The sequence below is a fragment of the Lissotriton helveticus genome, chromosome 10 (assembly GCF_964261635.1).
Source record: "Lissotriton helveticus chromosome 10, aLisHel1.1, whole genome shotgun sequence".
Lineage (NCBI taxonomy): Eukaryota > Metazoa > Chordata > Amphibia > Caudata > Salamandridae > Lissotriton > Lissotriton helveticus.
In genome coordinates, this window is record NC_136071.1 from 1,028,812,651 (window position 1) to 1,028,884,739 (window position 72,089).

The window sequence follows — 72,089 nt, forward strand, 5'->3', positions numbered from 1 at the left end:
ACAACTTGGAGATTCGAAATTGTGCTCCCTCCAATCTCTATTTCTGACTTCCTGTGCTAAACATATTTAATGAGTAAGATATCTACTGCCATTTTCTTAATCAGGTCTTAGGTGGCATAACAGAATCAATCCCTCCGCCTCTGGCCTTCCAGGTGGGTCTGAAGTTCATCTCCTGAAGTGTGAACAGTCAGTGGTTATCATATGAAATGAGGCTGCAGATTTAACAACAGTAGTGTTAAAATGTCATAACATTATTATTATCCTAAAATATGTAGGCGGAGATTTAACAACAGTAGTGTTAATATGCCATAACACCAATGTGATCAGCAAAGTAGGTTTCTTGTAATGCCTTTTGTATAAAAGCTCAAACAAGGAATTATTCATTTGTCCACAAGGTTTCGGAATGGGAATAAAGCTGACAAAGATGCAAACTATGCAACATCGCTGCCAAAAGGGTTGGGCTCCACTAATAATGACCAGTGTCTTATATGTATGTGCAAAATGGTGAACATGCGGGTAAATCCATTCAGTAGTTGTTGAGAAATGTGTTTATCTGGGATCGCTGCGAATTCACGAATAATAAAGAGCATTGTGCAGGAAAATGCAGAGCTCTGATTGGATGCCAACACTTCAACCAGGAAGTGTTGTCAGCCATCGTGTGACTTGGCTTCAGCCACAAAAAAAGAAAGGGGGAAGGGTAGGAATACCCTGACCCCCATGCCTTAGTCTCAGCAGGGGAAAAGAGCATTTTGTAAAAAAAATGTATGCTGCGAATTTGAGAAATTTGCAGCCAAAAATGTTAAACAAAAAATGCAGGCTTCCATGCTATCAAAAGAGCCCTCGTGTGGGCCAGGTCCTGGGCCATGTTTCTTAAAAAGGAGGGGGGCACCTCTCCTTAGGCTCTTAGAGTCCGGGAACCACAACCTCCCCGGGGTTTATTTTAAAAAAAAATGAGGCGGGGCACAAAGCCCCCTCCTGAAGCTTTATAAGCCCTGGGGATCACCACCTCCCCGGGTCAAAATAAATACAAATGGGGGCCGCGTGGACGACAGAGCCTCGGGGACCATCACCATCCCGGGTCTAAAAAAACACTGATGGGGGACGTGAGGACCGTCGCAAGCCTCGGGGACCAAAACCTTCCCTGTGGCTAAATAACCCAGTGGGGGGGGGGCACGGAGACCCTTCCCCGGTCCTGGGGACCACCACCTGCCTGGGGTCAAATGTTTAAAAAAAATGAGCCATGGGCCATATAGGGCCCTAGGAACCACCACCTCCGTGAGGTGGCCCATGAACAAGAAAGGAGGTGGGCAGCACGGCTCCCTCCTGGAGCCATACAAGGCTGGCTCCTGCTATGTCCTGGGGTGCCCAGCCGCAAAACATAACTGTTTACTTTTGCTTGGCGGGAACTTGAATAGCTCCCACCAAGCAAAAGGAGAAACTTTGGTTCCAGCAGACAAGAGATGTCAAAGTGCTCCCGCCCGCTGTAAGCGAAGGTTTCATCTCTTTCCGTGCCTACTAACATGCAGGCAGGGATAGAGATTAAATGATTGCTACTGCACTGAGGGAGCTGCCATTCCAGCAGATCCCTCTGTGCGGCAGCAATGCTGACTTGCGCAAGAGGGGGAGCCGGCTACGACCACGGTCTCCCAGCTGTCCTGGGGAAAGAGCAGAAAGAGGCAGAATAAAGGTCAGAAATGAGCAGAAAGAGGCAGAATAAAGGTCAGAAACTGGCAGCAAGAGGCAAAATAAAGGTGAAAAACAAGCAGAAAGAGGCAAAATAAAGGTGCGAAGCGAGCAGAAAAAGACAGAATAGAGGTCGGAAAACAGCAGCAAGAGGCAATAAGCAGAAAGCGGCAAAATAAAGGTGAGAAGCGAGCAGAAAAAGACAAAATAGAGGCCAAGAGCAAGCAGAAAGAGGCAAAATAATGGTCAGAAACGAGCAGCAAGAGGCAAAATAAAGGTGAAAAACAAGCAGAAAGAGGCAAAATAAAGGTGAGAAGCGAGCAGAAAAAGACAAAATAGAGGTCGGAAAACAGCAGCAAGAGGCAATAAGCAGAAAGCGGCAAAATAAAGGTGAGAAGGGAGCAGAAAAATACAAAATAGAGGTCAGAAAACAGCAGCAAGAGGCAAGATAAAGGTGAGAAATGAGCAGAAAGTGGCAGAATAAAGGTCAGCAATGAGTAGAAAGAGGCAAAATATAGGTGAGAAATGAGCAGAAAGAGGCAAAATAAAGGTCAGCAATGAGCAGAAAGAGGCCAAATAAAGGTGAGAAAACAGCACAAAGAGGCAAAATAAAGGCCAAGAGCAAGCAGAAAGAGGCAAAATAATGGGCAGAATAAGCCGAAAGAGGCAAAATAAAGGTGTGATACTAGCAGCAAGAGGCAAAACAGAGGTCAGAAACAATCAACACAAGGCAGAATAAAAGTCAGGAGCAAGCAGAAAGAGGCACAATAACGGGCACAGCGAGCAGAAAGAGGCAACATAGAGGGCCGGAGCGAGCAGAAAAGAGGCAGAAAAATTAGCAGAAGAGGCACAAAATGAAAGGCAGCAGAGGATAGCTGACTGAGGCAAGCTGGACAGGAGGATCATCCCAGGGAGAGGTTGAATGAGGACCTTCTCCCATGTGCCCCCTACTTCTTTTTACTGTGTACCCACTGACAGACCCTTTCATACACTCAGACACACACTTACAGACCTACTCACACTCACACACCCACACACAGACCCACTCAGAGAACCACGCACCCACCAACATATATACACACTCATGCATCCACTCACAGATCCATTCATGCATGGATGTACCCCCTCACGGACCCACTGAGACTCACACACTCATGCACCCACTCACAGACCCACTCAGAGACTCACACACCCACTCATATACTTATGCATACACTCTTAGACCCACTCAGAGACAAACATGCCCACTCACAGACAAAATCAGAGATTCACATACCCACTCACAGACCCTCTCAGACACTCATGCACTCACTCACAGACTGGCTCATACACATGGAGGCTCTCATAAACCCACTCACACACTCTCACACCTACTCACGGACCTATATAGTCACTCACTCAGACACTCATGCACCCACTCACAGACCCACTCAGAAACTCGTGCACCCTCTCACACACCGATTGAGTCACTCACTCACACACCCACTGAGACACTCATGCACAAACTCACACACTCACTCTCATGTACAGGTTACAGTTCAGAAATATTATTATTAAAACAAAGGTTACAGGGAAGTTGTAATTGGGAAATAGAATTAAAAAAAACATAGAAAGTCACTGAAAAAAACAAAGGTTACAGGAATGTTATAGTTAGGAAATAGAATTTTTTTAAACCTTAGAAATTTACTGAAAAAACTAAAGGTTACAGAGAAGTTATAGTTAGGCACACATTTCAATTGTGAAAAACCATACAAATTCAGCAGTTGTAGTTACCTGGGGCGTAAGTAACTATAACGTATGTCCTCGCAATGCATTGCTTATGATCTCCACATTGCACCACTCATGACATGGGCAGTGACATCACTGATGACATCTCAAATTACATCACTGATTACATCATCCACAGAACCACTCACACCCCTACTCACACCCCCATTGAACCTCTCATACACCCACACCTACTCCCACACAATCCCTCACATACGCATTCACAGACCCATACCAGTGCTGAACAACCAATCACTCCTCCATAGAGCCACTCACACACCCACTAACTCACCCATACAGCCACTCGTGCACCCACTCACTCACCAATACAGCCACTCACACATCCAACACAGGGGGTGGGAGCAGGCCGCTGACACGTCCAGCGTGTTTACCTCTAGCATCTTGGTACATGTAGTTCGTGTTTCTCGCTCAGTTCTCAGTTCATAGCCAGTGCTCGCATCATTATTTCAAAGCGCATCCCCAGACACGTGTTTCTGGATTATTCCTTCGTCAGTAGGGAAAATATCAACAGGTTTCTGGACATGCTGCCGTCATCTATCAGGATAAGTTCCGCTCTCAGCACGCAGGCACAGCTCCCGGGCTCGTCAACTCGGCGGCTTGCAGAAGCCATTTTTAACAACACAGGGGGTGGGAGCAGGCCGCTGACACGTCCAGCGTGTTTACCTCTAGCATCTTGGTACATGTAGTTTGTGTTTCTCGCTCAGTTCTCAGTTCATAGCCAGTGCTCGCATCATTATTTCAAAGCGCATCCCTAGACACGTGTTTCTGGATTATTCCTTCGTCAGTAGGGAAAATATCAACAGGTTTCTGGACATGCTGCCGTCATCTATCAGGATAAGTTCCGCTCTCAGCATGCAGGCACAGCCCCCCTTTTGAACCACTCACACATCCAGTAAAACAGACATACAGCCACTCACACACCCACTCAATCACCCATATAGTAACTGATTTAGCCACTTACTCACCCATGCTATTACTCACACTCCCACACACTCACCCACACAGCAACTAAATCACTAATACTGCTACTCACACACCCCTTTACCCATGCAGCAAATGACACAGCCACTCACTCACCCACACATCCACTCACCCACCCACCGAACCACTTACACACCCATTCACACATCCATACAACCACTTACATACCCAATCACTCACCCTCATAGCCTCTCACATTCACTCTCCAACACCCAATTACTTACCTATACACATACAAACAGCTACTCACCCATACAGCCACTCACACACCCACTCCCTCACTCATACAGCCACTTGCACACCCACTCACACAACTATGCATCCACTCACACAGCCATTAACTCATCCATGCAGCCATTCCCACACCTACTCAATCTCCAATGCAGCAAGACAGCTACTCACTCACTCATACAGCTGCTCACATACCCACTAAGACATCCATACAATTACTCACACACCCATACATCCACTAAGACATCCACTCACACACTGATACAGACTACAGAAAGAATAGTAATTTAACTTATGCTGTAGCTTACTATATATGTTTAATATCAGAAACGTTTACAAAATACAGTCACTGGATGATGTCATCAGTGATATCATCAGTGATGTCAATTGAGATGTCATCAGTGATGTCACTGACCATGTCACGAGTGATGTAATATATTAGGTCATTAGCAATGCATTGCGGGGGTGGAAGTTATAGTTAGCTCAGGTCACTATAACTGATGATAATTTTTAAAGAGTGAAATCTTAGCCTAACTATAACGTCCCTGTAGGCTTTGGTTTTTATCAGTGAATATATATATATATATTTATATATATTTAGATATACACACACAGTTAGGGTTCGGTAGGGGGTTTTGGGGTGGGTAGGGATATGGGTGGTAAGGAATTTTAGGCTTTAGGGATGGGTAGGGGTATAGGGTGGTAAGAGTATTTTAAACGTTTAGAGGTGGGTAAGGGTATTGGGTGGTAAGGGTATTTTTACGGTTTTAGGGTGGGTAAGGGTATTGAATGGTCAGCGTGTTTTTAGGGTTTAGGAGTGTTGTAAGCGTACTTTTAGGGTGGGTAGGTGTATTCGGTGCTAAGGGTGTTTTTAGGGTTTAACTATAAGGGTATTACTTGGTAAGAGTAGTTTTAGTGTTTAGATGGTAGAGAAGGCCATAGGTAATAAGGGTGTTTTTAGTGTTTAGGGGTGGGTAAGGGTATTGGGTGATAAGTGTGTTAATCGGGTTTAGGGGTGTCTAAGGATATAAGGTGGTAAGGGTACTTTTAGGGTTTCGGGTGAATAGGGGTATTGGGTGGTAAGAGTGTCTTAAGAGTTTAAAAGTGGGTAAGGGTATTGGGTGGTAAGGGTATATTTAAGGTTATGGGGTAGGCAACGGAATTGGGTGGTAAGGGTGTTTTTAGGGTTTGGTGTGCGTAGAGGTGTTGGGTGGTAAATATATTTTAGGATTTAGGGGTGGGTAAAGGTATTGGATGGTAAGTGTATTTTTAGGATTTAGGGGTGGGTATTGGTATTGGGTGGTAAACAGGTTTTACACACACATTTAAGGTTTTAGGTTTAAGATTGGGTATGGGCTTTAGGATGGGTAGGGATATATGGTGGTAAAAGAATTTTAGACTTTAGGGATGGGTAGGGGTATAGGGTGGTAGGAGTAGTTTAAGGATTTAGAGGTGGCTAAGGGTATTGGATGGTAAGGGTGTTTTTAGGGTTTAATGGTGGGTAAGGGTATTGGGTGGTAAGCTTGGTTTAGGGATTAGGACTGGATAAAGAAATTGCGTGATGAACATACTTTTAAGATTCAGGACGAGTAGGTGTATTGGGTGGTAAGGGTGTTTTTTAGGGTTATGGGGTAAGGATATTAGGTGGTAAGAATAGTTTTAGGGTTTAGGGGTAGGTAAGGGTATTGGTGATAATGGTGTTTTTAGGGTTTAGGGTTGGGTAAGGGTATAGGGTGGTAAGGGTGTTTATAGGGTTTAGGGGTAGGTAAGGATATCAGGTAGTAACAGTATTTTTAGGGTTTAGGGGTGGGCACAGGTATTGGGTGGTAAGGGTGTTTTTAGGGCTTAGTGTATATAGAGGTATCGGGTGGTAAGTGTATTTTTAGGATTTAGAGGTGGGTAAAGATATTGGGTGGTACGGGTGTTTTAAGGGTTTAGGGGTGAGTATTGGTATTGGGTAGTAAATTAGTTTTTAGGGTTTAGTGGTAGGTAAGGGTATTGGGTGGTAAGGGTAATATAAAAGTATATACATAACTTCTACCTTATAATAAGAAAACATGTATATGTATATATATATATATATATATATACACACACACACACACACACACACACATATATATATATATATATATATATATATATATATATATATATATATATATATATATATATATATATATCACTTGTTGATCTTCCCTAACTTATGTCTGCATTGGTGCATTAAAAAATTATATTGATATAATACCAGTGATCATGGTTTTACCTTCAAATGAACACACACTTAATTAAATTCATAAAAAGATCAGCTAGGACAGTACACCCATAGATAGTATTATAGAGTCCCAATCACAAAAAATATAGATCATTAAGGACTAATGTTAGATATGCAATTGTTATAGAAATCTTTATCGGAAAAACAAAATGTCCAGAAAAATTCCAGAAGATGAGAGAAACAGTTCACGCCGCTTATTGTTCTTCCAATATATGACAAATCATACACAGCCAACAAGTGTTTCATCTGTTTCAAATGAGTACAATGACTTTCTCAAGGCTAGAACAATGTTTCTATGTGTGTTGTCAATAACCCGATGGGTATAAGTAAGGAAACGTCTCCGAAATAAAAGTGATCCACAATGTATAAGTGATCATCAGGGTAATCCGCACTGTTTATAGAGTAAGGACACCATGTATATTGTCCATACTAAAGTACATGCTCCACAATGAGTCCGACTCTATAAACATCCGTGACCATATCGCTATAAAAACTGCGCCTGGCCTCCAATACACGTCATTGGGGAGTCCTGGTATTAAATTCAAGTAAAATGTAGGCAGCTAATAAGACACCTTGCAAAGTTCTAATGTTTCAGATATCGATGATAGGTCACAATGTAGTAAGCAAACCCCCGTTCTCGAGTGCGATCCGTATGGGTTAGTAAATTCGAACTAGACGGTCCCCGCGCATGATAACGCCAAAGCCGACCTTTACAATGTACTTTAGTCACTTGGAATGTATTTTTGGACCCTATAGACCCAAACAGGAACATCAGGGAGAAGTTGGTGAAGTTTGGGGGCACTTTGAAAAGAACATCCAAAAGGTGACTGACTCAACGGCGAGGACCAGGTCGGCCACCTTCAACTGCGACCCGGTCTGGATTCCAGGCTTGTCCCGCTGAAGAGCTACGGAGGTTTGACTTCCAGAGTTTATCCAGGAACTCCCTGAAAGTCACGCCAGCGAACCCTCACCGAATCCGGACTGATGAAGTACAGCAAGGGCCCTCTAAAGAAAAAGCTCCAGAAAGGTTTCTAAGTGCGAAGGTAATTTCACACAAATAATGTATGTGCTTTAAGTTTGATCAGGAAATATTCTGATGGCTGGACTGCTCAAGGTTTCATTCATGACAGGGACACTGTGCTTGCTGTGCTGCAACCATTCAGAGTGAAACTTTTTTGGTGAGTATTTGTCTGCTTGTGTTTATGTGTGTGTGCACCGGCGTGGGTGTGTGTATGTGTGTGTGTGTGTGTGTGTTTACCTGCTTCTGTGTATGTTTGAGTGAGAGCGAGAAAGCGAGATAAGAGAGGAAGAGAATCTGGACACTCTCAGGAGGTAGTTTTAAAGAAATGCGGGGAATGCTTTTGTGTGTGCATTGTCTGCTTGTTTATGTGTGTATTAGAAGTATTGTGCCAAAAGCATTCAAGTAGGAACAGTATGACAGTGAGAAGCTTCAAATAATGCAAAACAAGGAAACCTTAACATATCGTGTTAGGTCTTTATTTTGTGTAATGAGTTAACACATTATGTTTATTTTGATACTTTTCTCACATGTTTTCGTATGTCCTGCTACTGGCATAGTACTCATTATTAATGCTACTATTCCAAAATGTATTTTTTTCTGAGGCACACTGATAATTAGCCTGAATAGTACTGCTGATGGCTTGACTGCATTCATTTAAAAGCTCCTCCTATTATGATTTAGGGCCAGCTCCCAGCAGGTATTCACCCCACTCTTTATCATCATATGCTGCTGTTAATCTGCATATATGGGAAGTTTGAAACTACTATCAAAAGAAATGCACGGGCAAAATGAATACTCAATAGAAATGTCTTAGTATCATCATGTCTCACCTGCCTCTAACCCGCCCACTAGCCACGCCCCTAGATCAATTTAATGAGTACCTACACTAATTTTTCCCATTTAAAGCACTGTCTGGAGGTACCTGTCCTAACCAACTCGTCTTTTCCACCAATTGTTTGTTTTACATTATTTAGCACCACCAATCCAAACTTCTGGTTCATAACTGCTTAATTTATTTTATAAACTTCAAACACCATCAATTTTAAGGTTTTTTTTCACGAATATTCGAGAACTGCCTCTTTGTGGAAACTTGGCAGAGATCACTGTTAGAATGAGCTGAAGCCATTTTGTTTGTGGCATCCATTTTAGTTAGCCTCGTGTTTGCCAGGTGATTCACTGTCTTCGCTGTTTCCTGCTTCTCTATTACGCCTAAGTCATCATCTATAGTTATCTCCTTCAGCACTGACCCTGAGCACTGCGCATGCTCAGAGAGGCCTTACCTGCTAGGATGCACCTGTTACACACTTAACTGTCAGGCTACTTTAACTGATGTCAGCAACATTGTGACTCCTCCCACTTTGTTGACTAAGCAATTCTTATATACCCTTGTATGTAAACGTCTATTTGTGTGTACACTTATACTGCCTCTTTTTGGAACCTCCATGCTTATACTGCACTTACTACAGTATATAAGGCCCATGGTTTTCTGTACTCCATGTGCTGCCTGAGGGTTATGTATCGATGTAGTTCCACTCATGATTCCTAATAAACTATTTTGTTGATATTACAGCTTCCGTGCCAATGTCTTTTTGTCAGTCTAATGGGCTAGTGCGCAAAAAAGGATGAACCCCTCCACCGGTGACCCTCTGAAAAGGCTCACCCCCACAAATTGGCGCCCGCGACGAGGGGCTCATCGGTGACTCGGATACCCGGTGAAGTAGTCTCGATGGAAGTTTGGAATCTCGCTAAGGATGTACACTGCATGAGGTGACCCTTGTCTTAGCAGGCCGAAGTGCTTTTCTGATTTTCCCGATTTGACCCTCCAGGTGGTGCCGGTCTCCGACTGTGATCCCTTTGGCATTCATCTTCCAGTGAGCATTTGGTCGATTCAGAGCTTGGCATTTGGAGGCTGGAGACTTTTGTTTGGTAAGGTCGTTAGATGCTACACTTTTTTATTTGCTTCACCAAGATTCTGGTTTGGTTTGGGTTAATATATAAATTGCAATTTATATAGGCAGGCAATGTGGAGATTTTTCTCTAATTTTTGAATTCTTGAACGGTACAATTATTATTATTATTATTATTATTATTATTATTGTGCATCTTGTAACGCGCAAACTAAAACCCGAAGGTGTCAAGGTGCCTAACAAAAAAGATCAGAAAGCGGGCACTCATGCGCTTAATTCATACGCTTGGACAAAGAGGCGAGTTTTAAGGGCGTCTCTAAAGGTTTGAAGGGAGGGGAGGGACCTGAGCTCTAATGGGAGGTCGTTCCACCATTTTGGAGCCAAGATGGAAAAAGCCCTACCACCCCATCTTGCTTTCCGAATGCGAGGGATGTGGAGAAGAAAATGATTAGAGGAGCGAAGGTTCCTGCCTGGGTTGTAATAGGTCAAGATGGATCTAATGCCTGATCGGCTACTTTTTGCCAAGGCCTTATAGACCATACACATGGACTTAAAGGCAATCCGCTCCTTTATCGGTACTACTTTGTTACAATATTATATATACTATAATATTTTTGGCATGCTTGTTTCAAGCACGCTCCGAAGAATGTGTTGCTTTCTTGGAGGTACCAATATGGATTTAGAACGAAGTCAGCCGGCTCCCCCTGAGGGATATGTACATTAAAAACTGTATTTCTTCCATAATGTATAGTGCACTATGGAATAAATATACTAGGAAGGATCCTGATTTACGATGGTCAATACATGGGTCATTTGATATTAGAAAAATTCAGTATGTGTAACAGTGTGTGTTTAAAAGCAAAAGTAGACAAGTAATGTTTGACTGTGTACGAATGTGGGAGGAAGAAGCGCATGAGAGAGTGAAGAGAGAACAAGCACTAGCAGAAAAAGAAAAGCGCAGAGATATTTATGCAAAAGCGCTAGAAATGAAAAATAAAGAAATGAAGGAATTAAAAGAGACAGAGGATAGGGAGGGTCGTCTACAGATTAATGGCCGATACCCATCAGACACCCTCTCTATCCTTTTTGTCTTTTAATAAACCACAGGATGATTCAATTTTGTTAGATCGATCGCCGCCTCCATATACTTTTCCCTCTGCCCCCGAGGATGACTCTGATGACGATCAATCTCCCTCAGGTCAGAAAGGGACAGAAGTGGACGCTACACGACACACTCGTTCAATTTTGCCCGCTGACCATGCGGCCGCACTTAGATCTGCTGCTCGTAAAGCAGCTTGCTGTACCACCTCTGCTCCAGACATTATAGCAGAGGTTCAGCAATGGCCAGAGTCAGAGCAGTTATATTTCACAGAGTCATTTACTGGAGAAGTAATTGGGAGTTTTAGGAAACATTCTGACGGATTAGAGCCTACTGATGTAAAACGTGGCCTATTTAATCAGATGCGTGGTTAAACTACGAACTGATGCATTCCATTTGCGAGAGGAGAAAAAGGCAGCTGCTGCAGCTGACCAAACAGATCGGACCCCCTTTCCGCAGGGGGAAGTTCCAGGGACAGATAAGGGTATTGTAGTTCATGGGAAACCAATGCATGACGCTGCACCTTTGTATGTCCCTCCTAGGGGTGCGGGTACAAGTGACAGTAAAGACTCAGCTGATGCAAAGGGATATTTTGTTTACAATTGAGTTGATACTCCTTGGAGTAGAGCGGATGTTATGGTGCTTAAAGCTGCTTTACCTGACCCGCGAAAAAATCTGGGTGCTTTTTATGAAGAAGTTGAAGGAGCTATTAGTTCTTGCATTATGACTTTGCCTGATATTGACATGTTTTTGGCCTTATCTTACCCCCTGATATGTGGAGATTGATTTGGAAAGTAGATGATCGTACAGATTTTCAAGATGTTTGGGCAGAAATAGAGAGAAAAGATGTAGAAAGGGAACCTGCACAGAAACTGCAGCAAGACCTTAGATTGTCCAAAGGCTATAATAACTAAATTGAAAACCCTCATACCTCCTAAAAAGATAGATTGGACTATGTTAGCGTCTTGTAAGCAGAAAGCGAATGAGTCAGTTTCTGATTTCTTTAGACGTTTTGAGGAGACATTCTATGACTTTAGCGGCCAGTCATTGACAGATGACACGGGCAACCATCTGTTCGTTGACAAGTTTGTCACGAACATGTTGACAGGAATAGCTAGTCGCCTAAAGGCCAGCGAGAGTTCCTGGACTACGTATTCCCCAGTTTCCCTTTTGACTATGGCCCAGTATTATGAACGACAGGAATTGGAAGAAAAAGGCAAAGAGGATTAAAAGGCTAAGGATTTAAAAACAAAAGTTATGCTAGCTCAGGTGTATGGTCCATCTCATAGAGGTGGTGGTAGAGGCGGGCGTGCGATGTTTCATCCTGGCGTACCCTCTTTCCCCCCGAGCTACTTTGTCTTCCGATCAGTGTGCTTATTGTAAGGAGATTGGACATTGGCGTTTTGAGTGCCCACTTTTGCGAGGTCAGCAGTATCAGCGTTGTAGAGGGCAAATGAGAAGCTGCCCATGGAACATAGGAAATAGGGGAGGTATGGATAATCGCACTAGGTTTAAGGCAGTAGAGCATACTCAAAATTCTTCTAATACTTTTGACATGCGAATTCAATATCAAATGTCTGATTATTCAACCGATGATTTGAAGGATTCTAATTATCCATAGGAATGTCTAGGATGGGGTAAGGAACCAGTTGAAGTCCCAGTAGATCAGAAGGGCCCCTATGTAGATGCAAATGTCTTGGGTGCTATTGATCGGTTTCTGGTTGATACAGGAGCTACACGTAGCGCTCTGTCTAAACAATTGGTTCCTAGGGCTCCCCAGTCTGGCTTAACGATAACATCGATAGGATTTGATGGGATACCTTCCGTTAGCCCATTGTCACAACCACTTGCATTTCATGTTGATAAATTCACTGCTGCATGTCCATTCTTGCTTTCCTATAACACACCGGATAATATTGTGGGTCTCAATATGCTCAAACATTTTCATGCTATGATACGTTGTTCCCCAGAAGGTGTGCGTGTTATTCTAAATGACAACTATCCTATGGCTGAGAAGTCTTATCTCATTAAAGAAGATATTGCTTTGGCATCCCTACCTAGTACTTTGTGGGCCACATCAGATACCGAAGTGGGGCTAACGGTTATCCCACCAGTTCACATTCAAGTGAAGGAGGGCGCTTAATTACCTCGACTCCCTCAATATAAAATATCTTGAGAAGGTGAAGAGACACTAATACATATTGTCCAAGATCCGATTACAGTAGGAGTTGTGGAAGAAGTCTCTTACAATGTCTGTAATAGTCCTATCCGTAATATTTTGAAGAAAGATACTGATACTAAAATATACAGGTTTATCATTGACTTGCGAGAGGTTAATAAGAACGTAGTGCCCCAATATCCAGTAGTATCTGACATCACAACACTTCTAACTATGGTTCCAACGACTGCAACCACGTTTATTGTGATCGATTCAAAGAGCGCTTTCTTCTTGATACCTATTCATCCTGATAGCCGTTATTTGTTCGGCTTCACTTTGAATATTCGATCCTTCAGATTCTGTAGAGCTCCACAGGGGTATACAGAGAGTCCTAGTATTTACGGCCAAGCATTGAAAAGACAGGTTGATTCTTTCCCTGTGCCAAAAGGGGTGGCTCTCATTCAATATGTCGATGATATCTTGTTGGCTGCAGATACCTCTGAACAGTGTGAAGAAGGAACACTGTCATTGCTTTCCTTTCTTGCATCTCACCATCACAAGGTTTCCCGGAAGAAATTGCAATATTGTAGGCAGCAGGTTACCTATTTAGGTCACCTCCTGTCTAAGGATGGACATGCACTTACACCAGACCGCATTCAAGCTATTTTAGACATACCTGTGCCCCGTACTCAGAAGGATGTTCATGCACTGAATGGCCTTACTTCTTTTTGTAGGCAGTGGGTCCCTAGCTTTTCACATATTGTTAAACCTTTGTTGGCCCTGTTGTCTAAAGACACTCCAATGCCCCTCCCATGGACTACTGAATGCCAGAATTCTTTCCAACAGTTACGTCAATCTCTATGTTCTGCACCAGTGTTAGGCACTCCAGACTACACTAAGGCCTTCACACTCTATGTACACGTGAGGGACGGTTGTGCGCTCTCGGTTTTAACCCAGACACACGGTAATACACAGTGTCCTTGTGCATATTTTTCATCTGTCCTCGATCCAGTCGCTCGTGCGTTGCCTGGCTGTTTCGCTCTGTGGCAGCGGCAGCTGTGTCCATACATCAGAGTGAGGGGATAGTCTTGTCACATCAGCTGCCTATGCAATCACAACACTTCAGGTGGTAGTTGAGACAGCTCACATTCCAAAGAAGTCAGCTCAGGCAGCTGAGTGTGAGCTTAGCACTGACTTGTCTGTTAACATCTACACCGATAGCCGATATGCCTTTGGAGTGGCTCACAATTTTGGGCTACTCTGGAAGGAAAGAGGCTTTCTTACATCACATGGGACACAAATAGTGCATGGAGAATTAGTGCATAATCTCCTTACTGCCCTGACATATCCTAAGAATATAGAGATTGTTAAATGCAGTGCACACAAGAAAATGACTGATAAAATAGGACAGGGCAATGCCTTTGCAGATCACACAGCCCGTGAGACTGCAATGCAGCGAAGCACTACAACTATGTATGTGGTGAAGTCACAGGCTGAACGTTGACATGATGCCAGGCAAGAAGTGCCTGCCATGCAGCGATCTGCCTCTGCTGAAGAATTAGACCAGTGGTCTAAGGAGGGAACCCTGGATGATGAGGGCTGTTGGAGAAATAAAGACATGACCAAATAGAGATTGCCCACCGCCTATTTACCCCTTTGATTCACATGGCACATGGGCCGGCACTTGTTGGAGCATCATCAATAGCGAAGTTGCTTAAACAAGTGTGGGATCATCCTGAAATTGCAAGCACAGCTAAAAAGATAGTTCAGACTTGTCTGATTTGTCCCCAGTATAATCCTGGAAAGGGAATACAAACTCCAACAGGAGGATTTGGCACACCAACTGCACCTTTTGAGGTTCTGCAAATGGATTACATCCAGCTAGAACGCTGTAATAACCTGAAGTGTGTTCTAGTAGTGGTATATGCCTTTAGTAAATGGCTTGAGAAATATGCTACAAAAGATAATACAGCTCTTATTACAGCAAAGGTACTTCTAAAGGAGTTCTTCCCTTGATTCGGCGTTTGTCGAGTCCTGTGGAGTGACAACGAACCTCATTTTATTGGGCAAGTTGTTGAGTATGTCCTAAAAGGATTGGGAATTAAGCAGAAGTTCCATGCTGCTTTTCGCCCACAAACAGCAGGGCTAGTAGAATGATACAATTCTACTCTCAAGCTTACGTTGGTTAAAATCCAGGCTTCTACATCTCTGAAATGGCCTGATACTCTACTCCTTGCCCTGCTGTTCATTAGGTCGGTGCCACACACACGATCTGGCCTCACACCGTATGAGGTGGTATTTGGAAAGCTCATGAACATTTGGGGTATTCCTAAGCCATGCCCTATATGTGATGTACCTTGTGTCATGATGAGTGACTACCTGTCACAGTTGACTGACAGCATGCTTTCTATTCACCAACAGGTTCGAGAAGCTCTTCCTGACAGGTCGCAAGGTGATGGCCATGATCTACGACCCGGCAACCAAGTTATGGTGAAAGTCTTCCAGAGGTCGAATAACCTGGAACCGAGGTGGCGTGGCCCAGAGCAAGTGCTCCTGGTGACCAGAACTGCAGTCCGAGTGACCAATCGGAAGAACTGGATCCACTCCACGCACTGCAAGAAAGTGCCATCTGCCCTGGTGGAGCCTGCTGCACTCACTGATTATCGAGACATCCTGGACACAGAGAGAGGCCAAGACATTTCACCCGAAGAACCTGAGGAAGTCTTCCCGGACCACACGATCCCTGGGGCATTTCAATATCAGTTGCGACCCCGGAGAGAAACTGTACTGTTGAAAAAGACTGGTTGAGCAACCGTCCTGGGTTAGTGAAAGGCCCAGCCAAGGTGGGGGGGACTTTTTCTTAGTGACACCCATCTAAACTCTCAGTGACGAAACCAACGGCTGCCCAGGACTTTAGAGCTCCATCTGCTTTGTTATTTCAATGTCTAGATAAACATGCCAATGGAGAAGAAATCGACTGCTACAAAAGTTTGTGACAGAAAGGCCATGTTTATTGTTGGGCTCACTTCTATTGTTATCATCAGTGCTACGATCACTTGGGTTGTAGAGAAAGTGGCTCCTGCTCGACAAACACTGACTACCACTACTCCAGTCCCCATTGAGCATCATTATTTCTCCCTTTCTTATCATGAGCAGCAGCACGGAATGTCCTACCTCAATAATACGTTCATTCAGATGTTGCATCACACCCATAATGCTATGAACATCACCAACTGTTGGGTGTGTGGAATGATGCCAGCTCATCAAAAAGGGGAGGAACACCTTTATTCCTCTTCCGTTCTCACACAATGGCTCTTGTAAGGCTTGGTTTGCATTGCTGTGGGCTTCTGAAGTTGCTAATATCACCTATGCTGATGTAGGGAAAATGAATTTTCAGCTAAATGAGGTGTGTTACCCATATGAGGAAAGAGATCAACAGGCAAAAGGAACGGTATGGGAAATGGAGGAGTATCGCCGAGGAAACTCCTCCATGGGCTATGTTTTCCCAAACACTAAAACAACCAAGGAAAATGGACCTCCTGTTATAGCTGTTACTAGCTCCCGAGCAGACTTGTGTGTGAACAGTGTTGGAAGAATTCCTGTGGGGAAGAGGGACTCTACCCTGATCCTGAACATTACTGGGATTAACAACAGTAGTTTTATGTCCTCACATAATACTTACTTCATCTGCGGAAATAAAGGTTACTACCATCTACCCATTGGTTGATCAGGAACTTGCTATGTGTCCTTCTTGTTGCCACCTGTGTTTTTAGCTTCTGCATCCTACCATAAAGACTATAAACTGTATAATGACATTTCCAAGAACCGATATAAGAGGACAATAAATCATGATGAGGTGGATCAGACCGACACTACACTACAGGAATATGTTGACTTTCATTTGGGATTGTTCTTCTTTGTTGGTGCTGCCTTAAAAAGTCGGAAAATCAGGCTCTTGACACGTGTTGTAGAGGCTGTGACCAACCAGACAGCTAGGGCACTTCGAAAAATCACAGAAGAACTGCAAATTGCGAGGATTGTAGCGCTCCAAAATAGAATGGTCCTCAACGTCGTGTTGGCTGATTGTGGTGGTGCATGTCGCATCATCGGGAGCAGTTGTTGTGTTTATATCCCTGATCACGCCCCTTCTGTTTTCGATGCAATCTCTTAACTGCATAAAATGGCTGATGAGATTCACCCTAATACTGGAACATGGACTTTAACCAGTTGTCTATGGACACTATTGGTTACCTGGGGCTGGAAACTATTGACGATTCTTTGTATCTTCTTTGCGATCCTACTGTTATGTTGTTTATGTCTACAATGTGGTCCAATGCTTTGTTCCCTCTGTATCACTGCTTGTATAACTACCAAACGCAATGTTAAGAATGTAAACGCCCAATATGTATTAGACCAAGAAGTTAATCAACTAATGCAAATTGACATGCAAGATGTTTTGTTTGTTCCTTCTAAATCATAGATGTCTTCATCTGATGCTAAAAGGGTCGTTTGTGAAAACTTGGCAGAGATCACTGTTAGCATGAGCTGAAGCCATTTTGTTTGTGGCGTCCATGTTAGTTAGCCATGTGTTTGCCAGGTGCTTCCCTGTCTTCACTATTGCCTGCTTCTCTATTATGCCTAAGTCTTCAAATATAGTTAGCTCGTTCAGCACTGAGCCTGAGCACTGCGCATGCTCAGAGAGGCCTTAGCTGCTAGGATGCACCTGTTACACACTTAACTCTCAGGCTATTTTAACTGATGTCAGCAACATTGTAACTCCTCCCACTCTGTTGACTAAGCAATTCTCATATACCCTTATATGTAAAAGTCTATTTGTGTGTACACTTGTACTGCCTCTTTTTGAACCTCCATGCTTACGCTGCACTTACTACAGTATATAAGTCCCATGGTTTCTGTACTCCATGTGCTGCCTCATACATTGCCTGAGGGTTATGTATCAATGTAGTTCCACTCATGAGTCCTAATAAACTATTCCTTTGATATTACAGCTTCCGTGCCAATCTCTTTTTGTCAGTCTAAAGGACTAGTGTGCAAAGAAGGGCGAACCCCTGCGCCGGTGAACTTCTGAAAAGGCTCACCCCCACATCTTAATGTCAGTCAAATAATCTGGGGATCAGAAACATGGACTGCTACTCTAGCTCTGAGTTTGGGGGATCTTGTAAGGGGAAAATGCATCAGGGAAGTCTCAGTGGGGTGCCTCGTCACCTGCATCACTAGTGCGTGGGGAATGCCAGTCCTCATGATCCTTTCCGTCCATGTTCCTGGTTATATGCCCTACAGTGAATCTCAAACTAGCTCTGGTAATAGTACGGGCCCGAAGTCCAACCATTAGGTGATTCAGAGGACTCAAAGTCTTGAGCCAGAGTGCAAAGTGGTGGAATCAGCTTTGTGTCTTAAGTGTCACACACTGTCTTCTAACACATCACTGTCAATTGTTTGTCTCGCTGCACCTGCTTGCGCCTTGCTTCCTTGTGCCCCTATTGCTTGCGGCACAGGCCAACTCTGCTTCATTTCTAGACAAATCCACTGGCGTGCCTCTGGCATCGCTTGCAGACGTGGGTAAATTTAGGACATCTAAAATAGTCTCCTCCCTTTTCTTCCTGTCATTCTGAGTATTTTGCGATTTGTGGGAATACATAGGGCAGAGGTGGGACAGTAGGTAATACAAGGTACCAACTCTGCCCCCTAATGGGTAATTTGCTATTGGAATCCTTAATGGGGCTACTTTGTCTCACGGATCTGTGACCGTTTCTATTTGTTTGCTTCCTTAAATCATTTGAAAAATGCTGCCCATTATTCTATATCTATTTTATTTTTAAGACCTGTTAAATGTCATCTCAAATAGCTTAGTCAGTCTAGATCATAGGTACTTCCATGGATAAAGGACTTCTTCCCATTTTTGTCATTGAGTTCCACCCACTGTTTCAAATATCTGCACAGGTTTTTTCCATACTCTTGGTACATAGCATAGGCAGGAGTCCCCTTCACTAGTTGCTTTTCTTCTTTTGATTACTTAGCCCCAATTTCTGGCCCATTTGCATGTAGGAACACATAAAGGTGTCTGCCAGCATTGTGATGCAGCTCTTACCATGGAGGGAGAGAGATGACTGGAAACACAGGAAGGACCTCACAATTATTTTTTCTCTAATTGTTGTCATGGAGAGAGGCAGGAAAGTATCTTTAACTCACAAACACTGATCACCTTTCAAAGCTAGCGTAGAAGCTTGAGTGGCTGGACCTTTAAGCCAGTATTGCATCCGCCTTCAACCTTATAGGCAGCAGTCGTAATCATCAGGAACCACCAAGGCTTCCCTCACGCCATCCAAGATCACGACTGCCGCCCAGTAAGTTTTACTGTTTTTCATATTTTGTGTCAGCATGTATATATGAATGTATGTGTATTTTTGAGTGTATGAGGTGAATTGGTGTGTGTGCTTGTGTATGTGCTTGTGAATGGAGGTGAATGTGTGCATGCGTATGAATGCATGGATGTGAGTGAGTGTGCATGTGTGTTTTTGTTTTGCTAATAACTCTGGTGGTGTATGACCAATCGGCTGAAAAGAGCATAGTTGCAATGTGAGTTTTTACTCCTTTCTTAAGGCAGATTGGCAGGTCAGTGGTTTAAACTACAAAGTTGGCTAGAGAATTGTATAACTACAGTGCTGGTCCATGGAGGCTGCAGCCCAAAGCTCCAGAAAAGACTCCAACGCATACAGAACGCCTCCGCACGCCTCATCCTCGACATACCCCGCCACACCCACATCACTGTTCACCTTAAAGACCTGCACTGGCTCCCAGTCAACAAGAGGATCACCTTCAAGCTCCTCACACAGGCTCACAAAGCACTCCACAACGCCAGACCAGCATACCTCAACAAACATCTTACCTTCTACATCCCGAAACCAGCTTTGCTCCGCAGACCTCGCTCTGGCCACCGTCCCATGCATCCACAGGACCTCCACCAGTGGCAGATCCTTCTGCTACCTTGCTGCCAAGACATGGAACACCCTACCGACACAGTTGCAACACACCCAGGAACTGCTGACCTTCAGGAGACTTCTCAAAACCTGGCTGTTCGAGCAGTAGCTGCACCCCTCCCCCCCTTCAGCGCCTTGAGACCCTCACGGAAGATTAGTGCGCTCTACAAGTGTTTGATTGATAGATTGATTGAAAGCTGGTTTTGGCTCTAAATGACAAAGGTCTGCTGGCTCTTTAGGGCATAGTCCCTGCTCGCTCGTTGAACCTTGAAGTTTGCAAAATAGGAAGAGCACAAATCTGAATACAGCCCACCCCCTTCCTCCACTTTCCTGAGGTGCTGCAGTAGGTTGCTATGGAGAATTAATCATTGATTTTAACATACAGCTACATTTTTTTTTATTTTAACTGCCTTTTTTTGATTTTTGATGTGACCAAGGGGCACATATTATAGTGTTTTAATGAGAATATTATCCTAGGGAAGAAAAAAGCATTCGTCATTCAAGGAAAACGATTCATGGGAAACGTCATCAACAGTGGGCAGATCACATCCTCCCTGCATGTCTGTTCTTGTAATGCTTTTTTTTTAAGCAATGCCATTATTTTTGGTTATCAATTTTTATTAACCTTCTTGTGTAGGGTTGACTGGGTTTCAGCAATTGTATTACAGAAGCAGCATCAGCCTTATTTTTTAAGTATTCAAATTTGAAAAGATGCACTAAAACGGCTGAGGAATTGAGTATGTGTGATGCAGAGGCCCTAAATTTAGCAAGTCTCACCAGCCCATATGAACTCAGCCTTGTCATAACCGAAGAACGCAGCACAATTCCAGATATTGAGCACACAAATTATGTTTCATCATTTTTAAACTTGGCAACACAATGCACATAAATACGCTCCATATATTGCCACATAATTCTAATCTGCAAATTTTCACTCAACGTCTCACACTTCCACACCACACAAGTTATCTCTTCACGTTTCTATTCCCTGCCACATAATTCAACAGCAAACCAGATAAATCAACACACCACATACATCCAATCCACACAATTCCACATGATGCCACAAAATTCAACAGCACACCACATAATTAAACAAAACTACATACCACTCCACAACACAAAATACCATTTCACATAATTACATTCCATAACACACAATCCCACTCCACATAATTCCCGTACACCCAATACCACGTAATTACTCTCCACATAATTCCACTGCACACAATGCCACATAATTCCACTTCAGAAAAACACTCCACACAATTCCAATTCAACCTACATAATTCCACTCCATCCATCCACTCCACTCGAAAACAAAACCCATAGGTAATGTCATTTACAACGACAATAGCTCTAATTCCCACAAATGTAAGACCTATTGCCTTGCAAATGCTTGCATATACTTTAGTATATACTTATATGTATAAGTACTTTGTGGGCTCTGGAGATTAACCTTAGGTCTTGTCTGCTTCTGCTTAGGGACTTTTTTCTGTTCAACTGCCTCTATTTAACAGTCTTGATAGAAAACGACCAGCAGAGGTCAGTAAAATACCAGAGATGCTTTCTGCTAAGGAACTTTCTTGTCTTTATTTTTCTGGCAACTGCCTCTATTTAACTTTCTTGATAAAAAATAACCAGCAGAGGTAAATAAAATACCAGAATCACTTTAGAATTCTCTAGATCCCAATCTATAGAAATTGTCTTCCACAAGCACCCGTAGACAATAATATTTTTTTCAAATCTTGTATTTTCAGTGAAATAACCACGGAAGGCACTGATTGTATATTAAAAACACAGCTTTGGACTATACCATTTCCCGCTGAAATGCAATATTTCTCTCCATGTGTTCCCATACCTGGTGTGTCATGCAGTTTGGTGCTTACTTTCTCTCCATGTTAAAGAACAGTAGATGTTTCAGCACCCAGGCTAATATGATGCACAACTAAATACATATAAGGTCCTAAAGACAAGAGCGATTGCATTGTTCAACCATGATGCACAGTAGACATTCTGCTGTACAACGTGACTAAAAAAAAGATTGACAAAGCCAAATACCTATAACATCTAACCTTGTCAGTATTTTAAAGCCATGCTGAGCAACAGCAGCATGTCTGCTGTGCAGCTTGGCTGACTGTTGGAAACAAAATAGCGCTATGATGTGGTCAGCATTGACAGCACCACAGTGCTTTTCAAATTTCAAACATGATGCTGTACAAGCAAAATTAATTCCGCCTTGCCCATCCAATTTCTAAATTGCTCATGGTCCTACAATAATTTCTTGGAATACATCAAACAATGTATTGCCTGCCCAAATTGTATGCTGCAACACAGGTTTTTATGTATTTATACTTTTTTTTTACTATTATTGCATTTCTTTTATTTCACAAATTCATTATATAATACTAAAACATCAAACCCCGTTCAATTCACAGATTACATCCATCAAACCTCAGCAACCCCACCAACACAAAAATTGTGAAAACCTCACTCTGCTCTCTTCCATTCATTCTACATTTATTCAAAATATCACACTTAACTAAAACCTCATAAAATATTCCCTGGGTAGGCTTAAACACAGATGATATATTCTCAAAAAATTAATCATGAATAAAAGCAATTCCTTCATAGATCAAATAGTAGTATTTTATCACATGTACAAATGATCATCGTCTTAATGCCTCAAATGTTATTTTTTTCATTAATTTTCCAATAATCTTAATCAACTTCGCCAGGTCTCCAGTACTGTGCCGACGTGCTTTTTGGAGTGAGAATCCTCTTCAGTCAGACACCTTCCTCAGGGCATATTATACATGTTCAAAATGTTAAATTGTGAAGAGGGGACTTTGTAGAAGGCAGGATTACATCTCAACTTCATTTAATGGCCATGTGGCGGTATAACAGAAAACAAACTACACAGATTTATATATTAGACTTTATCAATGCCACAATCTTCTGCAGCACAATATAAAGGCACTATATTAGCTTAATTACTTTTTTGCACCTTAGAAGGAGCACAATATAAAGTAGGCACTATATTAGCTTAATTACTTTTTTGCACCTTAGAAGGATGAAAACCAGAGTTGACACTGCTGAAATGTTATCACACATGTACAGTTATTGTTCATACACAGTTGGCAGCTGGCCCTGCAGTTACTCTCAGCCCTTTGTGGCTTGTTAGACAATACTAATGATGAATTGAATCTCCAATCCAGAATGTTTAGTGCTGTTAAAAAAAGCATTGGCAACGGCAAAAGGTCTTGCCTCTGTGAGATCTATTGGTTTGTCATTTTTTTTAGCCATGTTCTACAGCAGCTTGGCTGCTGTGCAGCATGGCTGAAATTTAAATTAAGAACGCTCTGACGCAGCCAGTGTTGACAGAATCATAGCTTTTTTTTCTTTCATTAAACCATACTGTACAGCAGCTGTGGTGCTATGCAACATGGCTGAAAACATTTACAAAGCTACTAGATCTCACATAGACGAAAACATTTGACTTTTCTAATGCTTATTATGGTGGTCTAACAAAATGCTCTGCTACACATGATTGGTACTTGAAGCATGGAAACCAAACTGATAAATCTGTTTCCCGTGTTCTTTACTTGCATCTGTCAGCAACAAACTGTAATGTCAAGCTCTTATATTCATATAAAACATATCTGCTACGAGGGTTGTCCTTCACCAGTACTCTACAGTCAAATCACCAGACATCACCAAATAAAAAGGCATGGACTAACTGAAGAGATCTGCAAAACTCGGTTGGCCATTTGGGAGGGCTTCAATACAGCCCTCCACTGCAGGACCCGATATATCTATAAACTCAGACGATTCTTCACATTTCTGATGACACTCAGATATGGGATGATAATCACAATACCCATCCTGTCGTATTCTCCATGTGCGCCGGGAGGTACACCATACACGGGACACAGGTTAGTTGCACGCTTCTTTATTGGCATCTCACATTACTGCTAGTTAGCCTCTCAGGCAGCTGCTGGTCCGCACGTCCGTCCCCGTCCATGTCCTAGTCCTTGTCCCCACTCTTTCCTCCGACGTCACCGGATCCGGTGTCCGGTGACCTGGTCACTCTGCCCACAGGGTCCTAACGCCCTACTGTCCGTCGCCCACACTGTCAGGTCACGACACCTCCCCCCTTGTTGCAAACAAATCTTTGTGACACATTTACTATAGTCCTCATTCACAGTTATATTGATGGAGGTGAATGAACGAGAGAAAGAGAGAGAGAGATAGAGAGAGAGAGAGAGAGAGAGAGAGAGAGAGAGAGGGAGAGAGAGTACTTGTCATTCTACATTTCTTCAATGAGTCTCTGTTGTTTACTGCATGCCCTTCGTAAATCTAGTGTCTCCATCGCTTCCTTGTCCTCTATCTTCTGCCTTCCATGTGGCTGCAGTTGTCGCTGCCATTTCTTCTTTCTCCGCCTTCTTTGTCCTTGAAATGCTATCTCTTTCTTGTTATTCGTTGTTTGTCGTAGACAGCCGTTATCATCCATCCTTTCACTTTCGTCACCGCCAGTGACTCTTTGGAGAAACTTGTTGTCTTATCATCTATATTATTTCTGTCTCAACACCTTTGGTCCTGGCCCTGAGGTGCCTCTTGCCTTTATTTCCTTGGTGGCGCTTGTCCGCTCTGCTCATTGCATGTCTTTGTCCTTTCTTTTTTGCTGCTCTTTCTCCTGCGGTATGTCTTTCCGTTTTGCTCCTTTTTTACCCCCTTTTTTTTTCCAGCTCTCCTTGTCCTTTTAGCCTTTTCTCTGCTCTCCTTGTCCTTTTAGCCTTTTCTAGGCTCTCCTTGTCCTTTTCTCTTGTGTCCCTTTTGTGTCCTTTTTTTTTTTTTTTTTTTTGCTTCTGTTATTCTCCTTTTCGTTTAGCCTTTTCTAGGCTCTCCTTGTCCTTTTAGCCTTTTCTAGGCTCTCCTTGTCCTTTTCTCTTGTGTCCCTTTTGTGTTCTTTTTTCTTCTTCTTCTTCTGTTATTCTCCTTTTCTTTTAGCCTTTTCTAGGCTCTCCTTGTCCTTTTCTCTTGTGTCCCTTTTGTGTCCTTTTTTCTTCTTCTTCTTCTGTTATTCTCCTTTTCTTTTAGCCTTTTCTAGGCTCTCCTTTGTCCTTTTAGCCTTTTCTAGGCTCTCCTTGTCCTTTTCTCTTGTGTCCCTTTTGTGTCCTTTTTTCTTCTTCTGTTATTCTCCTTTTCTTTTAGCCTTTTCTAGGCTCTCCTTGTCCTTTTCTCTTGTGTCCCTTTGTGTCCTTTTTTCTTCTTCTTCTTCTGTTATTCTCCTTTTCTTTTAGCCTTTTCTAGGCTCTCCTTTGTCGTTTTAGCCTTTTCTAGGCTCTCTTTTGTCCTTTTTGTGTCCTTTTTTTTCCGTTGTCTTTGTGTCTCCTTTTTCTCTCTTTTTCTTTTATGTTCTCCTTTTCTCTTTCCTGTTTCTTTGGTCCCTTCTTTCCTCGTTATTTTACTCCTCTTTCTTCTTTCTTCTTTTCTTTATTGCCTTGTAACTTCTCCTTTGCTCTTTCTTTGTCTTTGTGCAATCTTTGTCCTTTTATTTCTCTTTGTTGTTCTGCTTTCTTTCCTTTTGTTTTCTTTTCTTTGTTGTGTCTCTTTTCTGTCTTTTATTTAGCCTTCTCTGTCTTCTTCCACTCTCTTGTTCTTCTTTCTTATGTGTGTATATATTCTTTCCTTCTTTCTCTTTCTCTATTTGTCCTTTTGTTATTCTCTGGTAATCTCTTTTCTTATTGCACCATCATCTTCCTTTGCCTTATTGCTCTTTTGCCTATTATTTATCCTTTATTCTTCAATCAAGACATTCATTTCCTTTGTCTCCCTTTTCAGACCTTTTCCGTGCTTATCTTCCTTTTCTTCTTTATCTTCTTTTTCTTCCTGTCTTTTCTTCTTGCTCGTGTTCTCCTTAATTCACCTTGTCTTATGTTCTTCTTCTTCTTTGCCCTTTGCCTGGCTTTGAAATGGCTGCTCTCCTTTTTCCAATGACCTTCCCTTGAATGTCCCCTTCAAATGTCACTTTGGTCGTCTTTGTCCTTTCTTGTCCTTAATATGCCCCTTTATTCTCCTTATTTCTGCCTTTTTTCTATTTATTTTTACTTCTCGTCGTCTTTCCTTTCTCATTTCCTTCTTTTCCGACGTTATTTGGCCTTAAAATGGCCACTCCATTATTGTCTATCTTTCTTTCCTGATCTAAGATGGCCGCCGCTTTTTCGCAATTTCGCCGTCCTAATCGCATTGCCTGTACTTAAGATGGCCGCCACCGCTGTTCTCACTGCCCATTGGCTCAGCTCGCCTCCTTCCAATATGGCCGCCGAGACCCTCCATATTCTCGCGATGGCTCGCGCCAGCCTTTCCAATTTATTCCTTTTCTCCTCTGCGCTTACCGCATCATCTTCACCGGTGGCAGTCGGGGTGAGCTCCCGCCTCGCTGCTCAACGGGCAGACTTTCTCGTGTCTCCTACCCTTCCAGGGTGGGCTCCTTGTGTGTCTCCAGCCTTCCCACACGTCGTTCGTCACTTTCCCTCGTCGCCAGTTGTCGTATTCTCCATGTGCGCCGGGAGGTACACCATACACGGGACACAGGTTAGTTGCACGCTTCTTTATTGGCATCTCACATTACTGCTAGTTAGCCTCTCGGGCAGCTGCTGGTCCGCACGTCCGTCCCCGTCCATGTCCTAGTCCTTGTCCCCACTCTTTCCTCTGACGTCACCGGATCCGGTGTCCGGTGACCTGGTCACTCTGCCCACAGGGTCCTAACGCCCTACTGTCCGTCGCCCACACTGTCAGGTCACGACACATCCCAGCAGATCTCTCCCCCTCTCTCCCTCCAACCATGCAAGCTTAGGAGTAGAACTATATAAAAAATGTCAGATTTGACAACCCAGTGCAGTAACCAGCTAAGCAGACAATATCATAAGAAACACCAATAAGGGAACTGCAGAGCTGTTCAAAGCTGCCAGCATACTGAAAACCTGCCTCACACTTCATTATCCACCGCGCTGCTAAGTGCTGAGTGTCCCATAACATGATAACTGCACCTTGGTGTTCCTCCCACTCTGAAGGAACAACATGGAAACACTTCCCACATAAGAACAAAACAAAGAAACATCCTTCCATGCACCTTACATGGTGTAGCGTGCTACCAATGTAGGCTTCAGCGCCCCACACAGGGGTAGTGAGCGCTATATATAAATGGAGCAATATACTACAATCTTCACATGCCCAAATCCGAGAACGCAATAAAGACAAACAATCATAAGGATAGAAAAAAAAGACCGCAAACTGAACATACCTCCTTCATATACCTGTTAAATCGCCCACATTTTGGAAGCCTCACCTTAATTTCACGCATTCACCATCCTAACAAACAAAATGCCTCCATAGGCACAACGAGGGTGATTGAAATGTTTTCATTCTACTGTACATTCACCTTAATTGGAATTGCCGCATGTCCAATTTTAGTCGAAAGATATTCTGTACTGGTGGAACACATTATTGTGACTACGTTTCAGTGATTATAGTGTGCGGTTAGAAAATCAGCAAACCACATCACTTGATTGAGGATTATTAGGAAGCCTTATACGGTAGACCTAACTGGCAGCGATATTTAAAAGATGGGCTGCCACGCTTAAAATAACTGGTAAATAACAACCGTAGCCTGGGATGACGCAGACTGCAAAGGCATCTGCGTGCCAGAGAGGACCCCTATTCCCACTACAGCTGAAGAACACGGCTCCCCCTCCCCCACCAGAACTTGATGTTTACAGGAAGCATCCCACGGCTCGGCACTTTGGGATGGTACGACAGGGCAGAGTCCACTCATTCACCATGAAAAATTCACCAATCAAGCGGGGAGGCAAGCCATAGCCCGGTTTCTACTGGGTGTTTAGAGAGGGCAGCTCTGAGTGTTGTGGCCAATGGCAGCCGGCGGGCGGTGCCGTGCCCCTCGCAGTTGTTTATCCCTTTGCTTTTGGACAGGCGGAGTTGGCCGTTTATAATTTATGTGTTAAACTTTTTTCCAGTCGTTTTCCTAGAAAGAGTTGCTGTGTTGGAAGGAGGGATGGGCTCTAACCTCCACTTGAACTCTGGAGGCTTCAGTATCGTAATCTGTTTTTACTCTATGTCCAAATATGTTTTTTCCAGGGACTGTAGTTTGCTACATGTTAGGGTTTCAACGTTTCTTAAGATAAAATACAACAATTGGACTATGGTTTGAGATTCTATAAATCATGGGAGCTTATTCTTGGATACAATTGTGTGTACATCTCTCTGCTCCTTGTTGTTTAACGTGGCAGTTCGGCTTTTGTTTCCATTAATAATTGTTTAGTAATAGTTTAGGAAAGTGGGAGATTTTGTAAAAAATCGAGGAAACGTATTTTTCCCACTGACTCTTTTGAAGCAGAGGCAATTTCAGGTGGGAGACACCGAATTTAAAGCCAATTTTAACTTCACAATTGGACAGTCTTGTGTCTGCATGTATGGCCTTGGATTAAAAATACCGTACAAACCGGAAAAAGAACAGAATCTCAGTAAGTACTCCAACCTGTCAAGCTTAACCGGAGTACAAGCCTCTTGCACCAGATTCCTCTGTCTCCCTCACTGGTTGCCAGAGAATTTTTTTTGTGTGCAGTTTTATATAGTGCAAACTTGACCGGAAGGTATCAGAGCACTTTACATGAGCACCAGTTGCATTACAAACAGACACATTCTTTTTTTCAGCAACAAAATGGTGTCTTCGTCTTGATACAACAACAATGCATTCACGCCTGACGGCCATGCAGCAACTCACCGAATCTTCTGAGCTGCGACAGGCCCTGCGACACGATTTACCGGTGGTGCAATGGCATCTGCTGCAATGGTGACACTCCTCTCCGGTGATGTGAGGGGCTTCGATCCTACGATGCGACATCGGTGGCGGCGACACACTTCTCAGCTGATCCGACGGCGTCTGCCTCGATGGCGACACTCTTCTCCGGCGTTTCTTAGATAAAATACAGTAATTGGACTATGGTTTGAGATTCTAAAAGTCATGGGGGCTATTTCTTGGATACAATTGTGTGTACATCTCTCTGCTCCTTGTTGTTTAATGTGGCAGTTCGGCTTTTGTTTCCATTATTAATTGTTTAGTAATAGTTTAGGAAAGTGGGAGATTTTGAACAAAATCGAGGAAACGTATTTTTCCCATTGACTCCTTTGAAGCAGAGGCAATTTCAGGTGGGAGACACCGAAAATAAAGCCAATTTTAACTTCACAATTGGACAGTCTTGTGTCTGTTGGCATGTATGGCCTTGGATTAAAAATACTATACAGACCAGAAAAATAATAGAATCTCAGTAAGTACTCCAACCTGTCAAGCTTAACCGGAGTACGAGCCTCTTGCACTATATTCCTCTGCCTCCCTCACTGGTTGCCAGAGAAAAACATTTTTGTGTGCAGTTTTATATAGCGTAAATTTGACCAGAAGGTATCAGAGCACTTTACATGAGCACCAGTTGCATTACAGAAAGACACATTCTTTTTTTCAAGCATAGGGAGATTAAGTGATTTCCCAAGAGTCACAGGATGCTTGACCCTCCCGACAGACCAAAACCTAGTTCCCCAGTGTTAGATTTGGGGGTCTCTAGTTGGCAGAGGTAGGTACCTTTGACCAAATAGGGACCCTTGCGTCTAGTCAGGGTAAGGGGATACACTCCTAAAGTAACCTCTGTTCACCCCCTTGGTAGTTTGGCATGAGCAGACAGGCTTATCTCGGAGGCAGTGACCCAGTGAAAACACTACAGATGGACACCACACAAGTTGTAGTATAAAAATAAGTATTTTTTATAGACTTAACACGACCACAAAAGACAAAAAATCACAATACTGTACTTAAAAATTGTAGAAATAGCTTGGTTCTCTTTAGATGTAAAATGCGACACTTTAAGTTCAATGTACCTTTGGATGCGTAACGCTATACAAAAAAAGTGTTGCAGGGAAGTTGATGCGTCGGTTCATTACATGCAAGAATGGTGATGCGTCGGTTCCCTACTGCTGTGTAGGGGACGGTGATGTGTCGGTTCTTCTCTGCATGGGGAGGTGATGCGTCGGTTTCTTCCTGCGCTTCTGTGGTGATGTGGCTGCTTCGATGAAGATCCGGTGCAATGAAACAAAATGGCGTCTTCTTCTTGATACAACAACAATGCATGCACGCCGGACGGCTATGCGGTGACTCACCGAATCTTCTGTGCTGCGACAGGCCCTGGGACACGCTTTACCAGTGGTGCAAGGGCATCTGCTGCAACGGTGACACTCTTCTCCGGTGATGTGAGGCGCTTCGGTGATGCGATGCGACAGCAGCGGCGGCGACACACTTCTCCGGTGATGCGACGGCGTCTGCTGCAATGGCGACACTCTACTCCGGCGATGCGAGGCGCTTCTGCGATGGGACATGTTTCTTCTTCGTGAGTCGCGCTTCCAGATCCTTGCGAGACGCAGTCCCTCAGAAGGTCCAGCACAACAGAAGGCACTTCAAAAGAATGCAGAGGAGCTGGTTGGTGAAGTCTGTTATCCCTGAGACTTCAGCAGGGGGCAAGCTCAATCTCAAGCCCTTGGAGATCCTTTACAAGTTATTTGAAAGTGGCACAAAGACCTTTCTCCTTTCTTTGGCAGTCAGGCAACCATTGCAGGCCAATCCCCCAAACAGCACTGAGCTTAGGGATAGTCTCCTCCTCAGTTTCTCTGGTTCCTCTACTCAGCAAAGGTTCTTTTGTTTCCCAAAAGTGATCTAAAGTTCTGTGATCCGGGTCCCCATATTTATACTAGCAAATCCCTCGTCTCTGGAGGCAGAGAATGTTTGTGCCTAGTCCAAACCAGTTCTGTGCAGTCCTGGAGCCCTTTGTTGACAAGACTCCTTCTTTCCTTTGACAGTGTGAGCCAGGGACATCAGACACACCACAGGAGGTGGAGCCAGCATTGTGTAAGGCAGGCACAGCCCTATTCAGGTCCCAGGTGCAACTCCTCCCACCCATCTACATGCAGATAGCTCTATTCAGCCCTGTGCTGACTCACCCTGTCTACTGGAATCCCCCACCCCCTGTCACTCAAACTCCAGACAAGGAATACACAACCTAACAGAGGCAGGCTTGGATAGTTAGGCAAGAAAATACCCACTTTCTAAAAATTGTATTTTCAAACACAGAATGTTAAAACCAACTTCACTAAAATATGTATTTTATCATTATGAGTTCAGACATACTAAACTCGAATTTCTACCTAGTTCCCTGAGTCAGTTAGGATTATAATATGTTATAATCAAACTGCCCATTCTGGCTTAAGGGGAACAGTTAGCCTTGCAATAGTGAACAACTAAAATGGCTGTAATTCTCTATTAGGACATTCCACACACATCAAGGGATGTCCTGCCTTTTACCTACAATGCCCCCTGCCCTTGGTCCTACCAAAGGGGTGACTAATATGCAGAAAAGAGAAGGTTTAGGGGCTGGCAAGTGGGTGCACTTACCCAGTCAACATGAGAGTATCAGACTGCACATAGGCTCTGCAATGGTAGACCTGAGACACACTTTTACAGGCTGCTTCTGTGGGTGGCACAACCAGCAGCATTTGATTTACAAGCCCTAGGCACACTCAGTGTACTGTACTAGGGTCCGACAAGTAAACCAAACCAGCCAATCATGGAATCACTAATCCATACATCAATTTACCATAGTGAACACTTGCACTGTGGCACTGAATAGCAGTGGCACAGTGCCCAAAGCATCTATAACCAGCAAAAACACGAGGCAACAGCAAAAATGGAAGGGAGACCCACGCCAATGGTGCCAGGCCTAACACTCAGCTTCAAAGTCAGCCTTTGTAGCAGTTAAGCCACATCCTCTCCTGCTGCTGTTTCTGATAGCCTCTTCCAGACCCCAAACCAGTTGATGAGGGGATGCCCACCTGCACACTTAGAGCACTCATAGCGAAAATTACAGTACTCCAGAGTCCGCATCCCTTTATTAAAGTCCCAACAGGTGCCCCTGTCCCCATCTGGCTTTTTGCTGCAAAACTCACCCATCCTTGGACTTTGTGGCCCCAATAGTGTGCTGCCAAATATCCAAATCCAGTTCCCCCCACTTCGCCTCAGGCACACTGTGAGTGCTAGAGGCCACCTGTGGCCTTCCAGCCAGTGGAGGGACGAGACCATTCTGGACCTTCTTCTGTCTGCCACGTGGGGTTCCCGTGAAAAGGCAGGGCCCAGTTATCTCTTCCCTTCTGTGCTGTCAAGCCTCTCCCAGCTTTACAGAGTCAGGAAATCTGCGCCACTCCTCTACCTGCAAGAAAGATGTAGCACCTCCGCTCCCCCCAGTGCTGCTGCTCCCTGTTGCAGCTAATCCACCTCAAATCCCCATGGCCCTGCCACATGCCTGCCCCACTGAAATCCTCCTCCCCTGGGACGTCCTCATCCCCATCCTCCTCCTCGCTCCATTCTAATATGACGAAGACTAGCGCGGACACTGGACCCATGACTGTCTTTGCCCCTTCAGGCTCCCATGTCAAGTGCGCCCAAAATTTCTCATTGCACTAGGACCATGCGTAACCTTGCTCCGTAATTTGGAGATTACGGGTCACGTTCATGTACTTAAACATGGTCATGCAATGCTCTGCATACTTCTCACAGTGAACAATAATGTAAATTAAGAATGCCGTGGTCCAATTCTCAATCGTCAGGGGTACATTTCGCCACTTTGTCAGCTCATATTCCTCCTCTTTTAACCCTCTTTAGATCGCACCTCCCTTTGCAAACGTTCGGGCATTTCCAATCTGTTCCTTGGTGGCTAGCGGAAGATGGGCCACACAAGGGCGTTGTGGCCCCCAATATTGGGTAACCTCTTTATCTCGAGCTCTTTGCTCTCCGGCCTTTCTTTTTCTCTTCCTTCTCTTTTAACCCCCACAGTCCCTGTCCCTACACTGCTGCCTACTCTTTGCCCCTCCACATCACCTTGCTCACCTTTTGCACCTTACCGCTTTTCTTCTGTGTCTACACCTACATCAATAACATACCTCCCCTAACATAGCCGCTCCTTTGCCCACTCTGAATCTACCTGTGTACACACCTTCAGATACCATAACTGGGCCCACTGCAATGGCCTGAGACTCCAAGGATCGTGCCCGTTCAGCTGCTTGCCGCCTCGCCAGGCGCCTCTGCTTTTCCGTCACCTTACGTGGCTGCTCCGTGCTTGCCTGTAGCACACCGGCACAACATTAGCTGAAACCCCCCTTTACTCCTTGTTTCCTCACCCAACATTGTGTCTTCCTCAAGGATCTCATCTTCATAGTCAACAGTGTGGCCCCTAGTGGGTCTACCGCACCACACCTATATCCTGCCTGCAAACTTGTAGGGGTAGGGTGTTTTGCGGCATCACCTAGACCTTCCATGGCACTCGGCCGAAGCTACTCACCTGTCCACCACACTGTGAGTGCTAGAGGCCACCTGTGGCCTTCCAGCCAGTGGAGGGACGAGACCATTCTGGACCTTCTTCTGTCTGCCACGTGGGGTTCCCGTGAAAAGGCAGGGCCCAGTTATCTCTTCCCTTCTGTGCTGTCAAGCCTCTCCCAGCTTTACAGAGTCAGTAAATCTGCGTCGCTCCTCTACCTGCAAGAAAGATGACAAGACTGGGGTGCTGGGTCCCTGCTCCTGCCATGGTAGCACCTCTGCTCCCCCCAGGGCTGCTGCTTCCTGTTGCCGCTAATCCACCTCAAATCCTCATGGCCCGGCCACATGCCTGCCCCACTGAAATCCTCCTCCCTGGGACTTCCTCATCCCCATCCTCCTCCTCGCTCCATTCTAATATGACCAACACTAGCGCGGACACTGGACCCAGGACCTTCTTTGCCTCTTCTCCTTCCACGCTGTACTGACTATCCTGTGCAATCCCAAACCCATTCCCAGGAATGCCCCCACCCCACCTCCTCTTCCTCTCCCCAAATTGCCTCCGACAGCCCAGCGTAACTCAAGCCCCTGTGGACCACTTTGCAGCCACTCTCACCAAGATATTTATCTAACTGCGAAACCATGTCCCTGCCCCTCCCCTAAATGATCCCATAAGAGACTGTAGCAAATACGCTGACAATTCAGTTCAATCTTCTTCTTTACATCTCCTCACTTGTTTTCATACCAGTAACCCCCAGCATAATGAACATCTCAACAGATTTTTTAGACCTCCTTCAACACCCTCATTCTACTGACATCACAGTTCACACATAACCACAGCTTAAACAATTTATCACCTAAAATGATGGCAAGGTGCACAAAGGGACCAAATATGTACTCTTGGGCTATATTGGGCTACACATGTAGCCCAAACCAAAATGAAAGTTCTGGACAGCGCCACCCATCCAATTGCAACCCAGGACAGGTTATCCCTCTCTCACACTTCTGAAAGTGATAATTTGCCTACCCACACAAGTTCTCCTACAGCCTTACATCGCATCCTCTGGCTCTCTACACCCCTATGTGTCCTCAGTCCCACAGACCTCACCGTGCTCACAGCCCCATATTCGCACTGGAAGCTGATGCTATCAGCGAAACATACCTCACATCGAATCAGAAAATGGCATTAAAGCCTCCCGATACAATCCCAGTAATACTAGGCACAAATAGAATCCCCAGAATGATCCCAGACCTCATGCTCAATAGACCACCAATCAAACACTACACTCTACTAATGATAATCTTTGCCCTCTTTTATGCATGCTTCTCAACTGTAGATAAGCGGCTCAACATGCTACAGATATCGCAGAAGCTTTACTCTGCGAAGAAATCGATATCGCTTTCCTCACCAAATCGTAGCTCAATGACCGCTCTACCCCCATATTAGACCTGCTTACACCACCTGGATACACCATCATTAGACATGACAGACCTAAAACAACAGGTGGTAGATTAGCCATCATGCACAGAGAAGAAATGCATCTTTCCATCCTAAACAACGCAGTATACTTGACTTTTGAATACCTCGGTGTTAAACTTAAAGTCAAAGGATGCCCTCCTACCATTCCACACACCGTCTACCACCCTCTTGATGATTGCACCCTCTTTGCAGAAGCGTTAACTGACCAAGTTACTCAGTTTTCCCTTACTGACGTGAAGGACGTGTATTTTCTGAGGCGACTTAAATATTTACTGGAACAACTCAGAAGACACCACAGTCGGGAACCTCACCAACCTTCTGGAGCTAAATGACCTTAACTAAATGACCTTAAACAACTTTGCAATGAACCAACACATATTAAAGGATCTAAAGGATCTACTCTAGAAGCGATTCTCACTAAAAATGAGCTGGTCTCTTTTAGATCTATCTTACCCCTTGACTGGTCTGACCACCATCTCATATTGTTTAATATTGATACCCACTGCAGAACCCACCCAGCCTTAATAGAAAAACCTAAGCACTGGTCCAGGAACATCAAACAAGTCTCAATAATTGAACTGGAATCCAGGATCCGCGCCCAACTACAGCATCACCCTCACACTCATACTGTATATGATCTAACTGCCCACTATAATACAGCAATGACTGAAGTTCATGACCAAGTGGCACCGCTCATACTAAAACCACTGTGATCTATCCATTCAAAGTCTTGGCTCAACTCAGATCTTAACAACGAGAGGCGACAACTCAGACAGGCAGAAAGGACATGGAGACAAAACCTGTCATAAATGCACCTAGCTCTACTAAAAACTGCCTGATTGACATATAAGAAGCACATTTTTGGAGAAAAGGCCTCTTTCTTTCAAAACCAACTCAACCGTGCAAAGAATAGACCAAAAGAGCTCTTCAAAATTCCCTAGTTTCCGTCCACACTGACTCACCTCCATCTTTAGTATCCCCACCACCTGAACTTACCAATGACCAAAGAGCCCCCCAAAAAACTATTGATAACCTTTATCTTGCTCAACTGAAAAATTATGCCAATTGGTCGGACTTCGAACCCGTGGCAGAAAATGAAATCTTCAATATAATTGTGAACCTAAAGCCTACTTCACACACTAAGGATCCACTATCATCCTCAATAGTAGAAAATCTCAACCGCATCATTACCTTTTTCTGGACTAAAATCATCAGTACATCTCTCACCTCAGGCTGTGTACCTGACTCCCTACAACTAGGTCCTATAACACCCTTTCTCAAAAAACCAGGGGCAGTCCCCAATGATCTCAACAACCTTAGACCTATCACCAACCTCCAGTTCCTAGCGAAAACTATGGAAAAGTGCATATTTCTTAACCATCATATAAGTAAATTGAACCTCCATGAGACCTTCCAATCAGGGTTCAGGAAAGGCTGTAGCACAGAAACAGCCATGCTCAATATCTCAGAGGACATCCTCAGATCTGTAGACAAAGGAGATGCATGCCTACTTATCCTACTTGACTTATCAGTGGCTTTTGATACCGTCAATCACCCTTCCTTACTTGAGTCACTTAAGATCCACTCTGGTATCAATAACACAGTATTTAAATGGTTGGCATCTTACCTACAACACAGATCGCAACAAATTAAAATCAACTCTTGTCTTGTTTGCAGCAGTTCAGAATTGCCTTCCTTTGTTGGAAGACATGGAGCATCAGATTGAATTTCTCTCAGGTATTTGAAGTGGTAAAATCAACAGCTCTTGCTAGAGCAGCATCAATTGTGGCAAGACTGAAACTATATCTCAAAGACTGGAACACTGATGCAGCTCAGAGGATAGTCACCCTGGAGATGCCTTTTGAGGATCCAGACTGTTTGGCAGTCAGTTGGATCATAAACTATATTTGATTTTTAATGAAAGGAAGCACTCTTCCTATATTCAATGTCATTCCTTGAGAGGTGCATGTTCTTTGAAAATGAGTTTCTCCTTTTATCAACCTTCAAGAAGGCAACAGAATCAGGATCCACCTTCAAAATGTCAATCCAAATCATCTTCTTTCAAATCTTTCAAGAAACCGTGGCACAAAAAATCAGCGCTCCTGACTGTGCTGGGGAAAAAGACTTACTGTCAAGAGATCCCAATTCAAGCTGCTGGCCCTTGCACAGAAGGCTCTGCACAACCAAGGACCCACCCACATTTACCACTACCCGACTGTCCACCAACCGTCGAGAAGACTACGCTCTGCCTTCCTTTCTCTTGCCCATACTTCCTGTGCCTACTGAAACAGAAGTAGAGGATGCTCCTTTGCCACATCGCAGCAAAGACCCAGCACCTCCTCCCAACTCAACTCTGGACCATCAGCTCTGTTAGCGCTGTCATCCTTAGGGTGATCTTTAACCAACTTTTTGCCTGCTTACCTCCACTTTTTGCTGTAACTTTTTGATGGCCTTTGGTCTCTGAGCACTTTACTGCTGCTAACCAAAGAGCACACGCTTCCCCCTAAGCATGGTGACATTTGTGTATACCTGATTGGCACATTTAGTTTACCTGTAAGTCCCTTGTAAAGTGGTATACCGTATACCCAGGGCCTGTAATCTAAACTCTACTAGTGGACCTGTAGCATTGCTTGTTCCACCCACATAAGTAGCCTTTCAAACATATCTCAGGCCTATAATTGTAGGGCCTGTGTGTGTAGTTTACTGTCTCTTCGACTTGGCCTTTAAAACCTCTTCCCAAACCTTAAACTTGCTTTTGTTACACATAGGGCATTCCTAAGGAAGGCCCTAGGTCGCCCTAAGGGTAGGGTGCTGGGTAACTAAAAGGTAGGACATATAGTTTTAAGTTTTAAATGTCCTGTTAGTGACAAGCATCTACATTTGTCCTCTCATAGGCTAGCATTGGGTATTCCTTAAGACCCTTTAAAGCTGTAATTTCTGATTAGAAAGGAGTATCTATATCATGTTTCATAGTAATGAGAAATCCTCTTTTGTGGTACAGTGGGATTGAACATTACTATTTTAGAAATGCCACTTTTAGAAAGTGGACCTTTCTCTGCTCTATGTGCCTGATGCCTGTCTCCAATTCACGTCTGGGCTAGGTGACAGCTACACATTGTACATTCCCTTTAGACACAAACACAGGAAGGGTGGGTGTATCAGAAGAGTCATCGGCATTCTGATGACCTTCCTGGGCAGGAAGGGGACATTGAATTGACACTTAAGTCTTATATCTGGATAGGATGTGTCCTGTCCCCACACAAAGGACTGGTTACTCCCCACAGATAGGCTGGGATGAAAGGGGACCTGTGCACTTCAAGAACATGCTCTGAAGTCACCCCCACTTCAAAGATATCTGCCCTGCTGAGGACAAAGACTGGACCCTTCTCACTTGAACCCAGAGTGACTCCAAAAGCTTGCTGGCTTGCCTTCTGTTTTCTGAAGTCTCATAGTCATAAGACAATTCCTACAATTCTGCTGGTGCTGTTGGGCTCTACCAAAAGAGAGTCCTACCCTTACCTGAGGCACTCCCTCCAGTCCTGGGCCTCAAACGTGGGTTTCTGCAGCTTTTCTACATCAGTGTTGACACAGCATCAGCTTTGTGCTGATCGGAACTTATGCATCGCCCTTCGATGCCAGTGCAGTGGCGGCTCGACGATGACGCAGTGCCTGGATCATAAAGGGGTTCATCGACAAAGCTTCCATTAACTGTACAGATCGGAGCCGACACTTGCCTCCATCCACAGGATCGACCATGATGCGGCACCTCCTCGAGTCCTTGATGTTGACGCTTTGCTCCATCCAAGGTACTTTGTCAGCGGGACCTGTGTGAATCCTGTAGCTGGCTTTGGGGAATTATCGTTAGAAAGTCCTGACGTTTGCAGTAGAAGATCACCATTGAAAGTTCAATGTTTGCCCCTTTGGCTTAAAGCCAGCCCTGTGAGTATTCACGAAAGTGAGGGCTCCAGTTGTGGCTCACCTACATCTTCTGGGATGTTCCTTACTTGGACGATTCGTGGCTCCATGCAGAAGATCTGGATCAGATCTGACAGTTTCGGGACAAGACAAAATAGGTAATCTCTGGTTTGAGTCTTTTGTTGATTCTTCCCAAATGTCAGCTATCTCCAAAAAGCTGGTATTCATTGGCGGCCAAATTAAAAACAGACCAGGGAAAGGTTTCTATCAGAGAAATTAATTTTATGCCTTCAGTTTGCAGTTTGCGATCTTCAGTCCAGGGAGCAAGCTCTGGCAAAGCTTTGATTCGAAGTCCAAGTTTACATGGTAACAGCAATACATACAGTGCAGTGAGCGAGACTTCATTTTGTGTTCTTCTGTGGCATTTGAATAGTCAGTGGTCCGATGCACCAGATGATTCCTCTGTCACCATTAGTCAAGCACAGTCTTCTTTTGTGGTTGCATGCCAACATTGTTCTCAAGGCAGTATGGATGCAGCCAGAGACCCATTGAGTCACCATTAATTCCAGTGACGGATGCCAGCAAACTCGGTTGGAAAGTGACTCTTCTGGACAAGACCTGTCAGGTCAAATGGTCTTTCCTGGAGGTGGCAAAGTGAGCTAAAGATTGATGATGGATTCAACCCAGATCTGTGACTAGGGGTGAGTGTCAGAAAAGTTTCAGCGCTCCGTCCATCATCTCCTTGTGTTTGCTTTGCTTGCCCTAAGTTGGCAGGGTATGCCCAGACATTGGTCCCAGGCTCACTGTGCCACTGGATTCAAGCTATCCTGGGTGATGAGGGGTGAAACCCCGAAACAGGTCCCAGAATGCTTGTTCTCGGTCCAGGGAGGATCTGGCTTGGCAGTTCGAGCTGGACTGTTCCCATGAGGCACAGGGTCAAGACTGATTTGCATATGGCCAGGTCTAAACTGAGGTGGCATGGTGAGCAAAAGAATGATGGATTTAACCCGTATCTCTTGACTGGGGGTGAATGTTCTGATTTGTACAGCATTCCGTCCATCAATTGTGTGTCTTTTGCTTTCTCACCCTAAGTGCGCTGAATATGCCCAGACGTGGGTCATGGGTTCACTGTGCCACTGGATTCAAGTTATCCTAGCAGCGGAGGGGTGAAATCCCGAAACCGGTACTAGGATGCCTGTTCCGGTCTAGGAAGGACCTGGCTTGGCAGTTCGGGCTGGAATATTCCCATGAGGTACACTGTCAAGACTGATTGGCATATGGCCAAGTTTAAACTGGGGTAGCATGGTGAGCAAATGAATGATGGATTTAACCCAGATCTCTTGACTGGGGGTGAATGTTTTGATTTGTTCTGCATTCCGTCCATCAATTGTGTGTTTTTTGCTTTCTCGCTCTAAGTGAGCCAGGTGTGCCCAGACATGGGTCCAATGCTCAATGTGCCACTAGATTCATGCTATCCTGGCTGATGAGGGGTGAAACCCCGAAACAGGTCCTAGGATGCTTGTTTCCGGACGAGGGAGGACCTGGCTTGGCAGTTCAGGCTGGACTGTTCCCATGAGGCACTGGGTCAAGACTGATTTGTATATGGCCAGGTTGAAACTGGGGTGGCATGGTGAGCAAACGAATAATGTATTTAACCCAGATCTCTTGACTGGGGGAGAATGTTCTGATTTGTTCTGCATTCCGTCCATCAATTGTGTGTCTTTTGCTTTCTTGCCTTAAGTGCGCCGGGTATGCCCAGACGTGGGTCAAGGGCTCTCTGTGCCACTGGATTCAAGCTATCCTGGGTGTTGAGGGGTATAACCCTGAAACCGGTCCTAGGATGCTTGTTTTGGGTTCAGGGAGGACCTGACTTGGCAGTTCGGGCTGGACTGTTCCCATGAGGTACAGGGTCAAGGTTGATTTGCATATGGCCGGGTCTAAACTGGGGTGGCATGGTGAGCAAAAGAATGATGGATTTAATCCAGATCTCTTGACTGGGAGTGAATGTTTTGTTTGTTCTGCATTCTGTCCATCAATTGTGTGTCTTTTGCTTTCTCGCCCTCAGTGCGCTAGGCATTCCCAGGCATGGGTCCCGGGCCCACTGTGCCACTGGATTCAGGCTATCCTGGCTGATGAGGGGGGAAACCCCGAAACCAGTCATAGGATGCCTTTTTCCGCTCCAAGGAGGACCTGGCTTGGCATTTCGGGCTGGACTTTTCCCATGAGGCACAGGGTCAAGACTGATTTGCATATGGCCAGGTCTAAACTGGGGTGGCATGGTGAGCAAAAGAATGATGGATTCAACCCAGATCTCTTGACTGGGAATGAATGTTTTGATTTGTTCTGCAATCCGTCCATCAATTGTGCGTCTTTTACTTTCTAAAAGTGGCCTTTTCAAACACACAATTTAAAACCATCTTTACTAAAAGATGTTATTAAATTCTGAGTTCAGAGAGCCTAAACCTTAATTCCTCTATCTTGTCCCGATAGGAATATATACTTGTGAAATGTTACAATGTAGCTCCCATGCTATCCTATGGAACCGATAGCTTTTCAATAGTGAAAACCGAAATTGGCAGTATTTCAATATCAGGACATGTTACACACACCAGTACATGTCCTACATTTCACATACAGTGCACCCTGCCCATGGGAGTACCTTGTCCCTACCTGAGGGGTGTCTTACATGTAAGAAAAGGGAAGATTAGGGCCTGGCAAGTGGGTGCACTTGCCAGGTCGACATTGCAGTTACAAACTGCGTGCGCAGACACTACAGTGGTAGGTCTTTACAAGGCTACTTAGGTGGGTGGCACAATCAGCAAAAATGAAGGACACTGGAGGTAGAGGCAAAAAGACAGGGAAAACCACACCAAGGATGCCAGGTCCAACAGTGTACAACAAATGAGTGATACTATTTATAACATATATTATGTGAGTGGCTGTGTGACTGTCTGAATATGTGTGTGAGTGGCTGTCTGAGTGGCTATATAGGTGTGTGAGTGGGTATGTGAGTGGTTGTATGGATGAATAAGTGGCTTTGTGAGTGGCTGTATTGGTGGGTAAGTGGGTGTGTGAGTAGTTTTAGGGGGTAAATGCCGCTGTGAGTCTGTATTGGTTAGTAAGTGAGTGTGTGAGTGGCTGTTTGGGTGGGTAAGTGGCTACGTGAGTGGCTGTATGTGTGAGTGACTGGGTGTTTAAGTGGATGTATGGGTGAGTGAGTGGCTGTTTGAATGTGTCATGGGTATGTGAGTGGGCGTGTGAGTAGCTGTATTGCACAGTTAGTGCCTCTATTAGTAGGTATATAGGTGAGTGAGTGGGCATGTGAGTGCTAGTATGGATGGGTGAATAAGTATGTAAGTGGTTGTGTAGGTGAGTGAGTGGCTGTGCCAGTGGCTGTATGGGTCAGTACGTTGCTGTGTTAGTAGCTGTGTGAATGAGTGAGTGGCTATATGGGTGAAGGGGTGTGAGAGTGGCTCTATGGATGAGTGAATGGGTGTGTGAGTGGTTGTACGGGTCTGTAAATGGGTATGTGAGTTGTGTGGGCATTTAAGTGAATGTAGAGAGGTTGTTTGAGGGTATCGGTGGGTGTGTCAGTGGTTCTGTGGATGATGACATCAGTTATGTCATCTTGATCTCATTTAAGATGTCATCAGTGATGTTACTAACCATGTCATAAGTGATGTAATATGTGAGATCATAAGCAGCGCATTATGGGGGCATAAGTTATAACTAGCTCAGGTAAATATAACTGCTGAATTTCACTGGCTTTGTATAAGTGAATTCTGAACCCAACTATAACGTCCCTGTAACCTTTGTTTTTTTCAATTAATTTCCTAGGTTATTTTAATTCTATTTGCTAACTATAACATCCCTGTAACCTTTTTTTAGTGAATTTCTATGGTTTTTATATTCTATTTCCTAACTATGACGCCTCTATAATCTTTAGTTATTTCAGTGAATTTCTATTTTCTTTCTGATCTATATCCTAACTATAATGTATGTTTATTAGTTAATACACTGTAGATGTCTGTATTTGTCATCAGATAACCATAGTATTCAATAATAATTTCAAAATTCTTTCTTGTGTATGTTAAATACTAATATATTTCATTTTCTGAGAGAAAGTGCTGTTACTATCTACTTCATTATATTATACTTGCATTACTTATTTCATAAACTAAGATGTTATAAAATATTTTAAAAATGTAAAGATATTAATAAATGCTGTGAAGAAATATAAGCACCTTGTTCAATGTATTGCCACTCACTGCAACCACTACTACCCCTGTGAGTCATCCTTAACTTGGCCTACTTGTGTTAGGTACCGTTCAGGTGTGTACCAGAAGAGTTTATTTAGTCTTTTGTTTACTTTTTTTTAATTACATTTTTTAATATTCACAAATTCATTGCTAAAAAGAAGTATTATGTAGATTCTGTTACGTCCAATATCAGCAGATTTGGCATGATTTTTAAAAGTGTAGAACACATATATAAGCATATTGTAATTAATGTTTGAGGTCATTAGTTTACTAATATAATGTATAAACTAATATGTAATTTTATTGTTCAGCACTTTTTTATTCTATTTCCAGTATTCGCGATGACACTGGCATGCGCAACGACATTGGCATTCGCAAATATCACATGACTACATAACTAAGGGATTTTATTGGACAAGACACTTTTCATTATTCTATAAAGGCAGTACCCACCCAGTTTCTCTTTTTCACACTTCCAGTGGAGAGATTGGAAGCATCTTTGGAAATCTCCCCTATTCTACAATACTGAAAGTGCATTTTGAGGATTTTTGTTGTTTTGATTTTACAAACAAAATGGCATCAGGTGGAAGTGAGCAGCAAGAGCCCCAGCAAAGCAGCAATCCATCACCTGGAACTTCTTTACTATTCCCTCTGGGGAGAAAAAAACTGTAGCCAAGCATGTGAAGTGCTTATTGTGCCAAAACACTCTTTCAAGGGGAATATTTAAGTACTCCTGTGGGACTATAAGTATTTTGGCCCACCTGAAGACCTACCACAGCAAGGAGTTGAAAGTGCACAGAGGGAACGCAGTACAGTAGAACCATGTACTTCTACTGCAACTCCAATTACACGAGGAGAGCCAATTCCCACTGAAGCGGAGCAATGTCTCCCAGGAAAGTCCCTAGAAATAAGAAGAATAGGTACATTTTGTTTAGAGTTCACTTGGTTCTTGCAGTTCTGGATACAGCAAAGAACCTCACCTGTTATTTATTTCCTTGGTTATCATTGTAAATATGACACGTTTTACAATATTTTTTAGTTTCTTCAGTTAATTTTTTTTAGTTGCCATTTTATTTCAGACAAAAGCTAAAACAATATAAAATGTTAAAAACTAGAAAAAAAAGTTCTGTAAAAAAAGGTTCTCATTAGAACAACCTTTCATGGTTTAAAAAGAGATCAAATGTATGCAAGTTTATGCATAAGAGTGTGTGATTGCTCATATGGATGACTGAGAGGCTGTGTGAGTGAGTGACTGGGTGGGTAAGTGTCTGTCTAAGTGAGTGACTGGGTGTGTGAATGGTTTTATGGCTGACTCACAGGATATGTGAGTGGCTGTATGAATGAGTGACTGGTGGCTCATTGGCTATATAGGTGAGTGGGCAGATGTGTGAGTGGCTTTATCAATAACCGAGTGCCTGTGTGAGTGGTTGTATGATTGAGTGACTGGCTGTGTGAGTGGGCGTATGAGTGAGTGACTGGAGGCATGAGTGGTGTATGAGTGACATACTAGGTGTGTGAGTCACTGTATGGGTGACTGAGTGGCTATGTTATTGGCTATATGAGTGTGTTACTGGGTGGGTGAGTGTCTGTGTAAGTGTGTGACTCGTATGTGATTGGCTGCATGGCTGACTGGCTGGGTGTGTGAGTGGCTGTATGAGTGAGTGACTGGGTGACTCAGTGGCTGTATGGATGATTGGGTGTATTACAATCCTATCACTATGTAAATGTTGCAGCAAACAACAGAGTGCAGAGCATAATATATTTTGTGGTTTCTTTTTCATTTGCATTTACACAATGTGGTAAATGAAACAGAACATTGAGAACAACATTTGCATAGCAGTTGATACCAGGAGCCTTATTACAGATGACTGCGCTGGTGCTAATTTTCACAGTGCGACAGAGTATGTTTGTGTTTATGTGCGTTTGCATCTGTGCGCTAATACAATATGCGCAAAGACGATACCACACATAAACACAGAGTTCAAAGTCTGTGCCAACATCATGGCGCATTACAGACCGATCCTCTGTAATGCCATCAGGTGCATACTGTGGCGCACTGCAACAATTAGCGCTGGCGCGGTCATCTGTAATATGGCCCCAGAAGTGTTTGGGATCTGGTAACTTACAATATCTGCAAAACACAGAAAGGAGACCAGGTCAATTGATGGTGTGCTGTCCTAGATGGAGGGCAGGAATCACCAGGACACCCGTGTGAGTAGGTATGTTAGGTCACAGTGGGCTGAAAAAGTCCCATCAGACCACCCTCTTGGCGGTTTATCATCATCTGGGAATGGCAGTAATACCGTTGCCCGCCTACGTGATAGTGCGGGAAAAGGACTCAGTGTGTTATGCCATACTCACACGGGTGTCCTGGTGATTCCTGCCCTCCATCTAGGACAGCACACCATCAATTGACCTGGTCTCCTTTCTGTGTTTTGCATTAATCATTGGGGCATAAGGTGACAGGTCATTAAATTATATCCCCATTTGACCCTCCATATGTTTGTTTGTTAGTAACTTACAATATCTCCCTCATTCTTCAGTTTTTTCTTTTAACACCTCCCTTGTTCACCTTCTATTCCTTCTGTTCAGCAACATCCCTAGATTATTTTGTGAGATTCTACTTCAAACAGATTGTTCATTTTTCATAAATGGGATACAGTCCTAAATGAGGTGTATACACTTCTTAACCAGTTGTACTCTGACACAATTTGCATCTTTCCTGTCATCAAAATCAACCAAAAACAATCCGGACAATGTTCGAACTCGAGTTAATGCTACATTACGACACATCTTCTTAAAAGACTGCACTTCCAATATTAATAAAAGCTGCGTCTACACTTAATCCTTGAGATTTATGGATAGTGGCACCATATGCTAGAGACAGTGGAAACTGTTGCCGCCGCACGTATAAGTCCTTTACAAGCAAAAAACCTAAAATGCTTTGGCCAATCTGCTTCAAGCCATCAATTTGATAAAATTTTATAGCCAAGTATTCAACCTCATCCCTATTTAGAAAATTAATTAAATCAATAACTATACCCAGAGCACCATTTACCAAAACTGCCTCAACATTTAAATATGCTGCAAAATTACTTGACGTTTTTGCAAACGCATAAACACTTTTCTAATCCTGCAGTCCTTGATTCAGTCTTCTCCAAAGAATCCAATTTTACTTGTAGTTTTTCATTTAGTAGTATTGTCATACCCAGGTGTTCCATTTTATCAATAGTTGTAATTTTCAACATATCTTCTTTCTCCTGTTTCAGTAATTGTTTGTTAAAGTTGGAGCACTTTTAAAGTTTAGGTTTTAAGAGTGCTGCAACTTTAACGAACAAATACTATGACAGACTATGGGTTTGCCTTCTTCAGTGAAGTTGTACATTAGTTGTGCTGCTATGACAATAGTTTCATGATAAGTCGACTTTCCATTTACTTTTCCGCTCTTTTGTCAGAACTCCTACTCTAGCTTCCTTCAGGAAATCTCCATATTCCACATCAGATGCTTGGCACATAGTCTTGACTAGTTCCTTTTATTAGAATTTTAGCCAAATATTTTAATCGTCAATATATCCCAAAGAATGTAGGGGCATATTATCAAGAAACGGCGTTAGCATTAACGCCGCTTTAGCGGCAGAAAACTGCCGCTAAAGCGGCGATAATGGGCTTGATAATACGCCCTTGTGAATTCCCGCAGAAGCCCATGTTCTGGTGTGAAAACGGGCTTCTATGGGAATTCTCTAAGGCGTATTATCAAGCCCGTTATCACCGCTTTAGCTGCAGATTTCTGCCTCTAAAGCGGCGATAATGTTAACGCCGTTTCGTGATGATATGCCCCGTATTGTTTTATTATGGGGAAATGTCTTGAAAATGGGCTGTCCTTTCACAGGGGTAAGTTGCAGTGGGTCACCGAAGATAATTAAATGCTTTCCACCAAACAAACCAACATGCTCTGTTTTTAGAATCTGCTGCATTTTTAAGTGTACGAATGCAAGCATTAACTTCAAAACCATGCTCACCTCATCGATGATTGAAAGCATCAGTTTCTTCATTACTCTTGATACCTCATAACAAGCTTCACCAGATAACTTCTGTTATTCCAGTCTATTGTCATGTTCAACAGGTAGCATAAGTAGTCATTGTAAAGTAATTCCCTTATCGTTGTGTGCAGCTAATCCAGTTGGTGCTTTTACTGCACATGATAAGATTCTGTAGTCCTAGGTAGATAAGCAGTGAGAACTTTAATTAGAAAGCTTTTGCAGCTGCCAGCTTGACCACTGAAGTAAAGTAGTATTGGCGTAAACGAAGAGCATGCACATTGTTTCTTGTAGTGCAGAAATCCATACTCTATTTGATCTTTTACTTCAATTTAAATTTCTTTCTGTATGTCGTTCAGTTGTGCTACTAAGTGTTCGAAATCATCACTTTCCTGTATTGCTTGTTTCATTGCAGTCTCCACCTCATTCCTGGCTATGGCTACTTCATTTTGAATAACGGGTTGTCCAAGAGTAGCTTGACTCAGTGGTCCAGATCTTTGGCTGCTTTGTGAACCCTCTTTAGCTACCTCAGCAGCAATGGTTTCTTTCTGTCTGTTCAATTTCATCTTTCAAAATCTGCAAATAGTTTGGAAACACTTAACACTGAATGCTATCTTTTACAGCATTGAAAGAATGTTCATAGCAGTCAAACTCTCGAAGTGGTTCTGATTCAGCACACCAAGGCTTGAACAGTTAGATAAGTGCCAAATAGAAAAACTCTCTTCTATCTGGAGTTTGGCAACTCAGTTTCCTGTGGTTAGTTAGATTTAATTTTCTATGTCTCACTAAATAACCGTCACATCCAACTACTACGTATTTCCCTTCTTCTATGTTTTTCGTTACATTGCTTCTATATCTGTACTTCAGAAAGGCACATGTTTTCTAGGTGTGGACTTCTTCTTGGATAGTGCATGTCCAACATATTTGTTTTCACAATAACTGTGATTTCTGGATTGAACTCTTCTTTGAATTTCCAGAAAATACTTTGACACTTTATTTCACGTGCTTGCAAGGCCTAGGCTTACCCATACAATTCCTCTTGACTTTGAGAACAAACTAGCCAAGCTCAAGCAATCAAATCACTCATAGGACCCTATCTCTCTGTGGGAAAGCATTTTCAAGCTGACGCTATACAAGCTCTTGGTAAGACTCTTTTTCTGCAGAACTCTCAATCCACATCTTCTTCATCTCTGGCTTTTCTGATTCTGTAAATTATGAAGTGACGCAACAAGCAACAGCAATGGAGTCGTCTGCAATAACCTGTATATCCATGTTCGCATTCCACATTTTCCGAATGACTGGATTCCTATCAATAATATACATTGAGGCATTTGTTTTTCTCAGGTTTTTACATGTTTTTTGTTGCTTTTTGTGTCAGTGTATGTCTGACTGCAGATAAAAAGCTGTTTAGTCTTCCTTGTGAAATGACGGGTTGTGAGAATCCAAAAAGACATATTATATAAAATTTACATTTGCATCTATATTTTCAATGGCAGTACTTCCCACATCTATGAGTTTGGAAGTGCAGAACTTGTCTCAAGCCTTTTTCCACCACCTGTCATTTGGAATGGAGTATGTCACATACTCCTCTATGAAAGACAGGACAGACTCTTCACTGTCTATTCCAAATTCCGGTGTATCTTGTATCCATAATAGCTTGTGAATATGAAGAGTTCCTCTTGCTTGGTACTCTTTATGACCAAAAGAAACCAGTTACTTCACCAAGAGAAGGATTTGTTCTGTTGCAGATGAAAGAAATCATTGCCTTGAAATCTGTGGTTAAAATATCTTTAAACATTAGAGGGATCCAAAGAGCAAAGTTATCCGTCTGTCTTCACTTTGATGCCCTTAATGTTAGAGTTTGCTACTCCCAAAAATTCAAGCAGGTCATCCACGCATATTCAGCACAACTGAGCATCAGAATCCATGCAGGTGCACTTAGGTTTCTCAACATACATTTCAGCTCACCATGACAATGATAACAATATTCGCTGGTGACACGTTGGCATGTCATCAATTTAATCAAGCTGTAGTCCATGAACTTTGTCAACAAACTCCTTTGCTGAAAGGTTTTGAAGATTTATTCCTGTCTTCAGTATATGGTTTACACATTATGAAAGGCCAGAAAAGTCACTCTCAAATAGAAGAAGGAATATTTATGGAATACACTGGCGAAATCTAGGAACTTCTGAATATAATCTGGTTGACCGGTATTCAGATGATGGTATCTGTACAGGACGGTCATAATAGCATCCACCTTCTCCAATGGGAAACAGTTGGGGAAAACAGTGAGCCTCTAAACTTTTCTGCCACACACTCATGGGAGCTGCTTTTTTTATTTGCTTCATTTGAAACAAATCACTAGCAATACCAATAACGTCTTTAAAATGCAAAGGATGGATGCTGTAGTGTTCATAAATTTCTTCTAATCTCAATCGATCCACTTTTTCAATCCGACCACTTGGCTTTTAATGTTTCATCCTCCATATTTGTTATATCTTGAACAACATCAGCATGTTGTAATAAATATTATTTTGTACCAGCTGTAATGTTGCTGTCTTTACTTTATTATTGCCCACTAACTAACTCTTGCCATATTTTGGGGGTTTTAGTGGGGACACCATTTACTAGAATAATAAGTGGATCATCAAACTCTCTCTGTACCCCTATAGTTTCAATATTGTTTTTGAAATGTAATGCAATGACACAACTCTATTTTTAAGCCCATCCTGTAGCTCTGTTGGAGGTTATTTCTCAGTTTTTGGTTCCATACGAACTATAGCTTGGAAAGGATGTATATATGATGTATGAGAATTGATTCATAAACATTTAAGTCCCAAAGTTCTTGTGTAATTTAAACTAATTCTAACTTGTTATGTACTGCCCCAGCTGGCATTTTATTATCCGCTAACCTATCATAGCCATACTTACATATAATTTGCCCTGTGGACAAATAAAACGGTTCCTCTACAAATAAGTAAGCAGTAAATTCTTGCCTCTTTTTTCTCTTCTATTCTCCCCTTTTTTGAATATACAACATTACGAGTTTGACTTTTGTAGTGAGTGCATCAACAACATATACAAGCAGGGGGGTATATTCACAAGGAAATGGAGCACGCGGTAACACATTTTGTAGTGCTGCATCATTTTCAAAAAAGGCACACCCCTGTGTGATGGCGCTAAAAAGAAGCTGCCTTGCGCCTACACAGACAACCTTGCGCCATAGTGCAAGGGTGCCTGCATTGCAGGTAGGATTGTTTATGTGCAGGAAAGGACACCTTTCTACACATAAACAATCTTTAAAGGCGTTTTGCTCTTTCTATGTGTGCTGCACTTATAGAAAGACCAAAAACGAGTAGAAATAAACGTATTTTTCCTTGTTGCATCAATCTAACACCAGCTTTTGAATGGGGTTAGTTTTATAGTGCCACCTCAGATTTATACATCCTTATAAATCTGGGGCAGCAATGGGCACTGTAGTGGAACACCCACAGCAACACCCATTGACTGCCCCTTTCATGCAGATATCCGCATGAAAGGGTACCGTATTTGCCAAGTGGCGTTAAGCCATGCAAAGTAGCTTAGGACCACTTTGTAAATGTGGAGAAGGGCATTGTGCCGCTGGAACATCTGTAAAAGTGACGTTCCAGTGCTGCAATCCCCTTGTATATATGCCCCACAGTTTGGTTTTTCTGAAGAAAATGGGTTATACTTCCTAATCTCTTCTGTAAAGTTATCAACAGTAATACTTGTGCTCCTCTACACCTGCACATATCAACTCTTCATTTTCTCTACACTCCTTTTAACCCCTTCGAGGCTGATGACGAGCTCAGCTCGTCATGAGTTTTACCTGCCGTGCGCTCATGACGATCTGAGCTCGTCATGAACCGCGGGGTTTTTAAAACTTCAGCGCGCAGCGGGAAAAACCGCCGCGCGCATGAGGTTAAGGACCAAAAGAAACTAAACAGAACATCTTCATAAACGTTTTCTATCTCTGCTACTTGTACCATGCAAAAGAGCTCTATTCATTTCTCCTAAACATGGGGCAGGAGTTTTGGCATAGTAAAACCTCCTAACTAAATTTCACGTTTTAGAGTGGTAAATAGCTAACATTCTGATGTGATGAATTGTGCTTTGGCACACTTTCTTTGATAAAGATGCTAGTGAATGTCCCTGTAAATGTGTATTCTTCCTGATTTTGCATGAATCTAATTCTTGCAAAATACCCATTTTCTTTTTTTAGACTTTTGCAGAGACACATACAGAGGAAAGCTCTCAACATATCAATTGATTCCTGCAGAACACTGCAAATACTGCTACAGTTCCATTTGTACACAAAGGGCTGTCCACGCCTTCACTGTACCTCTTCAGCTATCACTTCTTCAATATTCCTAGGCACCATATCCTCTTTTTCAATGGGAGTACCATCCGTCATCTCCTAACATCATCCTGTTGCTTCAACTGCATGCCTAATGGGTTCTCTTGGAAATGGCTTTCCTCATTAAAGAAAGGCTCAATACAGGCAGTATGCTTCTATTCGCCCTTGAAATTTTAGCCAAAGTTACTTCTATCCACAAGTCTTTTGTTTTGCCTTCTTTTACTCATAGACAACACTATTTTATGAAGTGTTCTTATTCTGCTCAGAATCAAAATATATAGCTTCCTCCTCAGGGCAAGTGCCTTATCAACTACAGTCTTAATGTTTTCCTTTTGTTTCACTGCTTCTCTTCTCCTTTTATACTACTTCATAGTTAGCATGGGATTCTGAATTACCCTAAAACATTCTGACTCTAATTTCTTTAAACTGCCTCTGTCTTCTTGTTAAACTATATGCTTTCTTATGCAATTTCTTACTCTTAAACCCACTCACATTTTGTCCTTTCTTAGCTGATTGAAACGTTTTAGTTACTTTCTTTTGCTCACTTTGCAGTTTTTCACATACTATTTTAAGAAACTGTTGTGTTTTCTTACCAGCAGCTCTTTTCTCTTTCAACACATTCTCTGCATTTTGCCCCTTTTGTTGCTCAGTTGGAGATAGTATCCTTTCCTCTGTCTCTTTCTTCTTTAAGTTTTTGATGGCATTGTAATTATCTTGTTTTAGGTGGAAGTAAATGTCTACAAAGAGGAAAAACAAATGAGTACATTTATGTTTTCTTTACATACTATTAAATTACATTTTTAAAGCATTTAACTGACAGCATAAACAATCATATGCCAGTAGTATAGCCACTTTAACTCTATTATTTTTCATGTTTACATCTGTGTGTCTCTGCCTGTGTTAGCGTATCCGTCAGTGTGTGCGTGGGTATACTACTGTATGCATCACTGTGATCCTTGGTGCTAAGCGTATGTGCAAGTGTGTGCTGGAGAGTCTTACTGTGTACATAAATGACAGGGCGTGATAATGTATTTAGAAATGTGTTAGTGAGTGTCAATGTATTTATAAGTGTTAGTGTCTGCATTAATGTGTGCTTGGGTGTCTCAGTGTATGCATTAGTATATGCGTGGTTGTGTCACTATATGCCTCAAAGTGTACCTGGGTGTGTTAGTGTATGCATGATTGTGTGCCAGGGTGTAACAGCCTATACTTATTTCTGTACCTGGGTGTGTTAGTGTATGCATAAGTAAGTCCCTGTATGCCTCACTGTATGCATCAGTGTGTACCTGGGTGTGTCTATGTATGCAGAACTGTCTTTATGCATGTCTTACTGTATACATCAATTTGTGCGGGGTGTGTTAGTATATGCATGAGTGTGTGCTTGAGCATGTTGGTGTATGCATCAGTGTGTGCCTGGGTGTCCTACTATATGCATTAGAGTGTATCCAAGTGTCTCAGTATATACATCAGTGTATGTCTACTTACAGCCTACTTTTGACATGCCTATGTAGAAAAAACAGAATTTATGGCTTAGCAAGAGATTTCAAATGCCTACTCAACCTGGTAGTACATTGGAACACACAGAGTGTGCAGTAGCAGACCAGAAACTTCTTTAAAGGGTTAGTTGTCTACATAGGTAAATTGAACTATCAGTACTTCAGTACATATCTAAATAAATATATTGGTCCTTCTCTAGATGCGTCACTGCATGTATAAATTACTATGTTCTTAGAGGACTAGCTGTCTGTATGGATTACTTAGTAGCTATATTACTGAGTTTGGGGGGGTTTAACTGTGTGTGTTACTGGCCCTCTCACTGCAGAATAGATAAGGGTTGTATTGGGATGTGACTGAATGTGTAAGTGCCTGTATCTTTGTCTGACTGGGTGGGTGGGTGCCTCTATGCTTTTCTAAATATGTATGTGAGTTGCAGTATGGGTGGGACACAGTTAATCTTTAGCTAGGCATTTGGGTCTGTAAGTATGCATGTGACTCACTGGAACCTCAAAGTACATGCCTTAACCTCTAAAGACATAGCACCCTACCCAATGACCTACCTACAGCCTACCTTTGGGACAACTTATATGTAGTAAAATGAGAGTTTAAGGCTTGGAAAATGAGTTGTAAATGCCAAGTTGACCTGGCAATAAAACTGCTCACACAGGCTCTGCAATACTAGACCCAAATCCATGTTTAAAGGACTACTTCGATGGGTGTTGAGGTCTCTCATTCTTTGACTACATTTTTGAATGCATGTATCAGTCCCTCTATGGGTGTGCCACCAGATGTTGAAGCAAATATGCCAGTATATCACTTGCTCTCTTAGTAACTCTATTGGTGTCTAAATGCATATTTAAGTGGCTCTATGAATTGCTTTCTAGCTGTATTAGTGAGTGTACGGGTATGTAACTGTGGGTGCAACTGGCTCTGATACTTATAGATAAATAACTGCTGTGTGTGTGTTTGAGTGAATGTATAACTTTATCTGTCACTGTCTGACTGGGTGCATGAGTGCTTTTTTAAACAGGGATGTGAGTTGCAGGATGGGTAGACGACTGTATGTATAACTGGGCGTAGGGGTCTGCAAGTGCACATGTAACTCAGTGAAAGTCAAAAGGACAAGTCTAACCATTTAAAGAGAAAGCACCCTGCCCTATGGCCTTCCTACAGCCTAGCTGAGGCGTGTGTTATTTGTAGTAAAAGAAGAGTTTAGGGAATGGCAAAGTGTTTTTTAATGCCAAGTTGAGCGGGCAGTAAAAATGCACCCACAGGCTCTACAGAAGTAGGTCCGAGCTTTGTTTAAAGGACTACATGTCTGGATGGGTGACTAGGTTGTGTCAGAACTTGACTACTTATCTGAGTGAGTGAATCAGTACCTCTATGGGTGCGCCACCAGATGTCTAGTAAGTATTCCAGTATATAACGGGGTCTTTTAAAAAACTATGAGTCTCTACATCTGTACGTAAGTCACTGCATGAATGGCTTACTGGATGTGTTGGTGAGTACAGGGGTGTGTGACTGTCTATGTAACTTGCTCTGAAACTACTGGACACATAACTGCTGCCTGGGTATGTGTGTGAATGTATAAGGCCACGTTCCCTGTCTGACTTGGTGTGTGAGTGGCTCTATGCTTTTGTAAATAGGCATGTGAGATGTAGCTTGGGTGACACACTGGATGTATACCTGGGTTTTAGTGTTCTGCAAGTGCACGTGTAACTTAGTGAAATTAAAAAAGAAATGTTATATCTTTTAAGCACAATGCCTACATGCAGCCTAGCTGAGGGGAAGTGGGCATTACAATGCGGGCTGAGTCACATGTTCTGTTTCCTCAGAAGTAGAACAATGTTTGTCTGAACCACGCATCTGCCTTAACCAAGCATATGCGTGGTTAAGGCAGACAACGGTCTAGATGTCTGGATGGGCGGGGATAGGAACAGGAAGCGTCGGGTGCAGGAAGCCTCAGACTTGAATAGGTAAGAGTGGATGTGCACAGATTTGGAGGGTCGTTTTTAGGGGTGGGGGTCGGTTTTAGGGCTCAGGGCAGGGGGGCGGAGTCGTTTTTTTTTGGAAGGGGCAGGGTTTCAGGGCTAAAGCAGGGGGGTTGGGCTAGTTTTAAGGGGTGGGACCAAGTTTTAAGGCTCAGGGCGGGGGAAGTGGCAGTTTTCAGGGGAGGGGGGGTCAGATTTAGGGCTCAGGACGGGGGGGTAGCCATGCATGTTTCTGTTATACATCACTAACTGAGACGTGAGTTAAAGGAGAGTTTAAGTCTCGGCAGAGCTGTTTTAATGTCAAGTCGAGCTAGCAGTAAAACTGCACTCACAGGGTCTGCAGTAGTAGGCCTGAGCCATGTTTAAAGGAGAACTTGTTTGGATGGGTGACTAGGTTGTGTCAGTACTTGACTAGATATCCTCTATGGGTGGGCCACCAGATGTTTAAGTAAGTATGTCAGTATATGACTGGCTATTTTAGTAACTGTGGGACTCCAAATGTGTATATAAGTGAAAGTATGAATTGCTTACTGCCTGTTTTATTGAATATAGGGGTATGTAACCATGTGTGCAACTGACTCTGATAAAGCTGCATACATAACTGCTGTGTAGGTATGTGAGAGAATACATAAGTGCTTCTGTCGCTGTCTTATTTGGTGTGTGGGTAGCGCTGTGATTTTGTTAACGGATAAGTGAGTTGCAGTATGGGTGGGTGACCGGATATACTACTGGACATAAGGGTCTGTAAGTACACATATAACTCAGTGAAACTTTGTTGCCATTGCTGCCAATACAGGCACGAACTACGGTAGTCAGGAGTATTATCCTAAGCCGCCTAGACTACTGTAATGCCTTGCTTCTGGAATCTCTGGGATACCTGATTGCTAGACTGCAGAGCATTCAGGTGGCTCAGAAAAGGGGGTGGTGATGAACAGAGTGCCTGAATTAAGCAGACCACTCTTACCCAGCCCAAAGATCAGGGCTTGATCCATCACCGTTTTTTAGCTCACTGCACCATCCCAGCTCAGAACTTGGCTATATGCAAATTAGTCTGTTCCTGTCCCAGTGCATGATGGGAACAGGGCAAACCAAACTACCAAGCCAATTCTTATACTGGGAAGGAAACAAGCTTCCGGGGACCGGTTTCTGCCATTTCAGGCATCGTCGGCCCAGCTTGCTTGAATCCTGATGGTGCAATGAGCAAGGGACTCACATCTGAGTATACCCTTCCACGCTATGGTGGACAAAATGATTCAGAAAAGGGGGTGGTGATGAACAGAGTGCCTGAATTAAGCAGACCACTCTTACCCAGTCCAAAGATCAGGGCTTGATCCATCACCGTTTTTTAGCTCACTGCACCATCCCAGCTCAGAACTTGGCTATATGCAAATTAGTCTGTTCCTGTCCCAGTGCATGATGGGAACAGGGCAAACCAAAATACCAAGCCAATTCTTATACTGGGAAGGAAACAAGCTTCCGGGGACCGGTTTCTGCCATTTCAGGCGTCGTCGGCCCGGCTTGCTTGAATCCTGATGGTGCAATGAGCAAGGGACTCACATCTGAGTATACCCTTCCACGCTATGGTGGACAAAATGATTCAGAAAAGGGGCTGGTGATGAACAGAGTGCCTGAATTAAGCAGACCACTCTTACCCAGTCCAAAGATCAGGGCTTGATCCATCACCGTTTTTTAGCTCACTGCACCATCCCAGCTCAGAACTTGGCTATATGCAAATTAGTCTGTTCCTGTCCCAGTGCATGATGGGAACAGGGCAAACCAAACTACCAAGCCAATTCTTATACTGGGAAGGAAACAAGCTTCCGGGGACCGGTTTCTGCCATTTCAGGCGTCGTCGGCCCGGCTTGCTTGAATCCTGATGGTGCAATGAGCAAGGGACTCACATCTGAGTATACCCTTCCACGCATATGGTGGACAAAATGATACAGAAAAGGGGGTGGTGATGAACAGAGTGCCTGAATTAAGCAGACCACTCTTACCCAGTCCAAAGATCAGGGCTTGATCCATCACCGTTTTTTAGCTCACTGCACCATCCCAGCTCAGAACTTGGCTATATGCAAATTAGTCTGTTCCTGTCCCAGTGCATGATGGGAACAGGGCAAACCAAACTACCAAGCCAATTCTTATACTGGGAAGGAAACAAGCTTCTGGGGACCGGTTTCTGCCATTTCAGGCGTCGTCGGCCCGGCTTGCTTGAATCCTGATGGTGCAATGAGCAAGGGACTCACATCTGAGTATACCCTTCCACGCATATGGTGGACAATGATTCAGAAAAGGGGGTGGTGATGAACAGAGTGCCTGAATTAAGCAGACCACTCTTACCCAGTCCAAAGATCAGGGCTTGATCCATCACCGTTTTTTAGCTCACTGCACCATCCCAGCTCAGAACTTGGCTATATGCAAATTAGTCTGTTCCTGTCCCAGTGCATGATGGGAACAGGGCAAACCAAACTACCAAGCCAATTCTTATACTGGGAAGGAAACAAGCTTCCGGGGACCGGTTTCTGCCATTTTAGGCATCGTCGGCCCGGCTCGCTTGAATCCTGATGGTGCAATGAGCAAGGGACTCACATCTGAGTATACCCTTCCACGCATATGGTGGACACCACCCCCTTTTCTGAATCATTTTGTCCACCATAAGCGTGGAAGGGTATACTCAGACATGAGTCCCTTGCTCACTGCTCCATCAGGATTCAAGCAAGCCGGGCCGACGACGCCTGAAATGGCAGAAACCGGTCCCCGGAAGCTTGTCTCCTTTCTGGTGAAGAATTGGCTTGGTAGTTTGGTCTGCCCTGTTCCCATGATGCACTGGGCCAGGGACAGACTAATTTGCATATAGCCAGGTTCTGAGCTGGGATGGGGCAGTGAGCTAAATAACGGTGATGGATCAAGCCCTGATCTTTGGACTGGGTAAGAGTGGTCTGCTTAATTCAGACACTCTGTTCATCACCACCCCCTTTTCTGAATCATTTTGTCCACCATAAGCGTGGAAGGGTATACTCAGACATGAGTCCCTTGCTCACTGCTCCATCAGGATTCAAGCAAGCCGGGCCGACGACGCCTGAAATGGCAGAAACCGGTCCCCGGAAGCTTGTCTCCTTTCTGGTGAAGAATTGGCTTGGTAGTTTGGTCTGCCCTGTTCCCATGATGCACTGGGCCAGGGACAGACTAATTTGCATATAGCCAGTTTCTGAGCTGGGATGGGGCAGTGAGCTAAATAACGGTGATGGATCAAGCCCTGATCTTTGGACTGGGTAAGAGTGGTCTGCTTAATTCAGACACTCTGTTCATCACCACCCCCTTTTCTGAATCATTTTGTCCACCATAAGCGTGGAAGGGTATACTCAGACATGAGTCCCTTGCTCACTGCTCCATCAGGATTCAAGCAAGCCGGGCCGACGACGCCTGAAATGGCAGAAACCGGTCCCCGGAAGCTTGTCTCCTTTCTGGTGAAGAATTGGCTTGGTAGTTTGGTCTGCCCTGTTCCCATGATGCACTGGGCCAGGGACAGACTAATTTGCATATAGCCAGGTTCTGAGCTGGGATGGGGCAGTGAGCTAAATAACGGTGATGGATCAAGCCCTGATCTTTGGACTGGGTAAGAGTGGTCTGCTTAATTCAGACACTCTGTTCATCACCACCCCCTTTTCTGGAGCATTCAGGTGGCAGCAGCCAAGCTAGCTCTCTCTTGAACACGTCGCTCCTCGACAACACATGCACTGGCGGAGCTGCACTGGCTCCCAGTAGCTCAAAGGATCTTGTTTAAATCGCTGTGTATTATGTTCAGGGCGCTTCATGGACAAGGACCCAAGCCGCTTCAAGATAATTTCCAATGGTATGAGCACACTCGTACCCTCCGTTCCTCTTCTGCCATTCTTGCCAGGATTCGCAGGATAAAGATTGTTACCCTGGGGGGGAGAGCCTTCAGTGTGGCAGCATCCCACCTTTGGAACCATCTCCCCTTGGAAATCAGGAGCATACAAAGTCTGCCGCTGTTCCGCAAGAAAATTAAGACCTGGCTCTTCCCCAAGGTTTGAAAATCATGGCTCTTATTAGTGATTCAATCCCCCTTGGCAGTCTACCCTCTTTTCACAGTAGACAGTGCTTTTCTCCGGGCTTAACTATCTCTCAGCGCCAGGATGCCCGCAGGGTTACAGTGCGCTCTACAAATACCAAATAAATAAACATAAATAAAATTAAAAACCACATTTAGGCACAACATACCCTACCCAATAGCCTACCTACAGCCTCTCATAGTGATGTTATATGTACTTACTGCTGCATACATATGAGCTGTATGGGCCTGTCACTGAATATCTACATGACTGTCTCTCTCACATGCTAGGTGAGTAACATTGCTTTCCTACATGTGAATATAACTTGTAGTATGGGTGAAACACTATATATTCAACTATGTCTAGTGGTCTTAAAGTACACATGTGACTGATTATGACTTAAAAGGGCATGTCTTACCATCTAAACAAATACACACCTGCCCTATGACTTACCAACACCCTACCTAAACAGTATCTTCTACATAGGTGCCAACTTTCACAGGTTCATGAGTGATATACTGCTTCAGTCCAGTTTTCCTTTAAATTCTGGGGCTTGTAGTCTTCTTTCATATTGGAATAAAAAAGTCCTCATCATGCATGGAGCTGTGAACCTTTGCAGGGCTGCTAGTACATAGTTAAATAGTAGTTTAAAGCTTAACAAGCAGTTTTGTTATGCCAACTAGATCATGTAGTAAAACAACACATGTACAGTCTACTTTTCAAGGTCATCATATTCTCACACACCTAGAAAGAGAGTTGCTCACACTTTAAAAAATATATAAATACACTCACACAACCACTCACAGATCCCCTCATAAAGTTACAATCCTTTTGTATATATCATCCTCACTTTTATCAACCTCAAATACACAAATACCCTTTCAATCACATTTTTGTAAAGTTCAATCTAATTCACATACCTAGAAATTGAGTTTGTTGGTCAAATATGTTTTTTTGCTCTTATAAGATAGATTTGACTCTTTCAGACAATGTGAAAACCAAACATATGAATGGCACACCACTCTCATACAAAGCAAGCATGGCAACCTTTTCAACGTTTCACTCTGATACTGCTGAAGGCAGAAATCACAACCTGCATTTCAAATTTTACTTTTGTTATTCCACTTCTCAATGGTTAGTGTGTTTTAACCCTTTCTTGCACTTCAGTGAAGATGCCCAATATGGTAGTGTATTTGTGCCTAGTCGCGGGGTGCAAATAGGGGCACGGCCTAAATGACCTCTCTGCAACGCAGCTCAGTGGTGCTTACTGGAAGCACCTGATGGGCTAGTTACCCCCAGGGGCCCTCAGGATTGAAGGGGAATCATTTCCCCAACTTAAAACGCGCCACAGGGCGTGCTTGCACACGTCACCTCAGGCCCGGTCCCCTCCCTTCACCACTGTGTAAACACGCCCTGTGGCTGTTTTAAGTTGGGAGATTAAGTCCCCTTGAATCCTGATGGTCCCTAGGGTCCAACTAGCCCACTAAGTACCTCCAGTAAGCTCCACAGAGCTGCTTTGCAGAGAGGTGTAAAAAGGGGCACGGCCTGGACCACCTCTCTGCAACGCAGCGCAGTGGCGCTTACTGGAAGTACCTGGAGGGTTAGTTGGCCCCCAGGGGTCCTCAGGATTGAAGGGGAATTATTTCCCCAACTAAAAAAACGCCACAGGACGTGTTTGCAAACGTCACCTCAGGATCCGTCTCCTCCCTTCACCACTGTGTAAACACGCCCTGTGGCCATTTTAAGTTGGGAGATTAAGTCCCCTTGAATCCTGAGGGTCCCTAGGGTCCAACTAGCCCACTAGGTACCTCCAGTAAGCGCCACAGAGCTGCATTGAAGAGAGGTGTACAAAGTGACACGGCCTGGACCACCTCTCTGCAACGCAGCACAGTGGCGCTTACTGGAAGCACCTGTTGGGCTAGTTGGCCCCCAGGGGTCCTCAGGTTTGAAGGGGAATTATTTCCAGAACTGAAAACACGCCCACGGACGTGTTTGCACACGTCACCTCAGACCCCGCCCCTCCCTTCACTACTGTGTAAACACACCCTGTGGCTGTTTTAAGTTGGGAGATTAAGACCCCTTGAATCCCTCGGGTCCCTCGGGTCCATCTAGCCCGCTAGGTACCTCCAGTAAGCGCCACAGAGCTGCGTTGCAGAGAGGTGTAAAAAGGGGCGTGGCCTCTGAACACCTCTCTGCAACGCAACTCCCTGGTGCATACTGGATGTTCCTGATGGGCTAGTTGGCCCCCAGGGACCCCCAGTATTCAAGGGCAATTAGTTCCCCACATGCAAACGTGCCAGGGGGTGCGTTCGCAGAGTGCTGCAGGGAGGGGCCGGGGCCTCCGGTGCAATGCCGGTCTTTTTTTAAATTTTTATTTTTAAGAAGGGGGCTGTGTGGCCCCTGTTCTTTTCCTATTTTATTGGCCCTGGGAACCCCATCCCCCAGGGCCTGGCCCCTATTTTATTTTATTTTATTTTTTTAATTGGAAGGGGGCCGCGTGGCCCCCCTCCGAAGCGATAATCGCCCCGGGGACCCCATTCCCCGGGGCATGGCCAGTTTTTATTTTTTAATTTATTTGGAGGGGGGCTGCATTGCCCCCTCCTCAGGCCATATATGGCCCCGGAGACCCCATCCCCAGGGGCCGGCCTTTGTTTTTTATTTTTACCGTTTTTTTAATTATTGAGGAGGGGGGCTGCTTAGCCCCCCTCCCGGGCCACTTATGGCCCTATCCGTTGGGGACCGTGGGGTGGTCCCCAATCCCCCCATGGTCCTGCCGGCTCCCCGCGTCCTGCAGGAGCCGGCATTGCTTTTCCACACGGGGAGCTGCTAAGATGCAGCTCCCTGTGTGGAAAAGCAATCAGCTTTGGTTTTTGGAAGAGAGAGCAGGTTTCCTGCTCTCTCTTCCAAAACCCAAAGAAGTTTGCTATGGCAGGGCGGGAGCCTCGCAGCTCCCGCCCTGCCATAGCAAACAACAGTGTCCCGGGGGTAGGCACCCGAGGACCCTGCAGGAACCAGCCCTGGGGTGTGGCGGTCCCCAGGGCCATCACAGGGCTCAAGGAGGGTGCCGCGCGGCCCCCTTTTAACATTTGCAAAGCCCCAGGGGGTGGTGGGCCCCAAGGCTAGGGAATCCATCACGGACCCCCCAATTTAAATATTTAGAGCCCCAGGGAGGTGGCGGTCCCCGGGGCATGTGGGGGGTTCGAGCCCCCGCACACAGGTAGTTAATTTTTCAAAAAAACAAGTCACGGGGGTGGCGTTCCCCAGGGCTGCAGGGGGACCATGTACCCCCTGCCAATATTTTATAAAATATTGGCAGGGGGTGGCGGTCCCCAGGGCTTGGGAGGCCTTTGATCCCCCCACCCATTTATTATACAAGCCCTGGAGGGTGGTGGTCCCCGGGCTTGCGGGGGGGCCATGGGCCCCTCTGCAAATACTTTTGAAAAGCCCCGGGGGTGGCGATCCTCGGGGCCCCTTTGGGCCTCCATTATAATATAAACATTGCCCCCGGAACTTGGCCCACCCGGGGGAAAATTAATAATGAAGCGCGTTTTTTATTTTCGCGTCTGGATCCGCGGATCTGTTGCGCATTTAACCGTTTTTAAAACAAAAATATTTTGTTTTGGCCCTGCGGTCCTTGTGGGACCCCATAAGCAGGCCTAGGGGGTCAGGGTGTTTCTATCCTGCCCCCTTTTCTTTTTTTTAACGTTTGTTTGACTGATTTCCTATGCCTCGGTTCGCACAAGATGGCTGCCAACACTCCCAGGTTTGGAGTGTTGACAGCCAATTAGCTTGAAGCTCGTGATCGGGAGGGTGCGCGGTTCCTGTGTGCCTCTAGATATCGATTTTTTTTAATATCTCAGCAACTACTGAACGGATTTACACTATTTAACAAAAAGAGTTCTTTCTGATCCAAGGGTTACCTTTTTGCCAAACTTGGTGTAATTCCGTTCAGCAGTTCGGACTGTAGCCGCGGCTAAAGTTTCCTATGGGAAATTGCATGGGGAAAACACGTTTTGGGACCCCCCTTTTTTCTCGGCCCCCGCTTACAGAATCACCCCAAAACTTTCAAGATAGGAGCGGACCGGAGCGGGCCATAAGTTTTGAAAATTTTGCGAAGATTCTTCAATTGGCGCCAAGGTTATTGGGATTAGAATGTTGTGATTTTCCTATGGTAACTAGGTCCTAACTATAACTACCTACTCATATATATGAGTTTCTGCCCCAATGACTTTTATAAATGTATAAAGACTTTTATAAATTCACTAGGAAGGTGAAACATTTTCTACAGAAAAATAAGGTATGGGATTGTAGGAAAACGTAACCCAGTATGGAACTTTCCATTATTACAGCTAAAGATCTCAGCACATTACAATCTCTAACAAGTCTGGAAAGAGAAGCATCCGGACTGCAAAGCAGCCCCCTTTGAACTGCTATCAGAGATGGATCTATGTGAATACCTTGAAATTCCAACAGATATGACATCCAAAAGTTGGTGTAAACCTAAGTCCAAATTCTGCCCCCAATTACCTGTTGGCAATAAAATTGATCTGTTTTATGAAATTGTGACAGATGATCTAAAAAACATGGTATCAGCGGAGGCCAACAGATCAGATAAGAGAAAACAATGGGTCAAACAGAATATAACAAAAAAGAAATGGGAAGTAGGGGTGGGCGGAATTTGCGTAGTCGCGCTACGCAAAGCTCTGCGAAACAGTAAAAATCTCCGCAAGCACACAAAAGATCCACGAACACGCGGAATTGCTTGTTCCGCCCGTTCGTGATGCTTTTTTCCTGTTCACGAACGCTGTTTGCGTGCTTGGGGAGAAATATCTCACCAACACACATTTTGAAGGCACAAACAAGGAAGAAATTCCATGAAGCTGCGGATCTCGGAATTTTTCGCAATTCCGTATTCTCCACGGAGAAAGAAATTACTCAAATTTCGCAAATTCCGCGAGCGGAACAGAATTTCCAGCCCAGGCCTAATAGGAAGCATTGAGAGATTTACAGTATGATAAAAGCATCATTATAAAACCCTGTGATAAAGGTGGAAACATTGTGATCATGTGTTTGCAACAATATCTAACTGAAGCTAACAGACAAAAAAAATAAAAAACATTACAGAATACTGCCAGATAACCCCATCCAAGCTCATCTGGCTCAATTCTTCATAAAATTGAATTGAAAGACTGGCAAGAAAGAAGGCTTTTAGATATGGATGAATACAACTATCTGAACACATCTCATCTGATAATACCCACCATCTACTTTTTACCATAGGTGCACAAAGATCTAAACAACCCTACGGGCAGACCGATAGTCAGTTCAATTGGAGCACAATTGGAAAACACATCAAGATTTATAGACGTTTTTCTTTTTCCCTATGTGAAAAACCTACCATCTTATCTGTGTCATTCGCAAGATTTCCTCAATCGGATGAATAAGCTCCCCATGAAACCTAACTATCTGATGGCTACTGTGGACGTAGTGTAATTGTACACTTCAATCCAACATCATGATGGCATGGAGGCCTGCAAATATTTCTTAAGAACACGTTCAGTGTCCTTGTTGGAACATTCGGACATGTTGATGTAAATGATAGATTTTTGTTTACATCATAATGTCTTCAATTTTAATAACAAGTACTATCTCCAAACCCAGAGGACAGCCATGGGGACATCATTTGCCCCAACCTATGCTAACTTATTCATGGGAGTCTGGAAAGCAGAGGTAGTATGGAAAGAGTCAAATAAAGAAAAGATAGAACAAATAATACTGTGGGTCAGGTTCATTGATGACCTCTTCCTAATATCGGAAGGGGGAAGAGTGGATTTGGAAAACTTCCTAAAATCATTGAATCAGAATGCATTTAATCTTAAATTCACCTTTGACATAGAAGATCAAGAGAATGACTACTTGGACACCACAGTATACATTAACACAAACAACAAAATCTGCAGCAAAATGTACAGAAAGTCTACCAGTACAAACAATATACTCAATGCGAATAGTGGACACCCTTTACCTTTAAAATGTAGTGTCCTATATGAGGAGTTTTTAAGAGTCTTTAAGAGTCAGATGGTGCTGTTCAGAGGAGGATGATTTTAAACATCAACTGAAAGAAATGTATATGAGATTTTTGAACAGAGCCTACCCAGACGTAGTTCTGAAAGATGCTCTGAGAAGAGCCAGAGCAAAGAAACAAGAAATGTTACTAACACCCAATACAGACCAGAATCAGACTAAAGGAAAAAGTGAACAAGAAGGGAGATTTATAACCACCTATGACACAACAAGCTCTAAAGTTAGGACTATACTCAGGAACAACTAGAAGATCCTACTCATGGATGAAGATCTAAAGAAAGTATTGTCTGAAAAACCAAATGTTACATAAAGCAAATCACCTTCATTGGGGGATCTTTTGACAAGCTCCTACGTGAGACCAATGGACACTCAGACCAATATAGCAACTTGGCTTCCAGCCGCCACTACACAAGGTTTTATTAAATGTACAAAATATAAGGCCTGCAGGTATGGCAAAAATAAGAGCAAATACAAAACTATCTACGGCTCAAACTGTAAGATACAGGAGAAGATTAACTGTGAAACACAATCCGTAGTTTATGTCTTGGAATATTGATGCGAGACTTAATATGTGGGCAGTACCATCAACAAGCACAAACTAAGCATATTGCAACACTTAAGAGCCTTTACAAATAAGGACTACCAATATGCCATGGCAAAGCCTTTATGAGAGAAACATGATGGCAAGACAGAAAACATGACATATTATGGTATCAAACACGTACAGAAAAAACCAAGAGGAGGTAACACAAAACTTGAACTACGACATGAAGAATCTAAAAAGATCCTTCTACTGGGCAGAGAGCTCCTCAATGGGTTAAATACCAATGCTGAACTATACATTCACATTTAAATTAACACCTGAGAATTGTTGGAATCTCAATGACTTGATAAGGAGCATTTACTCCCTTGGTAGCTCTTATCCGATACCATCTGTAGATAGAGACATTCATGTTAAGAGCATTATACTGATATAACAATCAGCCATTAAGGAGGATTGCTCACATATTTTAACCCATGAGTTTGATATAGTTCTTATTGTGTTAGCATGATGATTTTAATACCTTCTATATCTCACAAATTTCTGATGAACCAGTTTTAGAAAAATATTAACTGATATGGGAGAGTGGATATAATCAATATATAACTGTGATATGAAGGATTATATGGATTGATATTATGGAACATTGTGAAGACGCAAACTCCTCTCCACATTTAACATGCAACTATTAACTTGCACTAACTAAGAACATTTTCAATTTATTTTTTTTCACTCCAAGCACTGTTTTCACAAATATCTTGTTTTCATATTTTGTCTGAGATTGTCTGTTAGCATGTAGTTCTTTAAAAATTGGGAATATCCATACTTTTAACCAAGTTATTAATTACTGCTGCTATCTATATTGTTTACAGCACTTTGCACCTTTTCATAGCTGGTAGTTTTTATTCATTGAACACCATGCCATCTAGGGTTTAATATAAATGTTACTTTTTCCTCCATCTTTAAATATGGATGAGACAAGTTTCAAGTATCCGAATATGGTCCTGGTAATTGTTTACAGGACAATAGCACTTTAAATATCAAGGTACTGTTCATTAATCCCAGACGGATTTTACTTAGCCAATCCTTTACAGACTGAAAGCTTGGAATTGAGGAGGAGTTTCCCATATCTATCTTTTTATGTTCTTTTTATATCCTTTTGTTGTATGTCGACTTAGATTCCGAATGAATTTCCCGATTCATGCCCTTATATAGGTACAATTCACATTGCCTTTACATAGGCATAGAAAACAAGTTCTTATTTAGGCATAGCCCATGCTACCCAAATACAGGCATGACTACTTCCATCCATTCATCTACATTACAACGATTTCTTGGAAAACCAGACTCTTAAGCAGAAGAGACTTCCCCTAGCCTGGATATTGATTTCTCCAAGAAACTCATTATTATGCATGAACATCTATTCCTTAGGGGTTCATCCATAACGTTCATATGCCCAATTTTTACGTCAATACTGGCATTTCTAAACACCTTCAAGGTATAAATATACCTTCACTAAAGCACCGGTGTGGTTTGGTGCAGTTCGACTAACTATTTGCATGACCAAGTTCGCTACAGCAAGTGCCGAAGGAAGCCAACTCTCCAGCTGACGCACTGACCAGAAGCTGTCATCCTCCTGCCGAGAATCCAGCTCCAGTGTTTCTGACTCCCCTTGCGGGGTGTTGGGAAATCGAGTCCCGTGAAAGTGATACCAACCTCGCTCATTCTAAAGGTATGGAGCTGATTAGAACCTAGAGAAACCTTTGGCAATTCTTGGCAAAACTAAACTTATGCAAAAAGGCAAACACCTACTTCTCCCCTGGTATTAGACCTAGTTAGGTACATTGGGGTAGGCATATTTTAGAAGCACAGTTGAGTATTTTAGCCTATGTTATTTATGTATGTATTTTTACATGTCATAGCAACAGACAATGCTATTACAGAATTATTTTACATTACTGTTCTCGCTGTACTCATTATACTTTGCATTCTGTCTAACGATTGTAGCAGTTCATATCTCTTGCATGAGAAATAAGACTGTTCAATAAACCCCTTTTATTGAAACGCCTGTCTCTCTATTTCTATGCAACTCTGTAGAAACGCAGCATGCACGATTGACTGAGTGAACTAGTTATCTATTATTTCCACAACTCTGAAGATATTGTTTCGGTTTTTAGGGGAAACAAAGTTGTCATGTTTATGTAGTTGTCAGAGACTAATCCCTTCTTGTTTATTCGAGAAAGTTTCTAGTGACCTCTGAGTTAGCTGGCACACACACAATTAAGTTTAATATACTCGATAGAGACATACTGACCTCAGTCCTATGTCAAATCTATAGTGTATATTATTCCAATGCGCAGAGCCTATTGTGAATATAGGAACTACACTACACTTTCTTTATATCCTTTTGTATCCTTTTATGTCTTCTTACATCCTTGCATATCTTTTTGTATTCTCTTCCATGTATATATTCCTTTATATCCTTCATGTCCCTTTGATATCATCAGACTATATTGTTCTCAAATTTATTTAGAACATCTTTGCATATTCTCTCATTCCCTGCCCTCACCAGAAGGAAGTATAGAGAATATACCTTATAACCCTATTAGTAGTAAATGTATGCCTCCTTTCCTGTGGAAACATCACACCAATCCTTATTAGAGGCATTCGTTAAGTATTATTGGCCCACATAGGGAAGTGATTACTTAAATTGTAACTACCGTAAATAGTAAGTAACAACAAACTAAACAACAAACTAATCAAAATGAAAAACATGCAACAACTGAACACCACATGAATGAAGATTCGGAATAACAATCTGTGGGTTTAGCAAATAACTTACTGCTTCTCACCTATTTTATTGATTGAATAGTGCAGCACGTGCTAAAAAATTAAAAATTTGAAAATGCATATAAAAATGGGTATGTATCTCTTTAAATTGTGGAAGTAATTTTGGAGGGAACCGTCCCTTCAAATGGCTTGTCTATACACATATGCTCTGTGTCCCTGTTGAAGGCTCAGGCAGAAACGCATAGGTCTCTCTTTGCACTGTCGTTGGCTTGAAATGAAAATAAAAAGTCTTACTTTTAACCTGCAGTGACCTGGCTGTGCTGTTTTCTTCCATTCCCTTGGATTGGGGAGCGTAATTGGTGAAGAACCCTTGAATATATATAATATATATATATATATATATATATATATATATATATATATATATATATATATATATATATATATATATATATATATATTCAACACAAATGTGTCCCTTTTAAAAGACACGCAGAGCACACAGGGGCTTTTGTGGTTCAGCTTCTTTATTGCATTCAGCATGACGCGTTTCGTCTATCGACTTCCTCAGATGCTGCGTGCAATTTGAGGAAGCTGTTGATGTCACAAGCATTTGTAAGTCAGCCTTTGGCTCCTCCTTTACCGGCATCAGCGATGAGGGACTCTTTTCCTAGTCCTCCCCCTTCGAGTTTCTTAAGTGCCATCTTTAAGTGTGTTTTTTCGATTTTAATTTCATTGGTGCAACATTTGTTTTCATTGCCGTTATTGCTTTCATAGTCCTCCATTCATTCTGGATAAAACACACTTAATTCAGTACGATGGTGCATTCAACCGGTGATTGTTTGTTAAGCCTATCGGTCCGCTTGTACCCCTTTACGCTTGCCGCTAATCAGAATTCCGCTCCTGTGTATGTCGTTTTGAGTAAGCGGCATTACCTTGTGCCAGTCACAATCCAAATTGCTTGGCAGATAGCGGGATTCCCTTGCAGCGGCGGTTCAGGCAGGAATGTATCCACAGATCAAACACGAACGCCGCTTTTCCTGCCGAGCTACTTGAGGCGGGTGCTTCTGTCGTATATATAGGGGATCCTGCCGAAACGCGTTACAGCCTGCATTGAAGTAAATAAATAAAACTTATCTGAAGTACTGGAGCAGCGGTGTTGGTGTCTGGCTTAACGATTTCATGTGCCAGAGTAGGTTGGATATATATATATAAATATATATATATATATCACTGCTCTTCCTGATTCAAGAAAAAGTCCTTGCACTCAGGAGAGACCTTCAATCTTTATTCCTTGCCGCCTTTCACATTCAGAGTGAGTGCGAGAGTGACTGTGAGTGCAGAGTGACTGCAAGAGTGACTGTGAGTGCAGAGTGACTGCGAGAGTGACAGTGAGTGCAGTGACTGCGAGAGTGACAGTGAGTGCAGAGTGAGTGCCAGAGTGACAGTGAGTGCAGAGTCACAGTGAGTGCTGAGTGAGTGCAGAGTGACAGTGAGTGCAGAGTGAGTGCGAGAGTGACTGTGAGTGCAGAGTGAGTGCCAGAGTGACAGTGAGTGCAGAGTGACTGCGAGAGTGACAGTGAGTGCAGAGTGACTGCAAGAGTGACAGTGAGTGCAGAGTGAGTGCGAGAGTGACAGTGAGTGCAGAGTGAGTGCGAGAGTGACAGTGAGTGCAGAGTGAGTGCGAGAGTGACTGAGTGCAGAGTGAGTGCCAGAGTGACAGTGAGTGCAGAGTGAGTGCCAGAGTGACAATGAGTGCAGAGTGAAAGTGAGTGCAGAGTGAGTGCAGAGTGACAGTGAGTGCAGAGTGAGTGCAGAGTGACAGTGAGTGCAGAGTGAGTGCGAGAGTGACAGTGAGTGCAGAGTGAGTGCGAGAGTGACAGTGAGTGCAGAGTGAGTGTGAGAGTGACAGTGAGTGCAGAGTGAGTGCAGAGTGACTGTGAGTGCAGAGTGAGTGAAGAGTGAGTGCGAGAGTGACTGTGAGTGCAAAGTGAGTGCAGAGTGAGTGCGAGAGTGACAATGAGTGCAGAGTGAGTGCGAGAGTGACATTGAGTGCAGAGTGAGTGCGAGAGTGACAGTGAGTGCAGAGTGAGTGCCAGAGTGACAGTGAGTGCAGAGTGAGTGCCAGAGTGACAGTGAGTGCAGAGTCACAGTGAGTGCTGAGTGAGTGCAGAGTGACAGTGAGTGCACAGTGACAGTGAGTGCAGAGTGAGTGCAATAGTGACTGTGAGTGCAGAGTAAGTGCCAGAGTGACTGTGAGTTCAGAGTGAGTGCAGAGTGACTGTGAGTGTAGAGTGAGTGCAGAGTGAATGCGAGAGTAACTGTGAGTGCAGAGTGAGTGCGAGAGTGACTGTGAGTGCAGAGTGAGTGCGAGAGTGACAGTGAGTGCAGAGTGAGTGACAGTGAGTGCAGAGTCACAGTGAGTGCAGAGTGAGTGCAGAGTGACAGTGAGTGCAGAGTGAGTGCGAGAGTGACTGTGAGTGCAGAGTGAGTGCCAGAGGGACTGTGAGTGCAGAGTGAGTGCAGAGTGAATGTGAGTGCAGAGTGAGAGCAGAGTGAGTGCAAGAGTGACTGTGAGTGCAGAGTGAGTGCGAGAGTGACTGTGAGTGCAGAGTGAGAGTGAGTGCAGAGTGGGAGTGAGTGCAGAGAGAGCAGGGTATGCTTGTGCGCTTACACTGTGCACTGACACACAGGAGCTAAAACAAAGAACAGCTGAACACATGTCTTGGGAGCTTCATGGAGGCAGCCGGCCCTCTGTGAAGGGAGCAGCAAGGAGGGGACGCCCCAACCAATCAAGCGCAACTACTCACAACCTACTGTATGATTACAACACAGGCCAAAGGGCAGAGCTAGGTCTTTTCACATTACCTAGGGTGAGCAGTGTGAGAGCGTGCAGGCTGAGCAGTGTGTGAGCATGCAGGGTGAACAGTGTGTGAGTATGCAGGGTGAGCAGTGTGTGAGCGTGCAGGGTTAACAGTGTGTGAGTGTGTAGGGTGAGCATTGTGAGTGTGTAGGGTGAGCATTGTGAGTGTGTAGGGTGAGCAGTGTGTGAGTGTGTAGTGTGTGAGTGTATAGAGTGAGCAGTGTGTGAGTCTGCAGGGTGAGCAGTGTGTGAGTGTGCAGGGTGAGCAGTGTGTGCAGGGTGAGCAGTGTGAGAGTGTGCGGTGAACAGTGTGAGTGTGTAGGGTGAACAGTGTGTGAGTGTGCAGGGTGAACAGTGTGTGAGTGTGCAGGGTACAAAAACTCGACATAAGTCCACCACACACACACACACATAAGACCAAACACATAAGACCCCACACATAAGACCCCACACACTCACCACCACACACTCACCACCACACACTCAGTGTAAACTTACACACACTCACCACCACACACAACCACACACAAGCACACACACACACACAACCACACCGTCAGTGCAAACTTTCACCAGACACAGACACCATAAGTCGTCTGTGCAGGCTTCCACCAGGC